This window comes from Ahaetulla prasina, chromosome 2, assembly GCF_028640845.1.
Source record: "Ahaetulla prasina isolate Xishuangbanna chromosome 2, ASM2864084v1, whole genome shotgun sequence".
NCBI classification, from domain to species: domain Eukaryota; kingdom Metazoa; phylum Chordata; class Lepidosauria; order Squamata; family Colubridae; genus Ahaetulla; species Ahaetulla prasina.
The window spans coordinates 139,869,433-139,941,521 of record NC_080540.1 but is presented as its reverse complement, the minus strand read 5'-3'; the positions used below and the strand labels follow the sequence as shown (position 1 = coordinate 139,941,521).

At 42.7% G+C, this 72,089-nt stretch overlaps 1 pseudogene; it reads left to right on the top strand.

Moving 5' to 3' along the window:
• Positions 1-32,780: 32,780 nt before the first annotated feature.
• On the top strand, positions 32,781-35,559 carry LOC131193058 (uncharacterized protein K02A2.6-like; annotated as a pseudogene).
• Positions 35,560-72,089: the final 36,530 nt, after the last annotated feature.

The following is a 72,089-nucleotide window of genomic DNA, read 5'->3' as shown; positions in this document are numbered from 1 at the left end:
TGGGCACGCTTGCCCACCCCTCACATGGAACCATCCCCTCTTTCACACACACCCCGGTGGTATGTAAAACCAGAAAGGTTGGGGAACTCTGCCCTATCAGTTTGCTCGGAAACTTACCTGCACTGATCAGATGCAAGGAAGATATTCATTTTTTTATCCTATTTGTCACAAGCTGAATTTGTTAAGATATTTCTTGCCTCACTGACATAAACGCATTATGTAATTAGGGTTAAAGTGAAAACCCAGTTCACTGACCAAACTCTTCTCAGAAACAGATACTTTCATATCCATATTACACAATTTCACCAAGCTGTCTTGGGTGATGGCCTAATAATTATGAGAGAAGGAAGGCTGTTGCCACATATATTTCTTTCAGAGATTCATGGTATTTATAGATGAACAATGCATATCTGACATAATATAACCATACACAACCTTGCCAAGCCTTCTTCAAGCTAAGGCAACAATATGTCCTACCTTGTGGACGTCAGATTTACATTGGAAGACTTCCTCCCTTTCGGTCTTCTCTATTATGGTATCTTGCAACTGTGTCAACTTTTAATTTCTAGAATCCCCAACTATATTTGGCGAGAATTCTGGGAGAATCCCAGTTGAGAAGCACAGGACAACATCAGGTGATTGCAGGCTGTTCTAGTTAAAGGACAGTTCAGTCCAGGTCCAAGTAAAAAAGGGGAAAGGAGGCTCTTTAATGCTGCCCTAAACAGAGCCAATCTGAACTATTTATTTGCTTATGCATGTTCCATCTTGGTTATTTTTATAAGTAGCTCAAGGTGACGAACACACTCAATATTTCTTCTTCCTCCTGTTTCCCCCACAGCAACCCTGTGAGGTGAATTGGGTTGAGAGAATGTGACTGTTACGAGGTCACCCAGCCGTCTTTTATGGCTAAGCCAGGGCTTGAAGTTACGGTCTCCTGTTTTTTATCCAGGTGCCTTCACCACTAGATCAAAAAGTTTATTGGTTGTTGGATCACTTTGGGGAGAGTGACCAAGATGAAGCCTTGAATCCTGAGGGCAGGAGAAGAAGTAATGGGTGGAACCTCCTTAAAGAGAGAGCCAATTAATCTGTGGAATGGCTTACCTCCAAAAGTTGTGGGTGCTCCTTTGCTGGAGGTTTTCAAGAAGAGATTGGGCAACCATTTGTTTGGAATGGTATAAGCTCTCCTGCTTTAGCATGTGGTTGCACTAGAAGACCTTCAAGGTCCTTCTGACCCAATGATTCTATGATTCTAAGCCAGGGCTATGAACAGATAGTGTCCAACAAGGAATGGAAAATATTCTCCATCTATTGTTGCTATCTTCAACCCAAAAGAAAAGATTTGATAAGGGAATAGAAAGGTTTTTCCCCCCCCTGCTTGCTGCTAACCTGAAGCAAAAGTTGGAGGATGGGCCTTTGCATATCGATTTCCCAGGCAATGTAAAACTCTCTCTTTCTCCCTCCCTCCCTTCCTCTTGCTTTTGAATAATGTCAGAATTTATCATTATTGCATCTTTTCTTTTGAAGAATAAGCAATTGAAACTCAGTATTGTGCCAATAGAAAGAACCAATGAGGAAAAGTTCCCTTTATTTTATTTTTCTTGCAGAGAAATTTCAACTCCAATATTAGTTGCAAACATCAGTGAGCAAGCAGGCCATATATCTTCTTTCCATAAATCAATGATTGCCCTGGTCTGTCAGTGCTAGGGCTTCAGGGACAGATGAGTCAGAAAGAGGTGGTAGTGGAAAAGGAGGAGGAGGAGGAGGAGGAGGAGGAATTCATGCATTTTAATAAAAAAGGAATAACAACATAAAAATTAAATATGATAAGAATGTCCTCAAAGACGCTTGCAGATTGCACAGCCCCTACAGATTGTGGTACATGTTGCTTGTCTTACCCAAAACAGCTGGGCTGGAATTAATGTATTTATTTAGCCAATGATTAATCATCACTGAGCAGAACAGAGACTATCTGTCACAATAAAGACCAATTGCTTGCAGATTAAGGTAAGTGGAAATGCTTTCTTCTGCCAGTCTTTGGCCCAACCACTGTTCATCTTAGGAGGTGCAAAAAAGGATCTGATGCTTGCTTCCTTTTCTTCCCCTACCTGCACCCCATACAGTGTACCAACACAGTCCGCAGAAAAGAATGTTTTCCTGCTGAACTGAGGATAGGTCATGTTCTTTTAGGGATAAGCCATGCCTGTACCTGTATAATGCATTCATCATTGGGATCATTTCTGAACTTAAATGGTCATTGACTGAACTATAATGTTTTCCAGCCAGGAAAAGCTTACTTATGCATATGTAGGCAATGCCCCATCCCAAGAATCTCAAACTGGAGCACTTTGGGGTTGCTTCCAAATGGTGTCTACCATCTTGAGAAACAAGCACTCAAATGAATAAATTCTTCTTCTGGTCTTCTGCAGCCTTATTTATGTCCTTTCCCTTAATCTACACCCAAGGCTTAGGGATTTCATGTAACGACTGGGCTGAGGAAGAAAAGAGTTTAGATAATACTGGATAAAATCTAAACAAGAAATCCTCTGTGCAATTTTATACGAAACCCTATGTGAGAATATATCTTGTTTAGTTCAATATGATTTGCTTTTAAATATGCAGTAATGGAATGTGTGGGTTTTTTTTTTTTTAGCTTTTTAATACATGTTCCTTCTGTAATGTTTTGGCTGCTCACCGAAAGGTTGATGGATCAAGCCCATCCATAGATGGTCCGTAGTAGTGTCCTGAGTGCTTATAACTACATATAACTCCTAGTTAGGTAGATGTGGGAAGAGCTGGCTTGCAAAATATTGTGTAGGGTAGAAATTCTAGCTTGCATAAAATAGTGTAAGCATCCTTGGAGTAAAATTGAGTTTTGATTACCAGAAATGATTGATATTGTCCTTACTGTTAGCACCAGCACCAAAAAAGGCTGGTGGCCTAGTTTATACCCCCTCTTTTGCTACAAGGTATTGGTAATGAGCTGCGGTGGCGCAGTGGTTAGAATGCGGTACTGCAGGCTACTTCTGATGATCACTAGCTGCCAGCAGTTTGGCAGATCGAATCTCACCAGGCTCAAGGTTGACTCAGCCTTCCATCCTTCCGAGGTGAGTAAAATTAGGACCCAGATTGTTGGGGCCAATAGGCTGACTCTGTAAACTGCTTAGAGAGGGCTGTAAAAGCACTGTGATGCGGTATATAAGTCTAAGTGCTATTGCTATGTGAAAGTCCCAATTGGTCATAGCCATGATGAACAGAATGATGGACCCTTCTGAGGATGACTATGGTATGCAGAAGACTGAGGCTTATAATTTAAGAAGAGTAAAAGTTAAAGAGTGTGAATTAACAAGTGAAATCAAAGGAAGAAGAAAATTTGTTATGCTAAAAGAAAGCTTAAGGTTGTAATATATTTTGCAAGGTAGCTTTGTGAAAGAGAGTTGACGAATATATGCAAAGAAGCGAAGCTATAAGTTTAATTATTAATAAAAGGGCCAAAAGAAAGTATTAATTGATACAATTCGATTGTTGTGGCTGGATATGAAAATAGTAATCCAAAGGTTGGCAATAATTGCATGTTATGGTCTAGTGAATGATAGTAATAGAAGAAGAGATGAGTTCTGGGGAAAATTGTGCAACCCTGAATGAATGTGAATCTGCTAGACAACATAAATGTGTAGGTGGGAATGAGACAAAGAATGATTGGGCCATTTGGAGATTCAGGAATGAAGAGAGAATGGTGATTTATGAATAACTATTCAAAAAAATGTCTGTTTCAAAAATGTGGTTTATGCATAAATCTCACATTTACCAAGTCAAACGAATGAAGATCAATCTAAAATCATGATGGTTTGGGTTATTTATTTGGAAAGAGAGAAAATCAGCGAAGGGTGAGAGGCGTCCAAAGTGGGGTGCAAAGTGGGGCCGGGATAGCTCAGGCAATAGAGAAGCCTGTTATTAGAACACAAAGCCTGCAATTACTGCAGGTTCGAGCCCGGCCCAAGGTTGACTCAGCCTTCCACCCTTTATAAGGTAGGTAAAATGAGGACCCAGATTGTTGCGGGGGGGGCAATAAGTTGACTTTGTAAAAAATATACAAATAGAATGAGACTATTGCCTTATACATTGTAAGCCGCCCTGAGTCTTCGGAGAAGGGCGGGGTATAAATGTAAACAAAAAAAAATAAAAATAGCAGGCACAACCATGAAAACCCATCCTTTTATACATCTCTTGACTCATGCGGGTACAAAGTGTGAGGGTCCAATTAGAAGTTGCCCCCTTTCTGCCTCCCCTCCTCTCCCCCACTGCAAATGTTCAAATCATTTTTTTTTGATTGTATCAAAGTCGATCTTGAGGGAGAAAAAGAACTGAAAAGGACAAAGTGAGAAAAGTGAAGGTAGAATGACTGCAGGAAGATAGCGTTGGAGTCTTACATGTAAATGTTTTAGAATATAGATTTATCTCCCAATATAATGAATAATAATGAAGAAAACTCCCCAATGTTCAAGCTGCTTGGAGCAGGGTGAAAAGACTGACTTTATAGAGTTCCAAGGAAGGATATAATGTTACACTAGACTTTTCTATGGGTTCTTGGGAAAGTATGAAGTGAAAGAACTTGCAGATAAGAAAACTCATATGCAAAAAAAAAAAATGAGGAGGAGAGAAAGATGTTATGTAGTCTATGTATAGGAAAAAAGCTGCAAAAAACGTAGTCAAAGTGAGCGAGGAATAACTAAGAGGTTTAAAAAAATGCAAACATGCATAGATCCTTTGATGGAAATGCAATGTTGTTTTGTAAGTTGATGAAGAGGGCTAAACAAGGGGTCACCAGAAGAGCAATTGGAATGAAGAATTAAACTGATGAAATGATTTAAGGTGAAAAAGTGAGGGAATGCTGGAATACGTTAAGAGTTTAGCAGTGAACGGATAGTGATATGTTGAAGGGTAGAATAGAAATGAACGTTATAAATGTTAGTGTCTCAGAAACAGATGGGAAAGTTTGTCATAAATTCTATAGTGTATTGAAAAATGGCAAGGTTGCAAGTGTAGGTAGTGCAAGTGGAGAAATTATTTAATTTTTATATTTTTATTTATGTATCTAATAAAACAGAACGAAGAAAAATAATGGCAAAAGAAGAAAAGAAAGAAGGGAAAACAAATATACAATGACAACACACACACACACACACACATATAATTCAAAAGGATGAAGGCTCTGCGCATGCGTGAGGTATGGAGGCTCGCGGCTGAGACGGGAGCCAGTGAGGATCGTTTTTAAAGGATGGCGGCTTCCTGATGACCCGCCACGCTGCCCATACCCCCTGACCTGGTGGATGGTCATCTCGGCAGCCACAGGAGAGGTTTTTGGACCCTCTCGGGTTAGCGGCTGCGAAGAACGGGCAGGGGAGGGCGGCGATGCGGCGAGCGGCGGCCATTTTAGCTGGCGCACGGCCTGCTGTTTTGCCGTTTGTGATCTTTGGCCCGCAGCCTTCTTTGGTGTCTGTCATCGGCGCCTTGAATATCGGACGGTCTTTCATCTTCCCGGCAGCCCAGGAGTGGATTTTGGTGGTCTTTGGGGCTGCTGAGGTATGTGTCCCCCTGCGGAGGTGGTGGAGGCGGTGGACACGAAGAACGGGCCGGACGGGAGGTTGCAAATGGCGGCCATTGTGCAGGCGATTGGGCGTTATGTGGAAGACCACGGTCCACGCCCGCATTTGTTCCATCGGCGCCTTGGTCCACTGCGTTTATATCGGCGTTCACCCTTATCATCGGCGTTGGAAGTCTGGCGAGACCGTGGCGGGACTGTGGCCGCGGGATGGTGAATTTTTGAGAACTGAGCCTCTCTACAGTCCCACTTACTATTCTCCATTGCTGTGGCATTGCCATTTGCGACGGGATTTTGGACCCCCCCTCCCTTTTGGGAGAGGAGGGGTGAGGGGTTATTCCTCCAGTTTGGAGATCTACCGGGGGACCTCTTTTCCGGGAATTGACAATGCCAGCGATGGTGGGGACGATGATGCTATTCACCTATTTTCCATATGGGATTGTTGGCCCTTTCTGATTTACCACCGGACATAGTGGCCTCCCATTGGACGGATCATCAATATCTTGCCTGCCCATTCTGAGGACATGATTTTCTCTCGCTGTCTCTGTTTTCAACATGCGATACTCCGTACATGAACTCCTCCGCCTGCGAGGTGCCCCCACCTCGCAGGAATGGCCTGCTACATTACCTATGACGGGTCTTGGGACCCACAGAGGTGGCATGCGTCAAGGAAGAGCCTTTGGGGTTTTTTAAATAGGGAATTTTTAAAGGGGGGGAGGGTAAGAACGGGTGCTGGGGGTAACCCGTCGGGGAGGGTATGTCCAGTCCCAGCGCGCGCTCACGACAGTATTTTAGTTGGTCCGAAGACAGGGGGGAGGGGATTGTGCAGAGCAGAGAATGTTTTTCCATCTGTACGGTAAGTGGGAGAGGCAGATATGGCGGAGGCAGGGGGCCGTATCGTTCTTCGAGAGCACGTGGTCGATGTTTAAAAGCGATCACGTGCTCCGGCCCCCCCAGTCCTTACTCGTTCCCCGGATGGTCAAGACACTCAGAGCTTGGGTCTTCAGCTGATGCTTTGCAATGCCCGGTCCGTGGTCAATAAGGCTCCCCTGATTTGTGATCTTATTCAGAGGGAGTCTGCGGACTTTATGGGCATTACAGAGACCTGGTTGGGCACAGAAGGGAGTGTACCCCTGGTTGAACTGTGCCCTCCAGGTTTCCGTGCATTCCATCAGCCGAGGGCCCAAGGTAGGGGTGGGGGGGTGGCTGTTGTAATTAACGAAAGTTTAGAGCCGAGGGAGTCCACTGTTCCTCAGATAGCTGGCTGTGAATCCCTCCTTGTGAAGTGGGGCCACCGGAATCAGATGGGGTTGTTGATCACGTACCTCGCTCCTTGCTGCGTGACTACAGCCCTACCTGAGCTACTAGAGGTGCTTGCTGGCGTGGCGGTTGAGATTCCCAGACTTTTGGTCTTGGGGGATTTCAACTTGCCATCGGCCGGCTTGTCATCAACGGTGGTTCAGGAGTTCCAGGCCTCCATGACGGCCTTGGACCTGATTCAAGTAACTGATGGCCCTACACACATCGGGGGAGGCGTGCTAGATCTGATTTTTATCTCTGGTCAGTGGGTTAATGATCTGGTTTTAGGAGATATAGTGAAGATACCAGTGTCATGGTCAGATCATTTTCTTCTTTGCCTGGACTTTCGGACCACTGCTTACCACCGCAGGGAGACGGAGCCAGTGAGGATCGTTTTTAAAGGATGGCGGCTTCCTGATGACCCGCCACGCTGCCCATACCCCCTGACCTGGTGGATGGTCATCTCGGCAGCCACAGGAGAGGTTTTTGGACCCTCTCGGGTTAGCGGCTGCGAAGGACGGGCAGGGGAGGGCGGCGATGCGGCGGGCGGCCATTTTAGCTGGCGCACGGCCTGCTGTTTTGCCGTTGTGATCTTTGGCCCGCAGCCTCCTTTGGTGTCTGTCATCGGCGCCTTGAATATCGGACGGTCTTTCATCTTCCCGGCAGCCCAGGAGTGGATTTTGGTGGTCTTTGGGGCTGCTGAGGTATGTGTCCCCCTGCGGAGGTGGTGGAGGCGGTGGACACGAAGAACGGGCAGACGGGAGGTTGCAAATGGCGGCCATTGTGCAGGCGATTGGGCGTTATGTGGAAGACCACGGTCCACGCCCGCATTTGTTCCATCGGCGCCTTGGTCCACTGCGTTTATATCGGCGTTCCCCCCTATCATCGGCGGTGGGAGGCTGGCGAGGCCGTGGCGGGACTGTGGCCGCGGGATGGTGAATTTTTGAGAACTGAGCCTCTCTACAGTCCCACTTACTATTCTCCATTGCTGTGGCATTGCCATTTGCGACGGGATTTTGGACCCCCCCTCCCTTTTGGGAGAGGAGGGGTGAGGGGTTATTCCTCCAGTTTGGAGATCTACCGGGGGACCTCTTTTCCGGGAATTGACAATGCCAGCGATGGTGGGGACGATGATGCTATTCACCTATTTTCCATATGGGATTGTTGGCCCTTTCTGATTTACCACCGGACATAGTGGCCTCCCATTGGACGGATCATCAATATCTTGCCTGCCCATTCTGAGGACATGATTTTCTCGCTGTCTCTGTTTTCAACATGCGATACTCCGTACATGAACTCCTCCGCCTGCGAGGTGCCCCCACCTCGCAGGAATGGCCTGCTACATTACCTATGACGGGTCTTGGGACCCACAGAGGTGGCATGCGTCAAGGAAGAGCCTTTGGGGTTTTTTAAATAGGGAATTTTTAAAGGGGGGGAGGGTAAGAACGGGTGCTGGGGGTAACCCGTCGGGGAGGGTATGTCCAGTCCCAGCGCGCGCTCACGACAGTATTTTAGTTGGTCCGAAGACAGGGGGGAGGGGATTGTGCAGAGCAGAGAATGTTTTTCCATCTGTACAGTAAGTGGGAGAGGCAGATATGGCGGAGGCAGGGGGCCGTATCGTTCTTCGGGAGCACGTGGTCGATGTTTAAAAGCGATCACGTGCTCCGGCCCCCCAGTCCTTACTCGTTCCCCAGATGGTCAAGAGCCTCAGAGCTTGGGTCTTCGGCTGATTCTTTGCAATGCCCGGTCCGTGGTCAATAAGGCTCCCCTGATTTGCGATCTTATTCAGAGGGAGTCCGCGGACTTTATGGGCATTACGGAGACCTGGCTGAGCACAGAAGGGGGTGTACCCCTGGTTGAACTGTGCCCTCCGGGTTTCCGGGCATTCCATCAGCCGAGGGCCCAAGGTAGGGGTGGGGGGGTGGCGGTTGTGATTAACGAAAGTTTAGAGCCGAGGGAGTCCACTGTTCCTCAGATAGCTGGCTGTGAATCCCTCCTTGTGAAGTGGGGCCACCGGAATCAGGTGGGGTTGTTGATCACGTACCTGGCTCCTTGCTGCGTGACTTCAGCCCTACCTGAGCTACTAGAGGTGCTTGCTGGCGTGGCGGTTGAGATTCCCAGACTTTTGGTCTTGGGGGATTTCAACTTGCCATCGGCCGGCTTGTCATCAACGGTGGTTCAGGAGTTCCAGGCCTCCATGACGGCCTTGGACCTGATTCAAGTAACTGATGGCCCTACACACATCGGGGGAGGCGTGCTAGATCTGATTTTTATCTCTGGTCAGTGGGTTAATGATCTGGTTTTAGGAGATATAGTGAAGATACCAGTGTCATGGTCAGATCATTTTCTTCTTTGCCTGGACTTTCGGACCACTGCTTACCACCGCAGGGAGACGGAGCCAATGCGTTGGTTCCGTCCCAGGCGCCTGATGGACCCGGAGAGGTTCCTGACGGAGCTTGGGCTGCTTCCTGAGGATCTTACCCACGGCACGACTGAAGAACTGGTTGCGGCCTGGGAACGGGCCGCGGCTGGGGCTTTGGACCGTGTCGCGCCTTTTCGGCCTCTGACCCGGCGTAGATCTCAATTGGCTCCCTGGTTTTCCGAGGAGCTGAGAGAGATGAAACGCCGGAGAAGACGTCTAGAGAGTATTTGGAGGTCTAGCCGTTCCGAGGTTGATCGGACACTAGTGAGGTCTTTTACTAAGACCTACCTAGTGGCAATGAGGGAGGCGAAACGTTCCTACGTTTCCACCCTCATTGCATCGGCAGATAACCGCCCGGCCACCTTGTTTCGGGTGACCCGTTCCCTCCTTCATCAAGAGGGACGGGATGACCCCTTACAGGGATGAGCTGAGGAGTTTAACGGTTATCTATACGATAAAATCGTTCAACTTCGGGATAGTTTGGACCAAGATTGAGATGATCCAACCGAGATGACAGAGATGCATCTTGTTGAGGCTATTTGGGATGAGTTTGATTCTGTGGCTCTCGAGGACGTGGACAGGTTGCTGGGGAGGTTACATGCAACTACATGTTTACTGGACCTGTGTCCTTCCTGGTTAGTGCTGGCTGCTCAGGAAGTGACACGAGGCTGGCTCCAGGGGATTATAAATGCTTCTTTGGTGGAAGGGGTTTTTCCCCGCCGCCTTGAAAGAGGCGGTGTTGAGACCTCTCCTCAAGAAGCCTTACCTGGACCCAGCTATTTTGGGAAATTACCGTCCAGTCTCCAACCTTCGCTTTGTGGCGAAGGTTGTAGAGAGTGTGGTTGCATGGCAGCTCCCCCGGCACCTGGAGGAAGCAGTCTATCTAGACCCGTTCCAGTCCGGCTTCCGACCCGGTTATAGCACGGAGACGGCTTTGGTCGCGTTGGTGGATGACCTTTGGAGGGACAGGGACAGGGGTTGCTCCTCTGCCTTGGTCCTATTAGATCTCTCAGCGGCTTTTGATATCATCGATCATGGTATCCTGCTGCGCCGGTTGGAGGGATTAGGAGTGGGGGGCACCGTTTATCGGTGGTTCTCCTCCTACCTCTCTGACCGGTCGCAGACGGTGTTGACAGGGGGGGCAGAGGCCGTCCTCGAGGCGCCTCACTTGTGGAGTACCTCAGGGGTCGATTCTCTCGCCTACCTTGTTCAACATCTATATGAAGCCGCTGGGTGAGGTCATCAGTGGTTTTGGGGTGAGTTATCATCTGTACGCTGATGATACTCAGCTGTACTTTTCCACCCCGGACCACCCCAACGAAGCGGTCGAAGTGCTGTCCCGGTGTTTGGAAGCTGTACGGGTCTGGATGGGGAGAAACAGACTCAAACTCAATCCCTCCAAGATGGAGTGGCTGTGGATGCCGGCACCCCGGTAGAGTCAGCTGCATCCGCAGCTGACTGTTGGGGGCCAGTTAGTGGCCCCAAAGGAGGTGGTTCGCAACTTGGGTGTCCTCCTGGATGGACGGCTGTCTTTTGATGAATATCTGGCGGCCATCTCCAGGAGGGCCTTTTACCAAGTTCGCTTGGTCCGCCAGTTGCGTCCCTTCCTTGACCGGGATGCCTTATGCACGGTCACTCACGCTCTGGTTACGTCTAGGTTGGATTACTGCAATGCTCTCTACATGGGGCTGCCCTTGAGGTGCACCCGGAGACTACAGTTAGTCCAGAATGAGGCTGCGCGAGTGGTAACGGGAGCCGTTCGTGGCTCCCATGTAACACCACTGCTCCGTAGTCTACACTGGCTTCCTGTGGTCTTTCGGGTGCGCTTCAAGATTTTGGTTACCACCTTTAAAGCGCTCCATGGCTTAGGACCCGGGTACTTACGAGACCGCCTGCTGTTACCCGTTGCCTCCCACTGACCCGTACGCTCTCACAGAGAGGGTCTCATCAGGGTGCCGTCCGCCAAACAGTGTCGGCTGGCGGCCCCCAGGAGTAGGGTCTTCTCTGTGGGGGCAGCGACGCTCTGGAATGAACTTCCCCCTGGCCTACGACAAGTGCCTGATCTTCGGACCTTCCGTCGTGAGCTTAAAACACATTTATTCCTTCAAGCGGGACTGGCATAATAGTGTGGAATTTTAATTTCGGGGTTTTGTTAATATTTTAAAATTTAAAAATTTAATTTTAATTATCAGCCTTTATAATTCTGCTATGTTTTAACTGTGGTTTTAATTGTATATATTTTATGTTTTTACTTCTGGCTGTACACCGCCCTGAGTCCTTCGGGAGAAGGGCGGTATAAAATTTTAATAAATAAATAAAATAAATAAATAAATATAAAAGGCTTCTCTTCCTCACCCTCTCATGCTGCCCATTCCCATAGACTATAGGCAGTGGTGGGATTCAGCCAGTTCGCACCACTTCGGGAGAACCGGTTGTTAACTTTCTGAGCAGTTTGATGAACTGGTTGTTGAAAGAAATCATTAGGACAGAGAATCGGTTGTTAAATTATTTGAATCCCACCACTGACTATAGGCATAACAATATGCCAAAATATCTCATATACCAGGGGTTCCCAACCAGGGGTACTCACGCCCCTTGGGGGTGCAAGATGATATTACAGAGGGTGCAAAAACTTGGGTTTAGAACAGTGGTTCCCAACGTGGGGCCCATGCCCCACAGGGGGGCAATTTGATTTTTAATTGGGGCAATTTGAACCTTGTTTAAACCAGGTTAATGGCCTTTTAGGCTTCCTCCACATGAGTAGAGTTCACTTTTTGAGTAAAGTAAGAATTATATGCCACGGGGTAGGTGGGGGTGGATGGGGGTGGGCAACAGGATTTTAGAGATTCTTAGGTGGGGCATGGCCAAAAAAAGGTTGGGACCCACTGGTTTAGAAGTTTCAAAATTATGGTGTACATGCATAATTATATGCATACAATTATTTACTTTTGTAAAGGTTGTGAAAATATATCAGAAGTGTTCTAGGGGTGCAGGATATAGAAAAGATTGGGAACTCCTGTCATATACCAAAAAGCATAAATATAAAAATCTCAAAAATAAAGACTTACTAATAAAAATATTTACTTTCCTGGTCAAGAAGCCGCACCCCCCCTTTTCTGCAAGATGGAGCTAGTAGAACTTCAAACTTTTCCTAAAGAAGGATTGATCCTAAGTAGGTACCTGTTCCTTAAGCAGGAACTAAGAGTCAAGGAGAAATCCCAACTTGCAGATACCTCTCAGTAGGGCAATATAACTCTGCTCAAAGTCTAAAATTAATTTCCCTAGAATCATTTGAGTCACAAACCCAAAGCCATTCTATTTCGAAGAGATTATTGGAAGGCTGTTCTTCCCCACAGAATCTCCAGACACTGTGTTAACACTCCAACTGTATTACATATTCAATCGAAGGATGTCAGGTATGAGTGAGTATCATGAGCATATTGATACTGAACCCCATGTCAACAGATGACTTGTCTCAGCAGCTCTGTATATATGTTAAAAAGAAGTTGAGAGAGGGGTGTGTATTTTGGGCATCAATGCTGCAAAAATCTTTCAAAGTTGAAATGAGTTTTTTGGGGTTTTTTTTGTTTACATTTATACCCCGCCCTTCTCCGAAGACTCAGGGCGGCTTACAATGTATAAGGCAATAGTCTCATTCTATTTGTATATTTTTTACAAAGTCAACTTATTGCCCCCCCAACAATCTGGGTCCTCATTTTACCTACCTTATAAAGGGTGGAAGGCTGAGTCAACCTTGGGCCGGGCTCGAACCTGCAGTAATTGCAGGCTTTGTGTTCTAATAACAGGCTTCTCTATTGCCTGAGCTATCCCGGCCCCTTGCCTTAAAAACATCCCGGCCCCTTGCCTTAAAATCCCGGCCCCTTGCCTTAAAAACAACTGTATTCGGTAGATACAACAAAGGTAGCAATACATTTAATTTAGCCACTGTGTAGGTTGGACCTTGAACATGTACCAGTGTCCAATCAGACTCAAGAGGAGTCTTCCTCCAACAATGGTTACTCATGTCCACGAGTAACTCAGTAAACTAAAGAGCTTTAGTTGATCTCCAAGCAAGGAGAGGCAACGGTTTAGATGGACCACAATGAAATATGTTCACCCTTTATTGAAGCACAACAATTTCAATAAGGATTACCATATTTCATAGCAATCTTCCATGTAAAATCTACATCTGCAAGCTGCTTGTTCATAAATCACAGATAACATCAAGTTTTCAATCCACTGAGTAATTGAGGCCATAACTTTATCTTTCAAGTGTTGAAGAACTGGGTCTTTTAGCAATAAGAAAGCAGGAGAGAATCCATTTCTATTGTCCAGTTTTCAATTTCCATATAATAAGTATGAAGTTGAACAGAATGTAGACATCCAAAAATATTAATCTTTGCTTCAAAGTCAAATTAATATGCTAATGTAAAAATAAGGGTGTGGTGTGTTTATGTGGTTGCTGTGTGATTTGTGTCCCTATTCAAAGGCAAGAAGAAATGCAAAAATTACAGAAGGATGACTTTGATAAGTATGCCTGGGAAGAAATTTGGCAGAATTCTGTTTGAAATTGTACAGGAGGTGAAAATGAGCGACATTGCCAAGCTACAATCAGGTTTTATGCCAGGCAGAAATATGCAGACTGGAATAATTTTGCTCTTCAGCAGATTACTGAGAAGTGTATGTGAGAAAGAAAATTTATCTTTGTTGATTTACCAAAAGTGTATGATAAAGCAAAAAGGCTTGAATTATGAATGTTTTGTGTAAATATACCACTGAAACTGCCTCAGTGAACGTACTGAGTGGTATATGATGGTAGTAAAGCATGTGCACGACTAAAGGAATGTTTAGAGAATGGTTTAACAGTTTGCACTGAGTAAAATATGGATGTCTGATGTGTTCGTGGTTGCTTCTTATATTTATGGATAAACATATGTTGTTGGCTGAGAATCTGAGTGATTTGCAGCGAAGTTAAACTGTATGACACATCGGGAAGCATGGATCAGAAAATTAATGGCTCAAAGAACGCTGTTATTTCACAAGGAAAATGAGTGAACGATATCAACTTAGACAAGTAGAGGAATTTGTCTAAAGAATGTTTATTAAAGATGTGAAAAAAGATGAAAAAGGATAATTTTTAAGACACGCAAACTTCAGTATAAGGATGGTTGCTAATATGGGACAAGAAATGAATGTTTGTTAAAGAAACATTGTTCTGAGGAAGGAATTTATCTACATACTCTCCATATGGAGATAGCTATATCAAGAAAAACATAAATGGAAGTTGGAAATTTGATATGCAGAGTAAAAAAAAAAGAGAGAAGATAAGATTGAGAATGAATGGATGCTGAATGAACATTGGTTGAATAGAAAACTGAGGGACCGGTATGTAGGAAATACACTGAGTTTTCGGGTGATACAGAGAGAATGAATGAACAGCAAATTGCAAAATAGCTATATGGAGGAAGAAGAGCAAATAGGACAAGAGGAAGGGTAAGACTGAGAAAGTGTAGTTGTATGGAGCTGATGAGAGCCTCCTAAACAGTAGATTGGACTTTTTGAGGAAAAAGGCAATTATGAAATAATATATGGAAGCAAAGCAGGGGTAAAATGCTCCTGGTTCGGACCGGATCATGCGATCCGGTAGCGATGGGGGCGGGTAGTTTGGAGAACCGGTAGCAAAAATCCCTGCCCCCACCACCGCCCATGCCTCGGTGTTCCTCTTCTCTGTCCCTGAAACTCTCAGTGGTGATGTAGCTGCAAACGGCCTTAAATGACTGCCGCGGTGCTTCAAAGGGCTGCACTACAGTTGATCAGCGCTGTAGGCAGCTACTAGACCAGTGCCTCTATTTTTAAAGAAGGTAGACCGGTGCGCTCCCAAGTTTTGTATACTTTATTATTTTCATTATTTATTATTATTGGCCATGCCCATTCAGCCACCTGACCACTAAGCCACGCCCACCAATTAAGCCACGCCCACAGAACCAGTAGGGGAAATTTTTAGATTTCACCCCTGAAGCAAAGTATACGAAGCCTTCCAGTATGCCTGAAGAGAAAAGTTTTCAATCAATGTGTGCTACCTGCTCTAACATATGCCAGTGAAAAATGGACACTAACTTCACAACTGATACAAAAGCTAAAAGAGCCAAGGAAAGATATATGCTCTGCATTACAAGTCAAGACAGAAAGACCCGCACATGGATTAGAGAACAAGAAAAAGTATGCTATATAATCAAGAGAGTAAAAGAATTGAAATGGAAATGGGCTGGTCACATAGCAAGAAGAGCTGGTGGCAGGTGGACCAAGGAAGTCATAGAATGGATCCCACTTGATAAAAAGCATCCAGGAAAGAGACCTAAAACAAGATGGATCGGTGACATCAGCAAATATTGTGGGCCCAATTGGCAAAAGAAAGTTTAGGACCATTAGTTAGTTGGAAACATGCGGAAGAGGCCTGCATCCTGTGGTGGATAGACAATGGCTAAGATGATGATGATGATGATGATGATATGGAAGCAAATATAGTTTTCAAGGACAGAGAGGTATGAAAATCTATAATGAATGTGTTGGTATGAATTAGCTTTTCCTATGTTTCTTTTCCTTTTTTATATTTCAGGTCTTTAACTTTTTTTTTTTTTTTTTGCTCTGGATAAAGTTTCATAAGGATGTATGTACAAAATAAGGTATCAGTTGTGTTGTACCACATAAGTAAAATCTGTGATTCTTCAGATAATGTTGAACACCAATTCTCATTAATCTAGCCAGTGACCAGTGATAAAGGAGTAGGGATTATTGGTCAGGGATTATACAGCTAAGAGATAAACATAGTTTTTATCCCTCTTATCCATGACTACTAACAGAAAAAAAAAATGTCATCGGAGATTTTGTTGGGAATATATTCCAGCAGTCTGCTTCTGCTGAGCGCAGCATGGTTTCAAATAAAACTCTGTCTGAATTCATGTTTTCCCAAACAAAGACACAGATAATAAATAAAGAACCAAACCCCAACCCAACCCCAAAAACATCTGAAAAGAATATACACTAGTGCAAAATTATGTAAAGAAGAGCTTACATCCAGGAATTTGAGAGTCAAGAGGTTGCATAGGAGGAATGTACATGTCAAAGACTGAAAGTAAGATCATTTGCATGTAAAATAAAAGGTTCTCAGGCAATTCATATTAATACTTATGTAAATTAGGAGAAGAATGCAACAAAATCTGTTTGCTAGAAATGCTGAAAACACAAACGATTATGATTCCCCCCCCACATCAGAGATTAAAATAAAATTAATCTACTCAATAGTCTACCAGACTAGAATGCTGCTTTACTGATATGAAAAGCATAATGGAACCAATTCTTTTTTCGCCCCCCCACTCTTCCTTTTATGCCTACTCAGGACTGATGCTTGCTTTTAGAGGGCAAATATTAAAATTAGTTTATTGTCTTTATCAGTGGACTTATGTGATGAAATTAGCACACGGAAGTTATTCACGTAGATCAAACTGTTGTTAGTTTGACAATGGCTGCCTGCAAAAATCAATAATCTCTTATTTTGTGGCAGATTATAATCCAGACATGCCAGACTTGGTTCAATAGAGCGGGAGACCTTCCCACCATACAGAGAAGACATTGCCCTTCAAATCCCTTTGCATTATAATGATTCTTTGCCTATTTTTTTTTTGAAAACCAATATAGCCTGCTGTCAATTTAGTAGAGAGATGAGATAGATTGCTTTTTGAGATGCCTCCTGTTCCTGCGATTCTCTGATTAGAAATGTCTCCCTCATGCACTTGATCTCTTCTTGCTCCAGCTGCAGGTAAGGAAAATGAACCGTTTCCCTTGCCCTTACCTTTGGCAAAGTCCAGAGAATGAAAAGACGTTTTAAAATGCTGTCATGTTAACTCGCTGTTGTACAAGAAGCACAGAGCTTGCCAAGCCGAGAAGCAAAGGCTTGATAAAGCGGGAGATAATAGTAGTCTTGTTTCTAAGGGCATCGCTAGCAGCAGCACTGGGGCAAAACAAGGAGATTAGACTTAGCTGAGAAAGTGTATATGTGGTGGGTGTGTGTGTAACGTTTAGGGTAAAGAGTAGAGGAGAGACCTTAAAAAACTCCCTCCTTGGCTCTGACCTTGGGCTCACACAAAGTCTTTAAACCAAAATCTTTCTCAGAAAGATGACACACTCTCTCTCTCTCTCCTCTCTCTCTCTCTCTCTCTCTCTCTCTCCAAGCAGCAAGATGTGCTGAATGGCGGGGAGAGAAAAACCCAGCTCTGGATAAACAATTACCATCTATTTACCTCTGACCATATGGCGCCTGGGAAACAGGTGTGCAGGTAATGAAGAACCCAGCACCAATTAAAGTGGATGGGAGAGCAGCTTTCTCTCTTTGTCTTGGGTTGCTGCCGGTTTCCAAATGAGAACTAAATAAGATTGAAGCGCAGCGGAGGTAAAGAAGCTGCGACGGAGAGGTCATGGTGTGTGTGCACGTGTGTGTGTGTGTGTGTGTGTGTGTGTGTGTGCTCTCCCTCTTTACTCAGAGCTGCGAGGGAGTCCCACTTGCTTCAGGGACTCTGAAGGGTAGGATGTAACAATCAATCTTAAAGGCTGCCTATCACCAGAGTGGGGAGCATTAACTGTACTATTTTATGCAGCTGTCAAATTTAAAATTGGGTTGGGCCTGCTGCCGGATCTGGGGCTAAAACCCAGCACTCTTGTCAGTAGCATTTTAGGAGTCTGCTAAATTAGTATTAAACATTACCCAAATCTGTCACAGTCTGCAACTTTTTCGATGGTATCCCACCATTAGCTCGAGATCTGTATAGAAGTGATGACCCCGAATACAAGGCAGAGCATAACATAGCAAATGAGGCACAGCTGATAATGGACTCCGTAGTTTTTAATATCTTGCAAAATGTGTATGCTTTGGGATTTAGTCTTTAATGGAGCAGGGGGAAGAGCAGGGGGCGGGGGAAATTGCCGGGCAGTTCTATAGTGTAAAGCTGATATGTTAAATATACATAGATGTAATACATATTATGTAATATTATTATATTTATTAAATATAATACACTTATCAGTTGTAGCTTATGGCCGCCTCCATGAGGAATCATGATGAATTTCCTCCAATCATAACATGATCCATTTATTTATATGTCCTTCCTCTAGGTATACATGGCTTGACAGGTTTGTTTATTTTCTTTCAGTATTCTGGGATCCTAAACTGAGACTAGGGTATAAAGTCTGCTATCAACCTGTCTCTTGTTTTTGTATGACCTGGACAGCAGTTCTGCCTTCACCATCCTTAGCTCTTCTCTGTCATTCTTGCTTTCCTTTTCATTATTTCTCTACCTTCTAAATTCCCAGGCTAAAATTTTCTATGAGAAGTTTTTGTGAGAAGGGCCAAGTGCACATAAACAGAGACCTTTTGTTTTGACAAGACAAACACTGAACGAAATACCCTTGTCCCTGTGTACTTGCTCCTGCTTAGCCTGCCAAAAGTGTTGAGAACCATATTATTTGTATTTTACTTCCCCAACCATGAGGAGAACTGAAGTGATTATACTCGCTTTCTTCAACCTGCCGCTGTCCAAGCATCTCAAGATCAAAGCTCCTTGAATTCTTCTCATCATGAGAATACTGGGTATTGCAGAGGTGGGATTCACTTTCCTTCCCTACAGGTTCACAAATGTGAGTGCACGCACACATGCGCAGTTGCTTGTGCATTACATCTGGGTGCGTGGGCAGAGCCTCCCGCAGTCACCACTACCGGTTTTCCCGAACCGGACAGAACCAGCTGAATCCAACCGTATTGTAGTCCTGCACATTTGGGAAACATCTAGTTGAAGATGATTGGAATCGATTCATGGTGGATCATGTCCAATGCTTATTGGGGTCACCACCACTGATCTTTGAATGTTGTTTTCTTTTCTTGATTTTGTAAAGAAGAACCAATCCACCTCTACACAGGAACTCTAAGGAGCATTGTCTAACTCTCATGGAATAGATGGATTTCCTTCCTCTCATAATTTGTTACGTCATGGTACCTTATATGTTGGGATTAGAAGAGGAAAATAATTTCTCTAAAGGTCAGCTCTGAAGGGAGGGTACCCTGCGGTTCGCAAAGACCTATAATCACACTGAAAAAGTGCAAACAAAGGATAAACAATAATTGAAACGTGAAATGGGCCCTTAGGATGCTGATCCATGAGTTAACTCTACTTCTTTGATGTTGCCCTAATGACGGAGAGGAGTCAAAGGATTTTTTTTTGTAGCATTGGTTCTAGATATCTTGCCTCTAGAAAAAAGGATGTAGCTCATGCTTTGCAAGGGCATGCTATATCTACGGACTTTATATCTTACAATTCCATCTTACAGTAAGCAGAAGAAGTTTAAAAGAATGAGTAGGGTATGCTGAGATAAGAAGCTCATGTAAGGACACCCCAGACTGATTGCAAATCTTTTTATTTCCTGCTTATTTTGGCAAAAGGTATTCACCTTTGTACTGCTTTTACGTTCTTTTATCTTTCTCATAAATGGTGATTTAATACTAAATTCTTCCCTGTCCTGGACACTTTTTTTTTGCCTTTAGTGTCTTTTTTGCTGTCTCTTCAAAAGTTCTGAAGGGTTATAAAGTTAATTCCCTCTCTAAGAGGTAAATGTATCATGTAGCAATATGAGCCATTCTACATCTCTGGAAGATGGAGAGATGATCCCTGGTGACCCCATAACATAAATGGATATTTTTAACCTTAGAGACAGGGGCCTCAAATCAGAGGTGATGGTGGGACTTCTCATAACAGTAATTTAAAACTATCACCTAAATTGATTCTCTCTCTCTTACCTCGGTCTGCTAAATCAATCTAGCAAAGATAAATCTACCAATATCCTGCATCTGTTCTACTATCTTCAGTGGACTGGTGGTATTGTTGCAACACAAGACATGTTTTATGTTTAAGGATGCAAAAATAGGTATCAGTTTTTCATATTTGCCAGTTGCCTTAAATCTAAGAAAATAAGCATCTAATTTTTTTAAACATTGAAAAAAATAAATACTGTTCTGGTGTAATCTCTTTGACAACAATGGGATAAACTTACTTTTCACTATAGAAGACCAGGCACACTTGTTATCCTTGCTATTTATTTACAGTCTAAAAACTCTTCCTTGGGTTCAATTAGTGCTGCACAAAGAGCAAGCATTGCCAAGACTTATCACTATTGCATCCCAGGGGCCTACTCAAGTAATTCATGAGACTAATTGTTGATCCTCTTTGTAAGTTGAATTTCACTTGCAGCCTCCAAAGTCTACTTGAAGAGGACATATTTTGTCTGATTCAGTTTCCATTTAACTTGTCTACTGAGAAATAAACCATCTGAATTGTGCCTGCACAAAAGTTATATTTTGCCCAGGAGGAAATTCTACTTGATCAAAAGTGTGACTGACTAGGAACAAATCTAGCTGGGCTTGAGCTTCACTGAGAAACCAACTGCAATATATCATACTGAGGAATAGTGGTTATTCAGCCCTTACTTTATCTGGGAAGTGTAAGGAGTCATTTCCAGAAAATAGTTTAGCAGAAAACAGAATATTTTGAGATCTTGTGGCCATGCTAGGAGGATCCAGAAGCTAGGTTTGATTTTTGACAAAAAAGAATCGTTGTTAAATTGGTCAGTATCATTCTAATACTGTAATAGGAAATGTAGGAGTTTCCTTGGAGAGGCAGGACATGTATCACAAAATCTTGCATTTTTTCCCCAGAGGCACTTTATTTGAAACAACTGAAAAAATTAAGTTATACAGTAGTTTATTCCCACTGTTACAAAGTGTTATATTAAATCTAATCAGCATTCCCTAAGAACCTTGAGCTGGCATCATGGACACCCACAATTCCCAGAAATGCCTGGCACATGAAGGGACGAATAATTCCAGTCTCATATTAGCATACTAGAAAGATTAGAGTAACAGAATTGGAAGGGACCTTGTAGGTCATCTATTCCAACCCCCCGCCCAAGCAGCACACCCTACACCATTTCTGACAAATGGCAGTCCAGTCTCCTCTTGAAAGCCTCCAGTGATGAAGTTTCCACAACTTCCGAAGGCAAGCTATTCCATTGGTTGATTGTTCTCACTGTCAGAAAATGTCTCCTTATTTCCAGGTTGAATTTCTCCTTGATCTATTATTCCATGTCTGGAAAATCTAGTAAGTGTGAGAATGTTGCCATTCATCATCTGGATTTAGCCTGGCTTTTAAAGATCAGTACCATCAAAGTCTCCTCAAACTGTTTGCACAGTAATTCCCTTCCCCTTCCCCTTCCCCTTCCCCTTCCTTCCTTCCTTCCTTCCTTCCTTCCTTCCTTCCTTCCTTCCTTCCTTCCTTCCCAGCTTATCAAGGTCAAATCATTAAAAATATATAAAGTGAAATGAAAGGATAGTGCATTATGTACCCTCCTTTTTTTCTTTTTTTTCTTTTTTGCTAAAGAAGAATACATTTATTTTTAAGATATGCTCCAGTGGCCTTATGAAACATCAGCATGTTGTATTCTTGAGGAATTGTTAGGGTCCCATATTCTGGTAGGGCCATGAATGAAACCTATCCTCTTTCATTTTTTTTTTCAGCTATGGTGCAATGGGACATATTTGCCCTTTGAATTTCTTATTCCCCCAAGATATTATAAATACATTATAAAATGTGAATAATACATCATAGAGTACAAATGATAGCTGAGTGCAGTGGTATTTATACAGTAGAAACTAAAAATTGTTAATGGTATGATGATTTAAATAAATTAAACCTTTAAAGATGAGAGGGGAAAACTTTATATCAATGTTAAATATAATTTCTAAATGTTAATGAACATAAGATTACTTAGATTGTACAATTAACACTAAGTATAATCGTGATAAACAATTGCAAAATGCACTGAATTATTTTATAATACAAAAGGGCTTTGATCTTTGATCTTAATACTTATTAGTTAATACTAAGATCTTCACTGTATTGCTACTTATAAATGCTGAAAAAGAGAAAAAGAAAAATGGAGTGGCTCGGGAAAAAAAACAGGCATTTAATTTCTAATTTCTCCCTTCTTTATATCACAGCTGATATACAATTTGTAAACATTCAGAGGCCATTGAAAACCAGACTCTAGGCATTTGTAGTTATATTTTTACTAAAATATATAATACATTTAGAGGACAGACTAATAGTGAAGTTGTTGGCGTTATTATTTTCCCTATTGAATTCTATGCTTTTATGAAATTTTGTCTGAAAATATGTCCTAAACCAAGAATGATATGTTGTGATTCTTCTAAGCTGAGTTTATTGTTTCACACCTATAGACAAAATCTTGCCAGATTATCTGCATCTATGTACTCTGTGAAGTATTAGGGAGGGGCTGTCTTCAGCCTCTTTCTCTCACACATAACATCAGGGCTATGTTGCCTAGTCTTACTCCTCTACCCCACCCCCCCAGAATCCACCTCTTCATTCATCTGTCTTTACACAAAAGGAAAAAACAATCCAACCTATCAAAAACAGCACCACAAAAAAAAGATTAGAAACACAAGTTAAAATAGGGAAGAAAATGGTAAGTGAACACCTGTCTACCCTAGATGAGTTCAAATCACCAGGACCGGATGGATTACACCCCAAGGTTCTGAAGGAACTGGCAGACATGATCTCAGAACCACTGAACTATATCTTTCAAAGATCCTGGAGCACAGTGGAGCTGCCAGAGGACTGGAAAAGAGCTGATGTAGTTCCCATCTTCAAAAAAGAAAAAAAAAACAGATCCAGGAAACTACAGACCTATCAGCCTGACCTCAATACCGGGGAAGATTCTGGAAAAGATAATCAAGCAACGAATCACTGAACACCTAGAAGCAAGCAAAGTAATAACCAAAAGCCAACATGGGTTTGTCAAAAACAGATCATGCCAGACTAATCTTATTACATTCTTTGACAAAGTGACAAAATTAGTAGACCAGAGGAATGCTGTCGATATAATTTACTTGGACTTCAGTAAAGCATTTGATAAAGTAGACCATAACATACTACTAGATAAAGTAGAAAAATGTGGGTTAGACAGCACCACCACCAGATGGATTCGTAACTGGCTGACCAAGCACACTCAACATGTAGTCCTCAACGGAACTACATCCACATGGAGGGAAGTATGCAGTGGAATACCCCAGGGCTCTGTTTTAGGCCCAGTACTCTTCAACATCTTCATCAATGACTTGGACGAGGGGATAGATGGGAAACTCATCAAATTTGCAGATGACACCAAGCTGACAGGAATAGCCAACACTCCTGAAGATAGGCTCAAGTTACAGAAGGATCTTGACAGACTTGAACATTGGGCGCTATCTGACAAAATGAAATTCAACAGTGAAAAAAGTAAGGTTTTACATTTAGGCCAAAAAAATAAAATACAAGGTACCACAGGTATATGTGGTACCTTGCTCAATAGTAGTACCTGTGAGAGGGATCTTGGAGTCCTAGTGGACAACCATTTAGATATGAGCCAGCAGTGTGCAGCAGCTGCTAAAAAAGCCAACACAATTCTGGGCTGCATAAACAGAGGGATAGAATCAAGATCATGTGAAGTGTTAGTGCCACTTTATAATGCCTTGGTAAGGCCACACTTGGAATGCTGCATTCAGTTTTGGCCGCCGCGATGTAAAAAAGATGCTGAGACTCTAGAAAGAGTGCAGAGAAGAGCAACGAAGATGATTAGGGGACTGGAGGCTAAAACATATGAAGAACGGTTGCAGGAACTGGGTATGTCTAGTTTAATAAAAAGAAGGACTAGGGGAGACATGATAGCAGTGTTCCAATATCTCAGGGGCTGCCACAAAGAAGAGGGAGTCGGGCTGTTCTCCAAAGCACCGGAGGGTAGAACAAGAAGCAATGGGTGGAAACTGATCAAAGAAAGAAGCAACTTAGAACTAAGGAGAAATTTCCTGACAGTTAGAACAATTAATAAGTGGAACGACTTGCCTCCAGAAGTTGTGAATGCTCCAACACTGGAAATTTTTAAGAAAATGTTGGATAACCGTCTGTCTGAGATGGTGTAGGGTTTTCCTGCCTGGGCAGGGGGTTGGACTAGAAGGCCTCCAAGGTCCCTTCCAACTCTGTTGTTGTTGTTGTTGTTGTTGTTGTTATTGTTGTTGTTGTTGTTATTATTATTATTATTATTATTACATTCCATCACATTTACATTTTTTGTCCTTTTTTGAATCTCTGTATGATAAATATTTATGGAAGCCATTGGCTAGACCAACTCCTTCCCATATTGATGTTCTGCTGTTTGAGAATTTTGTTTACTCTGCTAACTGTGGCAGACATCTTGCTTTATGATACAATGTGAAATTTGGAAGAGCAAGATCACCACTGCCTTTTGAATCTTGTTGAATTTTTAATTTAATTCTAAGTCTTTTCCCAGTCCATCTAAATTTACTGACAACTTCTTCTCATTTCTGTGAGGTTTTCTCTGAGACTAAAATTGGGGGCATCTGAAACAGGTAATTTATCTTGGGTAATACATTCATTTTGATAATTGCAGTTGATCCTAACCAAGAGGGCTTTACGTTTCTCTTCTTTTGAGATTGCTTTTTATTTCTTGCCATAATTTAGCATAGGGTTTTTGATATATTTCTTGATTATTACCTGTCAAATGCAGACTTAGGTATTCCACTAAGTGGGTTATATGACAGCCAGATACTTTCCTCAAGAGATTAACTTCTCCTTGCATTAAGTACTTGGTAATTATTTTTGGGTTTTGGACACTGATGTTATATTTAGAGAATTCTCTAAAGCTATGAATTGTTTTCATCAATTGTCTTATTGCCCTTTGTATTCTGTGATGGTTAATACCATACCATCTTCATAATATTTAAACTTATATTACTCTCCACAGATTTTAAGACCTGGTATTTCTTCATAATCTCAAACCATTTCTGCTGGTGTTTCTAAAGCAGTGATGAATAATAAGAGAGAGAATGGAAATCCTCGTCTTGTGCCTTTACTTATTTGAAGCTTTGTAAAGTATTTGTCCATAAACTCTAAAGATCTCTCTAAAATGTTTTATTGACCTTTTCATTTCTCGAACTGTTATGGGTATACTTAATATTTGCCTTCTCTGGTGACCATTTTTTTTTGATATATTATTTATAGCAGTTTCATCAATATTAGTTTAGAATATAATTAGTTTAGGAAACCTGCCAATTCTTCTGTTATTTCCAATCTTGAATGTAACAGTTTGGTCGCTTTCTTTATTGCTGGTATTGTCTGTGTTTCTTTTTTTCTAAATTGATAAGCTAAGCATGTTCTCGGTTTATTTGCATGTTCAACATTCTTTTGTTTAACACATTTTATTTTCTTGCACAATTCTTCTGTTTCTCATACATTTCATTGCTATGTAGTTTCCTGCAATTCCTTAATCAGTTGCCCGTTTAGATTAGTTTTATCCTTTTGTTCCAATTCTCTTATTTTAGCAATTGATTGTTCTTTCCATTCATTATGGTTTCTTTTCTTTTTTTTTTTTTGCTGCTAATTTAATATTTGTTTCCCTAATAGTAGTATGGCAACCCTCAAGTGGTATCATCAGTCTGAGACCTGATGGATACATGAACAGTGAGTGCCACATAAAATTGCTCAGAACTCAGCCTGGGCCTCTCATAGTAGATAAATAAATTTGTTTGGTGACAAGTAAGGGAGCTTATCAAATACTTTGCCTAAACAACCCCAAATCTGAACCAGCCTGATTTGAGAGGCGTGAGTGGTCAATCCATGGATTAAGTAGAAAAGGAGATCTCTCTCTCCCTCCCTCCCTCCATCTCATATCTATCTATCTAAGCATCCATCCATCCATCCATCCATCCATCCATCCATCCATCCATCCATCCATCCATCCATCCATCTATCTATCTATCTATCTATCTATCTATCTATCTATCTATCTATCTATCTATCTATCTATCTGTCTGTCTGTCTGTCTGTCTCTGTCTTTCTCTCATCTGTCTATCTATCATCTGTAATTGTCTGTCTCTTTGTCTGTCTGTCTGTCTGTCTGTCTGTCTCTTTGTCTATCTATATCTGCTTCTTTTGTCCCTTTGGAAAAGGACTACTTGACCTTCAGTGACTGATCTGCAATTGACTTTTCATTCTAGAAAACACTAATACTGCTGTTGTGATCTAATTCTATGGGACCTCTAAAGACCAGAACAGATAGAAGTGTTAACCATTGACTGAGTGTCCTTTTCTTCATGTGAGTCTTATCACAATGAAAAAAGTGAACTTTGACATTCTACTTGCTCATTCCCCCTGACTTGACAAACAAACCTTTAAAAAAAAATATTTATTTATTTATTTATTTATTTATTTATTTATTTATTTATTTATTTATTTATTTATTTATTTATTTATTTATTTATTCAATTTATATACCTCCCTTCTCCCGAAGGACTCAGAGCGGTTTACAGCCAAATAAAAACAGAGTTACAAAAATTAAAAAACATTTTAAAATCTAAATTCAATTAGGCCAAACCGAATAAAACAGTGATAAAACCATAATAAAACCCACATTTAAAATACGTTAGGCCAGCCCTGCACAATAAAACAAGAAGGTCTTTAACTCACGTCGGAAGGTCCGGAGGTCGGGGAGTTGGCGTATCCCCGGAGGCAGCTCGTTCCAGAGGGCAGGAGCCCCCACAGAGAAGGCCCTCCCCCTGGGCGTTGCCAGTCAACATTGTTTGGCTGACGGTACCCTGAGGAGGCCCTCCCTATGGGAGCGCACAGGTCGCTGGGAGGCTGTTGGTAGCAGCAAGCAGTCCCGTAATTAACCCGGTCCTATGCCATGGAGCACTTTAAAGATGGTAACCAACACCTTGAATTGCACCCGGAAGACCACCGGAAGCCAGTGCAGCTTGCCCAGGAGAGGTGTTACATGGGAGCTTCGAGTCACTCCCTCTATTACCCGTGCAGCCGCATTCTGGACCAGTTGGAGCCTCCGGGTGCTCTTCAAGGGGAGCCCCATATAGAGAGCATTACAGTAATCCAGGCGGGAAGTGACGAGGGTGTGAATGATCATGCATAGGGAATCCCGGTCTAGGAAGGGACGCAACTGGCGTATCAGGCGAACCTGATAAAAAGCTCCCCTGGTGACGGCCGTTATATGATTTTCTAAAGACAGCCGTACATCCAGGAGGACACCTAAGTTGCGAACCCTCTCCATAGGGGCCAACGACTTGCCCCCAACAGTCAGCGATGGTATCAGCTGGCCGTATCGGGATGCCGGCATCCACAGCCACTCAGTCTTGGAGGGGTTGAGTCAAAGCCTGTTCTTCCCCATCCAGACCCGCACGGCCTCCAGACACCGGGACATCACTTCAATGGCATCGTTGGGGTGGGTCGGGGTGGAAATGTACAGCTGAGTATCATCAGCGTACAGATGACATTGCACCCCGAAACCACGGATGATCTCACCTAGCGGCTTCATGTAGATGTTGAACAGAAGTGGCGAGAGAACCGACCCTTGTGGTACCCTGCACATGAGGTGCCTCACGGCCGATCTCTGCCCTCCTGCCAACACTGTCTGTGACCGGTCAGAGAGATAGGAGGAGAACCACCGATAAACGGTGCACCCCACTCCTAAACCCTCCAGCCGTTGCAGCAAGATACCATGGTCGATGGTCTCAAAAGCCACTGAGAGATCTAATAGGACCAGGGCAGAGGAATAACCCCTGTCCCGAGCCCTCCAGAGATCATCTACCAACGCGACCAATGCCTTCTCTGTGCTGTACCCAGGCCGGAAACCGGACTGGGACAGGTCAAGATAGACAGTTTCATTCATGGGGGAGCTGATGTGCCACCACACTCTCAACAACCATCACCACAAAACGAAGGTTGGAGACAGGACGATAGTTCACTAAAACAGCTGGATCCAGGGAGGGCTTCTTGAGGAGGGGCCTCACCACCACCTTTTTCAAGGCGGTAGGGAAGGCACCCTCCATCAGAGAAGCGCTGACAATTTCCTGAAGCCAGCCTCGTGTAACCTCCTGTGTGGCCAGTACCAACCAGGAGGGACACGGGTCCAATAAACATGTGGTCGCATTCAGCCTCCTCAGTATTCTGTCCATGTCCTCGGGAGCCACAGTATCGAACTCTTCCCAGATGACATCCTCAAGATCTACCTCTGTCATCCCACCCGAATCTACCCAATCTGAGTCCAGCCCATCCCGGATCTGAGTGACTTTATCATGCAGATATTGTCCGAAATCCTCAGCACGCCCTTGCAATTTCAAAATTATCATTCCTTATAAAACCTGAATCTTCATTATGCAGCCTGAGTCACGTAAGAAACAGGCGGCCTCCACGAACCATGAATTTTCTTGCTTCAGGAGCTCACTTTGGAGTTCATGAATGGTTGCAACCAAAGCGTAGTGATTGGGAAAGTGGGCATAGGAGAAAACAGCCCACTTCTACTTTTCGATTACCACTTTTTGAATTTCAGGTAGAAAGGAATAGGTGAATAAAACTAAGAAATCAGCAGGCAGAACGAAAAAAAAAATGACAAAGCATACTCAGAATGGGATGTGATGGTTCAGTGGCTAAGACACTGAGCTTGTTGATCGAAAGGCCAGCAGTTCAGCAGTTTGAATCCCTAGTGATGCGTAACGGGGTGAGCTCCAGTTACTTGTCCCAGCTTCTACCAACCTAGAAGTTTGAAAGCAATTAAAAAATGCAAGTAGAAAAATAGGCACCACCTTTGGTGGGAAGGTAACAGCATTCAGTGAGCATTTGGCATTTAGTCATGCCAGCCACATGACCACGGAGACGTCTTTGGACAGCGCTGGCTCTTCAGCTTTGAAATGGAGATGAGCACTGCCCCCCTAGAGTCAGGAACGACTATCACATATGTGTGAGGGGAACCTTTACCTTTACCTTTAGCTATACTCAGAAACTGAGGGCTTCTTTTTTTTTTAACAAAATCAATCAACAATCTTGTGATTTCTTTAAAATAATAGTGAAATAATATTGTCAAGGCTTCAGTTGCATGCAGCTTTATCTTGGAGTGTATTCTACAGATACCAAGGGAACGTCTGGAAAAGGGAATTGTTACAGTTGCTCCCTCACCTAGAGAAATTTTCCCTTAAAGAAATTCCCCTTCTAAATAATGTCCATCAAAACTTCATTCTGATGCTTTGCCTCCCATGCTGAATTGAGAGAATTTCAGGCAAAGGAGAAAATAGTTTTGAAACAAATGTTGCTGAATTCTTTTTCTTCTGGCCATGAACACTCTCTACAGACCAATAAATCATGCAATAAAAAGCATATCCTAGTAGCCAGGGCTTAATTTATTATAATCTTGTGCAATTTATAAATACTAGTATATTGAACAGTGTTATTATACCTTATAGTATAATATATCATCTCTCCTGATTCATTTTTTTAAAATTCCAGGACAAGCAATGACAAGCCATAACTGATTATTGGCTATATGATCAAATGGGAAAATAGCTTTCATCTCTGATTTTTTTTTTTTTAACAGGGAAAAAAATGGAAAAGCATTTCAGGGGAGAAAAAAAAATGATTTCTTGCATTTTTAATTTTTCTCCTCTTTCTTTCTCTGTCTTTGCATCTTCAAAGGTAAAGACTCCCTCAGTTTGGACTCATTCTGGAAATTACAGGGACATATTCAGATTCTTTTTTTTTTTTTTTGTTCCTGGGAAAAAGTATTAAAGTAGTTTGCTATTACTTCTGAGATATCTTTTTCAACTTTTTTTTTTTGAGTTATGATGGCCATATAGTGGTATTATCAGAAGAGGTCAGGGCTGAACATTTCCCAATTTGTTGTACTTTACTTTTTAGAAACAAAGGGTAATGGCAACCCACAATTGGAGAATCCCCTTATTAAAGAGCTTAGTTCTAAGCTGGGTATGGAATTGAACAAATTAATTATTGCTATGAATCAAGCAAAATAGGAATGTGGGCAGAGATATTGTCCCTAGTTTGGGAAGAGGGAGGAGAAACCAGCAGATTCTGAAGCAGCTTTGGCTTTGTTGGAAGAAAACGTCCATCTGGGTTCAGTTCCAAGTGGGAAAAAAGACACTGGAAACATGGAGACTGCTTGGAAAGATAGTTTACTGGAGGACAGGTTCACATGGTTTGAGTTCCTGAACAGAAAAGGGGCAAGATACTAAGCGTGCCTTGGTTTTATACTTTCTCTGAGCTTTGAACTTCCTGGGGTATAGGAAGAGTATCCTGATCGGTTGTCAGACCCCCAGGGGGTGGGGGTCTTAGCTAGCCTTGCTGGATGATGTAATCTTCCCAAGTGCCATGTGGTGAGTTTTTGTTGCTAGATGGGTCCTATTGTGTTGCAGATGATGGTCCCATTGACAAAGGTGGGGAGAATGAGTTTCTTTCTCTGATCCATTGACAAAGGTGGGGAGAATGAGTTTCTGCCCATTGACAAAGGTGGGGGGAGGCAGGAAGCTGCAGGGAGCTGCTTTGTCCTTAAAACATGTTTCTCCATTTTTCTCATCCAGGGAAATATAATATTCCGCCCTTTTTAATATTTCCTAAAATATTTCATTCTTCTAGGAGAGGGGTGGGTGCTAACTTCCTACAGCTTCTGAAGGGACAAGTAAACATAAAATTCTTAAACCAGAAAAATCTTTTGCGAGGGCCACTGGAAACAGTTGGAGCTCTGATTCTAAGCCTAAAAATGCGAGAAGTTAAGCTAAAATGGTTTTGGTTGAAAAGGCTGGTCTTCTGGGCTTTTCAGTAGGACAAGAAGTTTAGAAGGTGTTCCAAGATGACAGGATCTCTTTAGAATAGAATAGAATAGAATAGAATAGAATAGAATAGAATAGAATAGAATAGAATAGAATAGAATAGAATAGAATAGAATTTTTTATTGGCCAAGTTTGATTGGACATACAAGGAATTTGTCTTGGTGCATATGCTTTCAGTGTACATAAAAGAAAAGATACCTTCATCAAGGTACAACACTTACAACACTTAATGATAATCATAGGGTACAAATTTAACACTTAATGATACAACACTTAATGATAGTCATAAGGTACAAATAAGCAATCAGGAAACTATCAATATCAATATAAATCATAAGGATACCAGCAACAAAGTTACAGTCATACAGTCATAAATGGAAGGAGATGGGTGATGGGAACGATGAGAAGATTAAGAGTGCAGATTTAGTAAATAGTTTGTGTAATGTATCTTTAAGAGTTTGGAGGGAAAACTGAGCGGGAAAAGCACGTTGCTGATTGGACGAAGCCTCTGGCTAAACTGTATATAAAGAGAGGGTTTTCCCAGCCCGGTTTGCTGGGTTCACCATATAGTAAAGAGCTGTTGTCACTATCCTGGTCTCCTGCCTCGTTATTGCCCGAATCTAACACTGGCGACGAAGGTGGGATCTCGAGGCTAAGAGCGCCAGGAAAAAGCTGAAGTCACCAGGAAGACGCGAACCCAGCAAACAAGGGGCGGAAAGCAGCGATGTCCAGCTACACACCGCCAGCGCCATTCGACCCAGCTAAGGAAAAATGGGGGTCATACATGGCTCGTTTCGAGTGCTTCCTCGAGGCGAACGAACTTCAAGGAGTCTCAGACAACAGGAAGCGAGCGTATTTCCTGAGCCACTGTGGTCCAGAGGTTTTCGATACCGCAGAATCGTTGGCGGAGCCAACGCCGGTACAATCGGTGCCGTGGCAGACTCTACAGACCGTATTGAAAGCCCATTATGCACCAACGCCGTCCAAGTATGTGCGACGGTACGAATTCAGGGAGCGTAGGCAACAAGAGGGCGAGTCCATCAGCGTATACATGGCAGCCCTGAGGAAAGCCACGAACCATTGCGAGTTCCGAGACTTGGAAGAGGCATTGCTGGAGCAACTCATTCGTGGGGTCAGGGACATCCGTTTGCGACGGCGGCTGCTGTCCAAAAGCAACTTGACGCTGGCAAACGCCTTGGACGAAGCCAGGGCTAATGAGATGTCTACCCAAGCGGCGGAAACCCTACAAAAGCAGGTCGCACCAACGGCTGGTGCGAAATCAACCCCGGTCCACAATGAAGAGGTCCAGGCCGAGTCGGACGGTGAGGAGGAGGAAGGAGTCTTCCACACCGGGAGGCCGGAGAAAGAAGACCGGGGTGACTGCGCGAGTTGTGGAGGGCAACACCAACGACAACAATGCAAATTTAAAGATGCGACTTGTCGGCGGTGCGAAAGGAAGGGGCACATAGCACAGGCCTGTCGAGCACCCCAACCTTCCCGCCAAAAATTCAAACTGACCAACCAGAGCGGGAACGCGGCGGCCCGTGATTGGTCAATTCAAAAAAGGCGCGAAGTTGAATCAGACTGTCGTGAGAGTGGGTCACGCAGCAACACGCCTAGAAAAAAAAATCTTTACGAAGCCAAAGATTGAGGGGGTGCCGTGCCGATTGGAGGTGGACACAGGTTCTGCGATCACGATCATGTCCTGGGACACTCTCGTGAAAGCCTTACCCGCCATCGCAAAGCGCAAGCTGAAAACACAGAAATTAAAGGTACAAGACTACCAAGGGAATCGCATCCCTGTTCGAGGGGTAACGTCCGTCCACGTCGAGTATGGACAATACAAGAAAACTCTGCCCATCACCATAGTCGATGGGAACCTGCCAAGCTTGTTGGGACTGGACTGGTTCCGAGCATTGGGCATGGGAGTGACGGGAATCTTCAGAAACGAAGTCAACCTCAAAGACGCACTCATGAAGGAATTTGAGGACGTTTTCAGAGACTGCCTGGGCAAGTACACGGGGACCCCTATTTCGTTTAACTTAGACCCACAAGTTGCCCCTATTCGTCTAAAGGCTAGGAGGGTCCCGTTCGCCCTAAAGCCCAGGATTGACCGGGAACTGGACAAGCTAGTAAACCAGGGAATTCTAGTGCCAGTTGACCATGCTAAGTGGGAGACCCCTATAGTCACCCCAGTCAAACCGGACGGGTCGGTCCGGATTTGCGCTGACTATAAGGCAACGCTTAACAAAGCGTTGCAAAAGAGTGCTTACCCCGTCCCGGTGGTACAGCACTTACTGCACTCAATGGGGCAAGGGCAGGTTTTTGCCAAGCTAGACTTGACCCAAGCCTATCAACAGCTGCCTGTAGATAACAGCACAGCCGAAGCGCAGACAATTGTGACTCACAGAGGGGCTTTTAAGTGTACCCGGTTACAGTTTGGGGTTAGTGTGGCTCCAGGGTTATTTCAGAACCTAATGGAGCGGCTATTGCAGGGACTACCAGGGGTGGTACCATACTTTGACGATGTACTGGTATCCGCTGAGAATCTAGAGGAATTAGGAGTAAGGCTGCGAAAAGTTTTGGGCATTTTCCGGTCTGCCGGTCTCAAAGTTAAACTGAACAAATGCCAGATCGGGGTTGAATCTGTGGAATTCCTGGGCTACCGGATAGACAGGGAAGGGATTCACCCCACTGAAAGCAAGGTACGGGCCATCAGGAAGGCCCCGGTTCCAAAGAACAAAACGGAGTTACAGGCATTCTTAGGTCTGGTCAACTTCTACGCGGTATTCTTAAGAAATAAGGCAACAGTAGCCGAGCCGCTGCATAAATTACTAGCAAAGACGGCTGCATGGTCTTGGGGAAAGGCGGAAGCTAGGGCATTCAAGGGTAAAGAATCTCCTATCGAGTGATAGCCTCCTTATCCAATACAATGGCACGCTGCCATTAGTGTTAAGCTGCGATGCATCTCCCTATGGGGTGGGGGCTGTGCTCAGCCACAGGTTGCCAAATGGCACAGAAGCCCCTATTGCATATTACTCCCGAACCATGTCATCAACTGAAAGGAATTATAGCCAGCTTGATAAGGAAGCCTTGGCTATAGTCTCCGGAGTAAAGAAATTCCATGAATATGTATTTGGTCGTGATTTCGAAATCATCACGGACCATAGACCTTTGCTAGGCCTGTTGGCAGGCGACCGCCCAACGCCTGTGGCACTTTCGCCCAGACTGACCCGATGGACTATCTTCCTGGCAGCATATTCTTACAAACTACTACACCGGCCAGGGAAGGAATTAGGGCATGCAGACGCCCTGAGCAGATGCCCGTTACCAGAGACTATCGAAGACCCCACTCCGGGGACACCAGTTCTACTAATTGACTCTTTGGACTCTGGCCCAGTCACATCCAAAGAGGTGGCTCGGGCTTCAGATAAGGACATTACAATAAGGACTGTAATTGGTTGGGTACAAAGAGGTTGGCCCGCTGCGCCGGGCGAGCGTTTTAAAGAGTTTGTAAAAAAACGTGGGGAACTCTCAGCTCAAGGGGGGTGCCTGCTATGGGGGGATCGAGTGGTGATCCCGGAGAAATTGAGGGAAAAGGTATTGGGGCTCCTTCACGAAGGCCACCCAGGGATCGTGAGAATGAAGGGTCTAGCGAGAAGCTATGTGTGGTGGCCCTTAATGGACACGGAAATTGCTGAAAGGGTAGGGAAATGCCAGGCCTGCCAGGAGTCCAGACCGCTACCCCCAATGGCCCCGATTCGGGAATGGGAGAGACCCCAGGGCCCTTGGTCTAGGATCCATATCGATTTTGCCGGCCCCTTCCACGGCCAAACCTTTCTGGTAGTAGTCGATGCCTACTCCAAATGGCTGGAAATCATTCTCATGAGATCCATGACAGCCGATGCCGTGATTTCAGTCCTACGGCACCTATTTGTAACCCACGGGTTGCCCGACACTTTAGTCTCCGATAACGGCCCGCAATTCACGGCAACCCAGTTTGAGGGGTACTTGGCAGAGGAGGGCATCCGACATGTCCTCTCGGTGCCTTTCCACCCTGCGACGAACGGCCTTGCAGAACGTTTCGTTCGGAGCGCAAAGGAAGCATTGTCCAGAATCAGGCCAGGCGATTGGCAAACAAAAATCGATACATTTCTAGCAGTCCAACACAGAACCCCCTGTGTCACAACTGGCCGCAGCCCGGCCGAGCTATTAATGGGTCGGAAGCTTAGGTGCCCACTAGACCGTTTAAACCCAAACTACACACCAGACGGTTACAAAGGGGCACACGGTAAAACAAGAGGGATGGCAGTAGGCGACTTAGTGTGGGCACACAACTACAGCGAGGGCCCGACCTGGTTAGCAGGAAAAATCCTAGAGATAACAGGACCAAAATCATATCTAGTAGAGATAGAGGATGGCCGGGTATGGAAGCGCCACATAGACCAAATAAGGAAATGCATAACCGGTAAATCAGAATCAGACGAAACAGGCCCTGACTATTCAATGTTTGAATCCACAGCTGACTCAAAACCGGGGCAAACGCGGGACTTATCTGAGTTCCAGGAGGTCCAGCGACGCCAACCGGTTCCTCCTGAAAACAGCAGGGACGACTCTGCCAATAATCCAGGGCCGGATGGCCTAGAGGAGGAGCTGAGAGGAACAAACAGTCCCTCCGGTCAGCTCGACTCACTCCCAGAAAATGAATTGCGCAGGTCCGAAAGAGTCAGGAGACGCCCAGTCTACTTGCGTGATTACGTAGAAAAATAAGATGTTAATTATATGTAAATGTTGGTAAAGTGTTCTCTGGGAGGGAAGGAGTGTAATGTATCTTTAAGAGTTTGGAGGGAAAACTGAGCGGGAAAAGCACGTTGCTGATTGGACGAAGCCTCTGGCTAAACTGTATATAAAGAGAGGGTTTTCCCAGCCCGGTTTGCTGGGTTCACCATATAGTAAAGAGCTGTTGTCACTATCCTGGTCTCCTGCCTCGTTATTGCCCGAATCTAACAGTTTGACAGTGTTGAGGGAATTAACATTCGGGAAAAAACTATTCTTGTGTCTAGTTGTTCTGGTGTGCAGTGCTCTATAGTGTCATTTTGAGGGTAGGAGTTGAAACAATTTATGTCCAGGATGTGAAGGATCTGTAAATATTTTCACGGCCGTCTTCTTGATTTGTGCAGTATACAGGTCCTCAATGGAAGGCAGGTTGGTAGCAATTGTTTTTTCTGCAGTTCTAATTATTCTCTAAAGTCTGTGCCTGTCTTGTTGGGTTGCAGAACCAAAACCAGACAGTTATAGAGGTGCAAATGACAGACTCAATAATTCCTCTGTAGAACTGGATCAGCAGCTTCTTGGGCAGTTTGAGCTTTCTGAGTTGGTGCAGAAAGAACATACTTTGTTGTCCTTTTTTGATGATGTTTTTGATGTTAGTTGTCCATTTAAGATCTTGCAATATGGTAGAACCTAGAAATTTGAAGGTTTCTACCGTTGATACCGTATTTATCTGCCAATTCTGGTGTTACGTCTCCAGATAGTCTTTGTTATTTCCGCCAAGATGTCCAGGTATACCTTAGAATACATCAAAATACAGAGAGCTGCTTTTCAGTGCGCTTGTAGCAGAGAGTAGCCAGGATCAGAGGAAACATCATGGCTTCTTGGCTAAGCAGGAATCATTTGCTTGCTGTCATTCATCCTGCTTCTGGGAAACAATTGGACATGAGAGTGATGGGAATTTTTTTTGCCTTAATGCTTTCAGTTCACTGAACATGCTTATTAAGGTGACATAACTGTATCTCTCCTAAAGGCTGCAAGTTAAAGGCCAGTCTGTAGCTGTTCGATCAAATCAGGGCAGAATACTTTGCCCCCCGTGATCCAAATTGTGCGGCAGGAAAGTATTTATAAGTCAGGCAAAGTCAGTCAATCTGCCATTATAATGTACTTTAGATCACCTATCATTTCAATCTTGTTAACCATGGAAATGGGAAGAGTGAGATGTAGGAATCTGGCCCTTCCTTTAATTACTGGAAATCTCATTCAGATACATTTCTGGTTCCAGCAGAGATTGCTTATACATTTAGTTCTGTGCAGGGTTTTTTTTTTTTATCCCAACTGGGGTAGGTGCTTGCTTCATAAATTAAAATAAGAGTTTCTTAGAATCTGATTTCTACTTTCAGTAGACCATTTCAGGGCCTTCTGAGGGAGTTTCTCAATTATTGCAGTGGAGGGCAGTGTATGAAGCCAGAAAAAAAAGACACAGCAGCTTTGAGGAATTGTTAACAGCTGCTACATTTGCACCCTTGTGAACTCCAAACCATCTTTTTGAAATTGAATCTGAAGTGCTGCACAGCCTGAATATTTATTTTTATTGACATATGAAATGTTTATCTCACATTTGTATTGCTTGTTAACAATCCTGGAAATTGGGATTTTGTTATGGGGATCGAGGATTGCATGCAGAGGTCTTTTACATGCATCCACAACTGGTCATAGTCCAGGCTTGGCAAATGCCGTGCGTTGATCTGACCAATTTAAGTTATTGCTCTCATGCTGCTCCTTTTGGTCCAGTTGTTGCAATCCTGCCTTTGGGCCAGAGATTACTGTCAGGATCGCAGTAAGCGGGCATTTACCCACTTGCATCTAACCACGTCCTCACAACATTCCTGTCATCTTCCCTTGAAGTTGCTTTCATCTTAGTCCCAACCCATGAATGAGATAAGCTCAAGTGCTCCATCACTGGAGGCTTTTAAGAAGAGACTGGACAGCCACCTGTCTGAAATGGTATAGGGCAGGGGTGTCAAACTCAAGGCCCGAGGGTGCTTAGATCTGGCCCATGGGGCCACTCTGGAAATAGTGAAGGACTGGTCTACAGTGCCTCTGCCAGTGGAAAACAGAGCTCAGGAGGATCGCGGGCGGCCCTCGCAAGCTCTGTTTCCGCTGACAGAGGGTTGCAGGAGGCCATCGCAGCTGAAACCGGAGCTTTGGAGCCCGTTTTCGCTGGCAGAGCAGTCGGACCACCATAGGTGCTCCCAACACGAAGGACATCGAGCTGACCATTCGCACCCTGGATGTGCCCATCACGCCCCCCCCCAAAGTCAAACACAACCTTGCGGCCGTCAATGAAATCATTGATGCGCTCCTCAATGAAATCGAGTTTGACACCCCTGGTATAGGGTCTTTTGCTTGAGCAGTCGGTTGGACTAGAAGACCTCCAAGGTCCCTTCCAGCTCTGTTTTGACTGTGATTGATTACAACTTTACTGTTGTTAAAGTAGTATCCCTACCACCCCTTGCAATGGCTCTTTCAAGAATTATAAAATACGATAGGCTTTGTTTTTCTTTCTGTTTGCAGCACAGACAAGTGGCCCCTGATGGAGAGGATCTTCTTGTTACTTACTATCCACTTGAGACTGAGGCAATCACACTATCTCCCCTTTGTCCCCAAGCAGCTCTTTTATCACCATTCTGTTCCCATCCCCAAGAGCTGAGTACAGCTAGCAGCATCCACAGCTTCCCGCCACTTTCCTCAAAATGGCCAAAAGTAGCATTGTGGGGTCATGGTGCAAACTCTCTCACTTTCTGATGTAGAAAAAGGGCGAGTCATGAATTGTAACTATTGGAATGTTCCCTTCCATCATCCAAATCGCTTTACGGGTTAACATTACCTGATAATGACTTTAGAGTTTAACCAATTTAGAGTCACCTTATAGGGGAGATAGGCGGCCTAACAAATTAAACAAATAAACAAATAAATAACACTAATCATAAATAATAATCCAATTTGTTTGATTTTAAAAGAGATGATTATAGAGCTTTGCTTTCTGAATTGCTGGGGAAATCTGTTTGGGGGACACTGCAGTCAAAAGTGAAAGTTTGTTCTTTTGTCCCTGTGTAAATGAAGTTCTCCTGTAAGATTCTGAAGAAGAAATGTCTTCACGTGCCATCTGAAAATGTTGCTGCTAGCAGGCTGATCATACTCTGAACTACTTAGCTTAGTGGGGGGTTTTTTTCCTTCTTCCTAGCATTTTCCCACAAGTGAAAAGTCCGCTTTTTAGGTGGGAGTGGAAATTTTTAAAAGGGCATTGAAACTTTTGACAAGGCCATTTGCACCTTGCGTGCAAAGCAGCTTCCCTGATGCCAGGCTAGCAAAGGTGTAAATGAATTTCTTTTGGACTGTTCATCACATTGAGACCATCTGATATATAACTTCATAACAGATGGGAAGGAGCTGTTTGCTGCTTTGCCAGCCAGTAAAAGCTTTTGAGCATTTTTCCAAAAACTCAGAATAGATTAATGTATATTGGATCTCACATATAGAAAAACAAGAAGGGAGGGGAGGGGAGAGGAGAGGAGAGGAGGGGAGGGGAGGGAAGGGAAGGGAAGGGAAGGGAAGGGAAGGGAAGAGTGCTGAGTTGGCCATGGTAAGTTGGATGTGGTGAGTTGGCTGTGCCGAGTTGTCCAAGATCCAAGACTGTGTGCTTCATCCCAGGAGAACATCATTCTTAGCTATAGGGGGAAATTAATTGTTTCACAGTTACTTAGGACCAGAAGGGGGCTTCCCCCCCCCAACCACATCCAGTAGAAGTCTTTCTGATTATATTCACAGTAGCTGAAGCATGACTAGAACAAGAAAAAAAAAAGCTTTCCCCCCCCCAATAGCTAGAATAAACTTGCTGTCTTGGAAGTTGCATTTAGGAAGTTCCATTTATTAGTTTTTTTATAATTATTTGTATTTTGATATAAACCTTGTTTGGCTTTGAATCCCATAATTGTTATGAATGTGTGCGTGTGTGTGTGTGTATACATTTATAAATGACCTTTTATTATAACTAATGCAGCAGTGCATTGTAACATTTATACATTTTACTGTGTCAGCTGATCTTAATGTGTGAATCCAGTTTGAAAAATATGTCTTCCTATGAAGTCTTTTTACTAAAATCATGTATTAAAATTATTTGAGACATGCATCTGATTTTTAACTTTTTGTTGCAAGCACCAGTCTTGACTCTTTCTCTGTTATTAACCACCATGTGTCAGGCCTAAGCCAAACATGACACAGTGAGATTCAGTCAAATCCACTCCTTTATTGCTTACACCTAATAGACAGAATCTTGACAGACTAAAGATATAAACTTCTAATAGATATACCCTGGGAGATTACAGGATGTGGGCTACCTGAACCATTTCCACTCTCCCCGATTCAGTTTAGGACTGTGCAGTTTTTTGTGTCGAGCCCATCTCGTGAATCTGCTGTCTTTTCCCTGGAAAGCCATGATGCTCTTCCCAAAATTCCCCCTCCTTTTCCAAGTGCACATTCCATCACATCGTGAAAATACAGTTTTCCATACTAATATCAATTAAAAGTCTATGACAGTTAAACATGAATGGAAGGCATAGTCTTTGGGATCACCATCTAGTTTTATTGATTCTGTTGCAAATTGTGCATTTATTCCCCCCCTTTTTTTGAATGTAATATCATTGGAAGATTTCTGCCCAACCATGGGATGGTAATTGTTTCTACACTAGCTAATTTATATATAAAGAGATTTGAGTATTCTTATGTACTACACAAAGAAAATCTCTTTTGAATACCATGGAATACAAAAGATATCTAGATGCTACGTTTATAGAGTAGTAGAATTCAGAAAGGCTACTTTTGTAGAATAGTAGAATTCAGGAAAGCTCTTGAGTACTCTGAACTTCAAACAATTCAATTCTGCCTTTATATACCATGATAAAATACTACATTATTTAGTTGCTGAAGCTTCTGCAGCGAACAACCAACTGAGCATGGAAGTGTGCAGAAAAAAGGCAGCTGTTAATTCTTTAATAGAATAGCTGTCATCCATACTACTTAGGAAAAAAAATCCATTCTCTCAAATGAATACTTTTTGGAGGAATTACAGCATTTTAAAATGCAATTACTAAACAAGCTGATATTTTTGAAGACCCATTGCCACTATAGTGGTTAACTAGATAACCCATGACCCATTAGGTCACCTGTTCAGATATATTCGTTTACTAAATAGAGAAATAGAAAGGACAGAAAAAGCAATGAGAGCAGAAGTTATTTCTAATTACCTGTTGGATTCTCCACTAGTGTTGCTTGAGGAAAGCTCACAGGATACACCAGAAATCTCAGCTCCTTGGCTGATCCCTGGAACTACCTGCTACTTTGTGAGGGAAGTGGGGAAAGGCAGTTGTGGGCTGTAAGGAAAACTGCATCTGTCCTGGATTGTCCCCAAGGATTGGATTGTCTCCAGAGAGCAAGAGGGCTCACCTGCTAACTGCCGACTCCCCCTAGTCAACCTTAACTCAGCACCAGGCGTCCAAGTCACTCTTTTATCTTTTCCTTGCTGCCAACCACTGTTTGGTTGTTCCAAATGGGCAACCAATATCTGTTTTGTTTTGCTGCCAGCTGATTGGATGCCACAGTGGGAGCAGGAATGACTTCTGACCTGCTGGCTTCCCCACTGACTTTGCTTGTGGGAAGCTGGCAAAGAGCTTCAGAAATCACTGAACCGCTGAGGGGAGGGTGAACAAAGAAAACCATGGATTGTGAGGAAAATTGCATCCCAACCTGTCATGTCCACAAGGGTCCTCTCCCTCCAGGAAAGAAGAGAGCTCATCCACCAACTGTCACTTTGCTGGGGAAAGATCCTCCCCATTGACTTTTGGGAAGCTGGCAGGGTGTAGCATAAATCGCTCTTCTTTTTCCTCCTTGGCTGACCCATGGAATTGGCTGCCATTTTCTTGAAGGAAGGGGAACAAAGGGAGCAGTAGATCATGAGGAAAACTATATCCCTGCTCCCCCCATCCTGGCGTGTCCCCAAGGCTCCCCTTCCTGCAGAAGGGGAGTATCTATTATATGAAGTATATATTATCTCCTCTATGTTTTGCACTGTCCTTTGTTTTTTCCGCTTTGGAGTGTCTTACTTCCCCTTTTTATGGTACTGCCTCTTTGACAGGCGTCACTTTTGCCAATAGACAACTTTTAGTCCCTTCCCCAGCAAGTCTTGTTACGCTGCTTCATTGTGGGGAGAGGAGGTTCTTCCTGGGAAAAATCAGCAAAGGACACCAGAACTGTAAAACGAGAGTATCTACTTCTAGCAGGGTTATCAGTAAATTGAAATAGACTGGATTTGGCACTTTCAATCAGAAGATCATATTGTTTACTACTGAGAACATGAAACGCAAACAAGAAACAATGTTGCTTTCATAGTCAGGAAGGATATCGTAATGACAGCACTTGAGTACAATGCAGTAAATGACAGAATAACATCAATCAGACTTTGTGGACAACTCTTTTCTATTACGGTTATCCAAGTTTATGCTCCAATCACCGATGCAAAGGAAGAGGAATTTTATGGTTAAATTCAATCTGAAATTGACAGACCATACAATCAAGATGGGTTGCTTATGGCTGGAGGCTGGAATGCCAAAGCTGGAAAAACTAAGGAGGAAAATATAGTTGGCTGTACAGACTTGAAAACAGAATTGAAGCATAATATTACTTTCATCCAAACCAGTGATTCCTTCAATGCTAACACAGTCTTCAAACAACCAAAATTATGCCTGTGTACATAGACGTCACCAGATGGTGCACATAAAAGTCAAATTAACATATTTTTGGTACAAGAAATTCAAAGAACTCACTTATGCCAGCAAAGACACGGCCAGGAGCCCACTGTGAAATAGATAACAAAGTGTCATGGGCACATTCCAACTTAAGCTAAAACAGAAGAACAAATACAACCAGGTTTCTACAATAGAATCTTGAATATATACCCACCATTTTCAAAAGAGCATCAGGAATCTCTTTGATATTCTGAATTTCATTGATAGGGACTGAGAAGAAATGTGGACTGAAAACAGAGTTGTTGTAAAGGATGAATTTGAAAAGAGACTGCCAAAGACCCAGAAACAGAAGAAGCCAAAAGAGATGCCTACTGTACATTAGACAGTGAAATTTGCCAAAAAGGACAAAGATTCAGGAAGAAAGAACTTCAGAGAGTCGTTAGAAGAGTCAAGAAACAGTATTACAATGACATCTGTAAAGACATCAAGTGGAAACAGTGACAGAAATATATGAAGTTTTCCCAATAATCTCTGAACTCAGAAGGAGGTTCATATTGATATGTGAAAGGATGCCAATGGACAGACTGCAACTCATTCCAAGATTTTTAAAAAATGGAATATACTAAAATTCTACACAGTAGGGATGTCAGTATCCAATACCTTAAATATATTCACTATTTGCAAGAATATTTAGTAGTGGAAGATGAAGTTGAATCAGCACTGCAATCACTATCAAGTTGGAAAGCTATAGAAATTGATGTAACACCTAGAAATAGGAAAAGCAACAGAAGAATAAGAATAAGAGTTCTAACCAAACTATCCCGATGAAAACTAGCCAACGGAGTGGAAGAGGCCAATCTACATGCAAATACCAAGTATATGCAAACTATCATAAAAAAACTTTAATTCCACATGCTAGAAAAATAACCAAGCAATGCAGATTAAAGCCCTATATGAAAAGGGAAACACCAGATATTGAAGTTACTTTTACAAGGAACAAGAGATATTATTGCTGAAGCAGGCTGGATAATTGAGAAAGCCAAAAAAAAAAAATACTAAAAAAAGTCAGTATGTGCATTATGGATTATAGAAAGGCCTTTGATCATGTCAACTATGTCATGTTGTAGAATCTCTTTAGGAAAATGGGAATTCCAGAATATCTCATCCTCATGTGAAATTTAAATACAAGTTACGAAGCCACACTTTGGGATGGAAAAAGGAGAAACGACCAGTCCATGGTCAGAAACAATAAGAGAAGCCAGAAGCCTGTATAGCATTGGTGAAATGCAGCTGGTTCTATCCAGCTCGGGCGAACTGGTAACGCCGGTGGCAGGAAGCTCCGCCCACCCGCCTGGATGTCATCACATCCGTTTTTGACCCTGCACATGTGTGGAGGAGGCGTGCACGAGTGTAGTGAGCACGCGTGCATGCTCATATTTGCGAACCGGTAGCGAAGGTAAGTGGATTTCACCCCTGTACTCCCCCTATTTATTCAACCTGCATGCTGAATATATATTGAGAGAAACTGGATTGGAAGATGAGCATGGTTTGAAAATTGGAAGAAGGCACATCAATAACATGCTCTATGTACTGAAGATGACACTAATCTGATTGGTGAAAATGCAAATGATCTGCAATCTCTAGTAATGAAAGTCAAGGAGCCAGTGGGGGGAAAATGGCACTAAGATTGAATATAAATATAAAGGAGGCCATACTAATAACAACAGATTCAGCAATCAGCCTCAGAACTGACAGTAAAGATACTAAAGTGGTGGATAGCTTCTGCCTTTTAGGGTCAATTATCAACAATAAAGGAATCAGCAGTCAAGAAATACACCAGAGACTAGCACTTCTTAGAACAGTAGTGAAAGCTTTGGAAAAGATATTCAGATATTGTTACTGTGTCTGTCTATACTGCAGAGACTAGAATTGTTCAAGCAATGATTTTCCCTGTAAGACTCTGTAGAAGGAAAACCTGGAGTTCAAAGAAGCAGAATAGAAATAGTAGTGATACTCTCAAACTCCGGTGCTGTGAGATTACCGTGGATAAGCCAAGAAAACAAACAAATGTATCATGCATCAATCAATTCAGCCTTCTCACTTGAAGCACAAATGACCAGGCCCAAATTATCATATTTTGGATACATTAAGCAAATGTCCGCCACCCCTGATGTCCACCCATTCCCCCGTGATGCTGGGAAAGCTGGAAGTAAAATAAATAAATAAAGGAAAGATCAATAGCAAGGTGAATGGATATGATTGCAGTGTCAAAGGGTATACCTGAAGAATCAGACTGGGGATAGATCATCCCGCAGAAGTCTAATTATGTGGAACACTAAAAATTAACACTGACCTGATGGTATATAATCTTCCATTTGGCAAGTGATCATAGGATTAGGGAGGCAGTTCCTAGTAGTACAGTAGTACCCTTTTGAATTTTTACTATTTCTGCATAAATATGACCTTAAAACATGATATCTTCTCCACACAAGTCCTAAAACGGGACAAAGAGAACCAAATTAAACAAATGAATAAAAACATTATATTCCATTTATTTATTGAGGAATATTATCTATAGGTAAAATACATGTGTATATTGTTGTAAATTGTCACATTTTCTGAGCCCTTAGAACTAACACCAACCCGAGATTATAATTTCTTTATTTGTAGGTTGTTTATGCAACGGAATAAATCAATGTCCTAGCAAACTGATGTATCAATATTATTTCAGTCTGATTGATGAACAGACCTTTTGACACTACATGGGAAAAAATACTAGGCCAATTAGAACATGTATTAACAAATGCAAAAACTGAACCAGAAGACAGAATACAAGGTCCTAGGTGGTTAAATGTTTTCAAAAATATGAGCCCCATAAAAATCCAATGTTCTTCTGGTTTACTGAAATACAAAATTCTGTTGGATTACAAATTGTAAATAATAACCCTCTGGACTTATATTAGAATATTGATTAGACTACAACCACTTAAGATGCTTTCAGATTCAAGTTCGGGCCGTGGTGGCTCAAGGCTATAAGAAGCCTGTTATTAAAACCAGCTGCCTGCAATTACTGCAGGTTCAAGCCCCACCAGGTCCAAGGTTGACTCAGCCTTCCATCCTTTATAAGGTAGGTAAAATGAGGACCCAGATTGTTGGGGGGGCAATAAGTTGACTTTGTAAATATACAAATAGAATGAGACTATTGCCTTACACACTGTAAGCCGCCCTGAGTCTTCGGAGAAGGGCGGGATATAAATGTAAACAAAACAAAAAAAAAGTTCATTCTTGATTTTTGTTTTTAATACTTGAGGGTGCTCTTTGACAGTTGATCAGTGATATGCATTTTCCATTTTGGCAGAGACATATTTTAGGTTTTGGCTTTGCAATTTCTAGAAGAGACATTTTCTCCTGATACCCTTTTTCTAGCTGCCCAGAGGATGAAAGGACATCTTGAGCAAGGGCTTTCAAAATATGTCTTTGCTGTTATCTTGACTTGGACTAAGAGTGGACATGTGTCATGATATTACAAGACAGTGTTCTGTTTCAATGTCTTCACTGTTTTAATAGCTGTTCAATATAAGCCTGTTTCTAAAGAAAGAAGAAAAAAAGAAGAAGAAAACAGGTCATTCAGTTGTTGCATCAGTAGTTTACATCACAATAGGAGCCTGAGTAGGCCTACAGTTCATCTTGTCTCTATCTTCCTTACTGACTCCCATTTTGGTAATTTACTTATTTATTTAAATCTGACTCCAGAACAACTCTGAGTGGTTTACATCTCTTTCCCCCACCTCTCCCTCCCTGCCTCCCTTTCTCTCTGTCACACACACACACACACATACATCATATTTATCATCTATCTATCTACCTATACTATAGGTCTATACTATACTATAGGTCTATACTATAGGCCACCCAACCAAACAGAGGAAGTAGATGAACTTTTTGCTAGTCAGCTAACTAAGGTATGTAGGAAGCACATCACAGTAGTAATGGGGGATTTTAACTACCCTGACATCAGCTGGGAAACAAACTCTGCACCAAGTGGAAGATCCAACAGGTTCCTAACAAACCTAGCAGACAACTTTGTTTCCCAAAAAATAGAGAAGGCGACAAGGGGATCAGCCATATTGGACTTAATTCTCACTAACAGAGATGAAATGATAGAAGGTGTTGAAGCTACAGGAACCTTGGGGGCAAGTGACCACGCAATATTGGAATTCAACATTAAGCAAATACAAGTAGTAGAACAAAGTCAAACTAGAGTCTTGGACTTTAAGAGAGCTAATTTCAATAAACTTAGAGAGATCTTGAGAAGGATTCAATGGATGAGAATCCTCAGGGGAAAACAACTCAAGAAGCTTGGGAAATTTTGAAAAGTGAGATTATAAAAGCACAGTCTAACACAATACCAATGAAGAAGAAAATAGTAGATCACAAAAGAAACCAGCATGGATGCATAAAGAACTATCTGACAAATTGAAAGACAAAAGGACAAATATAAAAAGTGGAAAGAGGGGCAAATAACTAAGGCAGAATATCAGCAACAGCCCGAGCCTGTAAAGATGAAGTGAGGAAAGCTAAGGCTCACAATGAACAAAGGCTAGCGACAAAAGTAAAAATAATAAAAAGCTTCTTCCAACATGTTAAAAACAAGAAAAAGTCAAGGAAACAATTGGCCCATTGCTGGGAGAAAGTGGCAAGAAGATGACAAGCAACAGGGAGAAAGCAGATCTACTTAACTCATATTTTGCATCTGTCTTTACACAAAAGGAAAAACAATCCAACCTATCAAAACAGCACTACAAAAACAGATTAGAAACACAAGTTAAAATAGGGAAGAAAATGGTAAGTGAACACCTGTCTACCCTAGACGAGTTCAAATCACCAGGACCGGATGGATTACACCCCAAGGTTCTGAAGGAACTGGCAGACGTGATCTCAGAACCACTGAACTATATCTTTCAAAGATCCTGGAGCACAGGGAGCTGCCAGAGGACTGGAAAAGAGCTGATGTAGTTCCCATCTTCAAAAAGGAAAAACAGATCCAGGAAACTACAGACCTATCAGTCTGACCTCAATACCGGGAAGATTCTGGAAAAGATAATCAAGCAACGAATCACCGAACACCTAGAAGCAAACAAAGTAATAACCAAAAGCCAACATGGGTTTGTCAAAACAGATCATGCCAGACTAATCTTATCGCATTCTTTGACAAAATGACAAAATTAGTAGACCAGAGGAATGCTGTTGATATAATTTACTTGGACTTCAGTAAAGCATTTGATAAAGTAGACCATAACCTACTACTAGATAAAGTAGAAAATGTGGGTTAGACAGCACCACCACCAGATGGATTCGTAACTGGCTGACCAACCGCACTCAACGTGTAGTCCTCAACGGAACTACATCCACATGGAGGGAAGTATGCAGTGGAGTACCCCAAGGCTCTGTTTTAGGCCCAGTACTCTTCAACATCTTCATCAATGACTTGGACGAGGGGATAGGTGGGGAACTCATCAAATTTGCAGATGACACCAAGCTGGCAGGAATAGCCAACACTCCAGAAGATAGGCTCAAGTTACAGAAAGATCTTGTCAGACTTGAACATTGGGCGCTATCTAACAAAATGAAATTCAACAGTGTAAAAAGTAAGGTTCTACATTTAGGCCAAAAACAAAATGCACCAGTACCGTATATGTGGTACCTTGCTCAATAGTAGTACCTGTGAGAGGGATCTTGGAGTCCTAGTGGATAACCATCTAGATATGAGCCAGCAGTGTGCAGCAGCTGTTAAAAAAGCCAACACAGTTCTGGGCTGCATAAACAGAGGGATAGAATCAAGATCACGTGAAGTGCTAGTACCACTTTATAATGCCTTGGTAAGGCCACACTTGGAATATTGCATCCAGTTTTGGTCGCCACGATGTAAAAAAGATGTTGAGACTCTAGAAAGAGTGCAGAGAAGAGCAACAAAGATGATTAGGGACTGGAGGATAAAACATATGAAGAACGGTTGCAGGAACTGGGTATGTCTAGTTTAACAAAAAGAAGGACTAGGGGAGACATGATAGCAGTGTTCCAATATCTCAGGGGCTGCCACAGAGAAGTGGGAGTTGGGCTGTTCTCCAGAGCACCTGAGGGTAGAACAAGAAGCAATGGGTGGAAACTGATCAAGGAAAGAAGCAACTTAGAACTAAGGAGAAATTTCCTGACAGTTAGAACAATTAATAAGTGGAACGACTTGCCTTCAGAAGTTGTGAATGCTCCAACACTGGAAATTTTTAAGAAAATGTTGGATAACCATCTGACTGAGATGGTGTAGGGTTTCCTGCCTGGGCAGGGGGTTGGACTAGAAGGCCTCCAAGGTCCCTTCCAACTCTGATGTTATGTTATGTTACCTACCTATCTATCTATCTATCTATCTATCTATCTATCTATCTATCTATCTATCTATCTATCTATCTATCATTGAGTGGGTTGCTCCTGGTTCGCTCCAGTTCTGGAGAGCCGGTAGTAAAAATCTGCTGGCGTTCGGAGAACCGGTAGTAATGGCTGGCTGGCCACGCCCTCAAACCAGTTCCCTGATAATCAGAGGTTTTTTGTTTTTTTTTTTACTTTTAAAAGAATCTTTTCTTCAGCCAAAAAAAGGCTTTTAAAAGTAAAAAAAAAACCCTCTGATGATCGCGCGGCTGAGCAGGGATCATCAGAACCCTTTAAAAGTTTTTCTTTAACAACCTCTTCGGCCGAAGAAGTTGTTAAAACAAAAGGTTTTAAAAGGCTCCTCTGGCGATCCCAGCTGAGTTCCTCATCACCAGACCCTTAAAAAACATGTTTTCTACAAGCTGAAGAGGTTTTAAGAGGTTCTGGGCTGCGATGAAGCACTTACCTTATTACTGCTCCTTTCCGGCTGGTAAAGCCATGCTTTACATCATTTGCATCAGCTAGCAACTTAATCTGCCTGCCTGAAATCCATCTCCTCAGTCAGCAACTTAATCTGCCTGATTTGCTGGCTGAGGAATTCTGGGAATTGAAGTCCACAAACCTTAAAGTTACTAAGGTTGGAGACCCCTGATCTAAAAAGTATAAATAAAATAAAATAATAAAATAAAATATTTGTGCAGCTTTCTGAGATTTGGTGTGTTTCTGTAGTGTTTCACTCTAACTACACAAATACACAAAATTTCACAAAGCTGTATGTGGTATTTTGTGTGTGTGTGTGTGTGTGAGAGAGAGAGAGAGAGAGAGTCAGTTGTGTTGTGTTGTGTGTGTGTAAAGTGTGAAAGTTGGTTTTTGAGCTTTTTGTAGCTGTGTGAGGTTCCTGCTGTTTCAGGGGCCATTTTGGGTGAAGTGCAGCTGCTTTTACATTGTGTGTGAGTCAGTTGTGTTGTGTTGTGTGTGTGTGTCCCTTCACAAGGACTTGGAGGCAGCTCCTCTGAGGAAAAGAGGAGGCGGCAAAGCTCTGGCTGTCCCCCAGGAGAAATCACCCTGTCTCTGCAGAATTGGTCATGTGGCTGAGTGGGCGTGGCCAACTTGATGTCACTGATAGCAAGGTGCAGCCCCACCTTGCCCTGAGTGACTTCAAGTTGGCCACACCCACTCAGTCACGTGACCACCAAGCCACACCCACCAAATAAGCCACACTGACAGAACTGGTAGTAAAAATTTTTGGAACCCACCCTTCTATCTATCTATCTATCTATCTATCTATCTATCTATCTATCTATCCGTCTATCATCTATCTATCTATCTATCTATCTATCTATCTATCTATCTATCTATCTATCTATCATCTATCTAAAAAATATACAACCAACCAGAATCACAACAGGAGGAGCACCATAATCACTCTAACCCCCAAGGTCTAGGAAAGGCAACCAGTTCTTCAATGTTTGCAGAACAACATGAATGGCTGCTTTACTAACAGCAGCAGATGATAGTGCTTTCCTAAACAGAGAGGCTTAAAGGCCTAAGAATATCTACAGTAGTTTATTATAATTCCCCTTCTGACCCTTATATTTGTATGCTGCTACTATCATATGAGAATACAGTCTTCAACCTGTGTGGTGTGTTCCCTCCCTCCCACTTTTCCCCCACCAAGAAAAAAGGCCTCAGTGGGATATTTTCCTGTAGACAGACAAACAAACAAATAAGCAAGCAAGCAAGCAGTCCCTATTTGGGTATCAACTGTCCTTAATGTTTTTTTTTTACTGGGTTCTTTTTGATATAGCCAAGGGACAATAGTGGAAATGCCAAAGGAGGAAAGAATGGATCCCAGCAATCCTAAAGTCATGAGCATGCATTATATTCAGCCAGTGTAAGTAAACACCATGTTATTTTTTAAAAACTATCTTTTTTGTCTCCCTCATACCCCGTAGATTAAGAAATATATCATGCAAATTTATGTTAGGTAGTCTGTTAAGATTTTCAATATGTTAACTGTGCATGACCATTGTGATGAATGAACTATGTATTGGCATATTAATGTACATGAGACCTACTCAAAACAAGCCTGGAAGACATTTGCTCAAAAAAAGAATGATAGATAAATACTAGCTAGCTAGACAACTAAAGGCAGATTCCATACAACAGGTAAAAAAATGCCAGAATGAAGAGTTTGCAGACACACAAATTATAGTCCCCAGAACAACAGAAAATCCCTGTGTGAAGTGAATGAGACAATAGGACTTGCTGAAAAAGTATCAACAGATATACTAAAACTGTCAGTCGGACAGTTTAATACCTTTAATACCTTGGGGGAAGATATTAAAAAGCATGGAAATTATAGACCTTTGGATCTATCAAATAGAAGGCGGTACCAGGTATGGTGGACATCCTGCCCTGATACTTTCTAACTCAGATTTCTTACTCAGATCTAGCCTGGTCAATCCAGTTTTGAGTTTGTGATGGTATGAATCAGTGGAGGTTTCAATTCAGAAAGGAAACAAGTTATGGCCTAAACCTCAACAGTTTCTTTGTTGGGGTCTCTGGAAAAAAGGTTACATAATTATGGAGATGCTTTCTGGCCCTCAGAGTGACAGAAACGGTATTTGGAGGGGGAAGTAGCTTCTCGAATGGACAAAAAAATCTTGCACCTTTTTTCTCCTCTGTAAAGGATAAAGAATAGAATAGAATAGAATAGAATTTTTATTGGCCAAGTTTGATTGGACACACAAGGAATTTGTCTTGGTGCATATGCTCTCAGTGTACATAAAAGAAAAGATACGTTCATCAAGGTACAACATTTACAACACAATTGATGGTCAATATATCAATATAAATCATAAGGATTGCCAGCAACAAGTTATAGTCATACAGTCATAAATGGAAAGAGATTGGTGATGGGAACTATGAGAAGATTAATAGTAGTGCAGATTCAGTAAATAGTTTGACAGTGTTGATGGAATTATTTGTTTAGCAGAGTGATGGCCTTCGGGAAAAAACTGTTCTTGTGTCTAGTTGTTCTGGTGTGCAGTGCTCTATAGCGTCGTTTTGAGGGTAGTAGTTGAAACAGTTTATGTCCAGGATGCGAGGGGTCTGTAAATATTTTCATGGCCCTCTTCTTGATTCGTGCAGTATACAGGTCCTCAATGGAAGGCACGTTGGTAGCAATTATTTTTTCTGCAGTTCTAATTATCCTCTGAAGTTTGTGTTTTTCTTGTTGGGTTGCAGAACCGAACCAGACAGTTATAGAGGTGCAAATGACAGACTCAATAATTCCTCTATAGAACTAAATCAGTAGGCACAAGTAGCAGGTTAAGATTTCATTGGTGTAGTTACTTCCTTTATGTCTCAACTTAAAGAAATGGGGTGCATCCAAAACCAGTGAATAATGGGATAGCATGCAGATATAATACAATATATCTTACAATACTAGACAACACAGTATCAACAGTAGAGACCTTCAAATTCTAGGTTCTATCATATCTCAAGACCTAAAATGGACACCTAACATCAAAAACATCATCAGAAAAGTAAACAAAGAATGTTCTTTCTGCACCAGCTCAAGAAGCTCAAACTGCCCAAGCAGCTGCTGATTCAGTTCTACAGAGGAATTATTGAGTCTGTCATCTGCACCTTTATAACTGTCTGGTTTAGTTCTGCAACCCAACAAGATAGACACAGACTTCAGAGGATAATTAGAACTGCAGAAACTGCAGAAACTACTACCAACCTGCACGAGTCAAAAAGAGGGCTGTGAAAATATTTTTTCAACTCCTACCCTCAAAATGACACTATAGAGCACTGCACACCAAGACAACTAGATACAAGAACAGTTTTTTCCCGAACGCCATCACTCTACCAAACAAACAATTCCCTCAACACTGTCAAACTATTCACATTAAGCTGCATTACTCTTGCTATTGGTCTTCTCATTGTTTCTGTCGCCCATCTTCTCCCACTTGTGACTGTATGACTGTAACTTTGTTGCTTGTATCCTTGCAATTTATATTGATATTGATTGTTTCCTAATATTATTTGATATCTTATTGTAGCATATGACTGTCACTGGGTGTTGTGCCTTGTGATTCTTGACCAGTGTATCTTGTCTTTTTATATACACTGAGAGCATATGCACCAAAGACAAATTCCTTGTGTGTCCAATCACACTTGGCCAATAAAGAATTCTATTCTATTCTGTTTTGTTCTGCTCGGCTCTGCTCTGCTCTGCTCTGCTCTGCTCTGCTCTATTCTATTCTATTCTATTCTATTCTATTCTATTCTATTCTATTCTATTCTAGTCTATTCTATTCAATTCAATTCAATTCAATTCAATTCAATTCTATATAGATTGGCTGCAATATATATATGAGATATCCTATAAACAGTCACAGATCATGAGTGGCAAAGTTAGTTGCAATACAAATAGGATATATCCCGATGCATGAACAATTGTAGACTCTGAGTCAGCAGGATATGGAGAACTGTGGAGAACACAGTTCTACAAAATGCCATAGAAATCTAAAGACAGTATGGAAGTCCTTGACTTACAACCATTCATTCAACGACCAATCAAAATTACAATGAAGCTGAAAAAAATGGAATTTGGTGCTTGATTTGCAGGATGTCCATTTACTTTCACAATTATTCAAATATCATCTATACCAATGCCAGATGCTGAAGGATTGTTTGATGAACTCTATGGAAAATACAACAGATCAAACATCAAAGAAGGATGTTCTAATAATTTCTGACAATTTTCATGTAAAAGTTGAAGAGGAAGTTGCATTGGAAATGGTTTGAAAGTTTGTAATAACAATGTACAGTACAATAGGACAATGACTAATAGACTTAGATACAGAAAATGGGGTTATGTGTCACTAGCCTATTATTTGAACAGCACAAAAGATGGTTCTACATTTGGATATCTTCAGATGAATCACACTAAAATCAAATAGATTACATCTTGTGTAGCAAACAAATGGAAAATCTCTATGGTGAATTGCAAAAGACTGCTGGGTGCTGACTAGGGATCATCAACTACCAATCATAGAAATACATATCAGTTTAAAAAAGACCAGAAAAGATCAAATTCCAATTAGACATAATTAGAACCCATTTCAGAAGACTTGAGATTAGAAATAGATTCAGAGACCTGAACCTGCAGATCAAAGACCTGAGGAATTGTTGGAAGAAGTTACAACAAAGTTAGAGTGAAGAAGAGGAAGAAGCTGGAAAGCACATAACAAGAGCCAGAAGGAAATGAAGACCACACTGGCTATTAAATAAACTGACTGACTGACTGACTGACTGACTGACTGACTGATTGATTATGTGCCATCCAATCAGTTTCACCTCTGTATCAATCACATAGTTTTTCTCCATGATAATCTATCTCTAAGATCTTTCAGGTTTTCCAATGGAGCACCTATTACCAAAAACAAGGCCATAGAAATATTTATATAAAGATGACTGGCAAAAGCTGGAGGAAACCTTGGAAAAACTCGAGAACTTAGTGCAAACTTCCAACAAAGGCAAGAAAAGCTGAGATATATCTGAATCCAGAGTGCAGACAAACGGAGAAAAATAACAGAATGGGAAGAATTAGGGATCTAATTTAAGAAAATAAAAGCAATCACAGGAATATTCCAATCATGTGTCAGTGTCATAAGGAAAAAACACGGGGGGGAAAGTCAATGTGAGAAAAGAAAAAGATAAAGAATACCAGAAAACCTGTATAAGAAGATCTGTTCAGATGACATTGTATTCAAGAAGGAAAAAAATGGGAAGAAGAACCAATGATGTTTGAGAAGGACATTAGAGAGCTATAAAACAACTGGCAAATCAGAAAGCCCTGGGAGTGAATAAATTCCTGCCAGTACTATTAAAGGAGGATGGCAGGGAAATAGTAAAGGTTATGATGGGCCTCTGACAACAAATACAGGAAAAAGCAGCATAGTCTAAAGATAGGTCAAGATTTATATCTCAGTGTTTAAAAAGAGAAATTTAAATGAATGTTCTATTTATAGGACACTAGCCTTAATACCATATGCAGGCAAAATATGGTTGTGTTGTGTCTCATCCGATCTCACCACAGCCGGGGCCTTCTTATCTACTTCCGAACACGGAGGAATGTCCTAATATGCCTCCTGGCCCCAGCCCTGGCTCCATGCCCAGACAGGCTGAAGAGGAGGAAGTATCTCCAGCCCCCAGCTCTGGCTCCATGCCCAGGCAAACGGAGCAACTAGACTCCTCCCCCTCCTCCACAGCATGTGAGCCTGAGGGAGGTCAATTGCCAACAGCTGCAGACTGGAGTGACCCTCGTGTCAGAAGACTTGATAGACGGAGGCAACAGAAGGAAGGGAGGGGCAGGCCTGGATAAGTGCTGAGTCATGGAGCCACACCCCATGGCCTATATAAAGGACCTGCTTTCTGGCATTCTCTGAGTCAGGCAAATTCTAAACATATCTTGCTGAAGTCACTTTCTGGTCTCCTGCCTGCCCTGAGGACTTTGCTAGGACTTTGGCAGAGCTGCAGAGGCATGCCTGATTCGGATTTCCCTGACCAGGCCGTCAGCAGAGGAGTGGGACACGACAGGTTGATAAGGCTACAGATGTTCTATATGAGTTCTATATGAAGTAACGATTGAAAAAAGCAAGATTCAGAAAAAACAGGGGAAGACAGGTAGTCCTCGACTTACAACAGTTCATTTAGTGACCATTCAATGTTACAAGGGCACTGAAAAATGTGACTCATGGCCATTTTACACAGTTACAACCTTTGCAGCATCCCCACGACCATGTGATCAAAATCCAGACGTTTGGCAACTGGTTCATATTTATGACCGTTGCTGTGTCCCAGGGTCGTGTGATCACTTTTTGCAACCTTCTTACAAGCAAAGTCAATCGGGAAGCCAGATTCACTTAACAACGGTGTTACTAACTTATCGACTACAATGATTCACTTAACAACTGTGGCAAGAAAGCTCGTAAAATGGGGCAAAACTCGCTTTAACAAATTCTCACTTAACAGCAGAAATTTTGGGCTCAATTGCGGTCATAAGTCGAGGACTACCTGTATGAGACCATATGACTAATATTAGGTTGATGTTGGAAGGAACTCTACTTTCTTTGTAGACAACCCCAACACTTTAACAGAGTTGATCATTTAAGAATTTGGAAGTCTCTTAAAGCAATGGATATATCCTGGTATCTAATACTTCTCTTTAAAAGTCTCTACAATAACCAGGAAGAAAGTGTGAGAACGGAATTTAGTAACAGTGAAATTGGTTTACCATCAAAAAAATCAGTGCTACACTTTATTACCATGCCTGTTCAGTGAATATGCAGAAAACAACATCACATGGGTCACAGGCCTAAAACAGCTATAGGTTGGAGTCAAAATCGCTGAAAGGAATGTCAATAATCCGAGCTACGCAGTCTTGGTTACAGAAACTGTAGAAGATTTAAAAACAATCATCTTGAAAGTAAAATGGGAGAGCCAAAAGGTAGGATTTTCTTAAATCTCAAAAGATGAAGATTATGCCAACTGGAAAACTAAATGAATGTTAAGTTAAGCAATGCGAGAAGTAGTTGATGATTACAGTTTTCTAGGCTCCAGAATTCATAGAGATGGTGATTATGCAAAAGGAATTTGGAGGAGAACGGAAATGCGCCCCCCCCCGCAAAAAAAATCATTAGGAAACTCACAAAAGGCTGAGACATTTCCGTCAAGGCACCAGTTAGAATGGTCAGCTCCATGATACCGTCTGTTATGGAGTACAGATGTGAGGAAAGGTCACTGTATAAGAGCAAGAAGATGATTGACTCCTTTGAGCTACAATGCTGGAGAAAGTTTATTTATTTATTTATTTACATTTATATCCCGCCCTTCTCCGAAGACTCAGGGCAGTTTACACTATGTTAGCAATAGTCTTCATCCTATTTGTATATTTATATACAAATTCAACTTTTATTGCCCCCAACAATCTGGGTCCTCATTTTACCTACCTTATAAAGGATGGAAGGCTGAGTCAACCTTGGGCCTGGTGGGACTAGAACCTGCAGTAATTGCAGGCTGCTGCTGTTAATAACAGACTGCATTAGCAGCCTGAGCCACAGAGGCCCTTTTTTTCCACGTTTCAGTGAGAACCTCCCATTCAACACTAGAGGAAATCAAGCCAGAACACTCACTTGGCGCCAAGGATCATGGAAGAGAAACTATTATACTTTGGAGGCATCATGAGGGATGATGCATCATCATCATCATCATCATCATCATCATTATCATCATCATCATCATTATTATTATTATTATTATTATTATTATTAATTTATTTATTTATTATTTATTAGATTTCTAGACCGCCCTTCTCCCGAAGGACTCAGGGCGGTGTACAGCCAAAATAAAACATAAACCATATACAATTAAAAATGAATTAAAAAAATTTATTATGCAGATGGCCGAGAAATTAAAATATTTAAAAAATCTAAAAACCCCAATTTAAAACATAAATAGAATTTAAAATTTAAATCTAGGCAATTTAAAAAGAAAAGCCTTAAGTCAGCCCCGCGCGAATGAACAGATGTGTTTTCAATTCGCGGCGAAAGGTCCGAAGGTCAGGTATTTGGCGTAAACCAGGGGGAAGCTCCTTCCAGAGAGTAGGAGCCCCCACAGAGAAGGATCTTCCCCTGGGGGCTGCCAGCCGACATTGTTTGGCGGACGGCACCCTGAGAAGTCACCCTCTCTGTGTGAGCGTACGGGTCGGTGGGAGGCATGGGGAACAGCAGGCGGTCCTGTAAGTACCCAGGCCCCAAGCCATGGAGCGCTTTGAAGGTGGTAACCAAAACCTTGAAATGCACCCGAAAGGCAACAGGTAGCCAGTGCAGTCTGCACAGGAGAGGTGTTACATGGGAGCTACGTGGAACTCCCTCTATCACCCGCGCAGCTGCGTTCTGGACCAACTGAAGCCTCCGAGTGCATCTCAAGGGGAGCCCCATGAAGAGAGCATTGCAATAATCCAGGCGAGAGGTGACGAGAGCATGAGTGACTGTGCATAAGGCATCCCGAAGGAAGGGGCGCAACTGGCGAACTAGGCGAACCTGGTGAAAGGCTCTCCTGGAGACGGCCGTCAAATGATCTTCAAACGACAGCCGTGCATCCAGGAGAACACCCAAGTTACGCACCCTTTCCCTTGGGGCCAATAACTCGCCCCCAACAGTCAGCTGTGGCTGCAGCTGACTGTATCGGGGTACCGGCATCCACAGCCACTCCGTCTTGGAGGGATTGAGCTTGAGCCTGTTCCTCCCCATCCAGACCCGTACGGCTTCCAAACACCGGAACAGCACTTCGACAGCTTCGTTGGGGTGGCCCGGGGTGGAAAAGTACAGCTGAGTGTCATCAGCGTACAGCTGGTATCTCACCCTGAAGTCACTGATGATCTCACCCAACGGCTTCATATAGATGTTGAACAGGAGGGGCGAAAGAATCGACCCCTGAGGCACCCCACAAGTAAGGTGCCTCGCGGTCGACCTCTGCCCCCCTGTCAACACCGTCTGCGACCGGTCAGAGAGATAGGAGGAGAACCACTGATAAACGGTGCCTCCCACTCCCAACCCCCCCAACCGGCGCAGCAGGATACCATGGTCGATGGTATCAAAAGCCGCTGAGAGATCTAATAGGACCAGGGCAGAGGAATAACCCCTGTCCCGAGCCCTCCAGAGATCATCCACTAACACGACCAAAGCTGTCTCCGTGCTATATCCGGGTCGGAAGCCGGACTGGACTGGATCTAGATAGACAGCTTCATCCAAGTATTGGGGTAGCTGCCGCGCCACAGCACTCTCTACAACCTTCGCAATAAAGCGAAGGTTGGAGACCGGACGGTAATTACCTAAAATAGCTGGGTCCAGGGAAGGCTTCTTGAGGAGGGGTCTCACCACCGCCTCCTTCAAGGCGGTAGGGAAAACCCCCTCCAACAGAGAAGCATTGATAACCCCTGGAGCCAGCCTCGTGTCACTTCCTGTGAGGCCAGCACCAACCAGGAAGGGCACGGGTCCAGTAAACATGGAGTGGCGTGCAGCCTCCCCAACAACCTGTCCATGTCCTCGGGGGCCACAGGGTCAAACTCATCCCAAACAATCTCCACAAGACGCGACTCCGCCCTCTCATCCGGATCATCCCAATTTCAGTCCAAGCCATCCCGGAGCTGAACGATTTTGTCGTATAGATAACCACTAAACTCCTCGGCACGTCCCTGCAACGGGTCATCCCGCCCCTCCTGATGAAGGAGAGAGCGGGTCACCCGAAACAGGGCGGCTGGGCGATTATCTGCTGACGCAATGAGGGTGGAAGCATAGGAACGCTTCGCCTCCCTCATTCCCACTAGGTAGGTCTTAGAATAAGACCTAACCAGTGTTCGGTCAGCTTCGGAACGGCTGGACCTCCAAACACTCTCTAGGCGTCTTCTCCGGCGTTTCATCTCCCTCAGCCCCTCTGAAAACCAGGGGGCTGGCCGAGATCTGCGCCGGGTCAGAGGCCGCAAGGGCACGACACGGTCCAAAGCTCCAGCCGCGGCCCGTTACCAGACCACAACTAGTTCTTCAGCCGTACCGTGGGCCAGGTCCTCAGGGAACGGCCCAAGCTCCATCAGGAACCTCTCCGAGTCCATCAGGCGCCTGGGACGGAAACAACGCATTGGTTCCGTCTCCCTGCGGTGGTGGGTAGCGGTCCGAAAGTCCAGGCGAAGGAGAAAATGATCTGACCATGACACCGGTTTTGTTTCTAACACATCTAATTCCAGATCATTTAGCCACTGTCCAGAGATATAAATTAGATCCAGTGTGCCTCCCCCAGTGTGCGTAGGGCCATCAATTACTTGAATCAGGTCCAAGGCCGTCATGGAAGCCTGGAACTCCCGAGCCGTCGTCGATGACAAGCCGGTCGATGGCAGGTTAAAGTCCCCCATGACTATAAGTCTGGGGGTCTCAACCGCCACCCCGGCGAGCACCTCCAGCAATTCGGGCAGGGCTGTAGTCACGCAGCAAGGAGCCAGGTACGCGATCAACAAACCCAACTGGTTCCTATGGCCCCACTTCACAAAGAGGGATTCACAGCCGGCAATCTGAGGTACAGTGGCCTCCCTCGGCTCTAGACTTTCCCTAATAACAACCGCTACCCCCCACCCCTACCTTGGGCTCTCGGTTGATGAAATGCTCGGAAACCCGGAGGGCACAACTCCACAAGGGGCACCCCCCCTCTGGACCCAACCAGGTCTCCGTAATGCCCATGAGGTCCGCGGCTTCCCCCTGAATAAGATCGCAAATCAGGGGGGCCTTATTTACCACGGACTGAGCATTACATAACATCAACCGGTGACCCAAGCTCTGAGGACCATGACCACCCGGGGAACGGGTGAAGACTGAGGGGCCGGAGCATGGGATCGCTTTGAGACAGCGAGCCCGTGCTCCCAACACTCGATACGGCCCCCCGTTTCCGCCATATCTGCCTCCCCCACTTACCGTACAGATTGAACAACTCTCTACTCCTGTAACGAACCCCTCCCCCTCTGCCTTTGGACCAGATGGTGTAGTGCCGCGAACAAGCACGGGGGCTGAACCCCTCCCCGACGGGTTATTCCCCCCACCATTCATGTCCCTCCCCGCCTTAAAAAACCCCTCTTTAAAAACCTATTTAAAAACCCCAAAAAATTCTTCTTGGCCGCATGCCACCTCTCTGGGTCCCAAGACCCTTCGTTAAAGTAGGCTCTCGATAACCTGGAGGGCCATTCCTGCGAGGTGGGGGAACCTCGCAGTCGTAATAAATATCTATGGAAAAGATGATGAACCAGGGGTGAAATCCAAAATTTTTCCCTACCGGTTCTGTGGGCATGGCTTGGTGGGTGTGGCAGGGGAATGATATTGCAAAATCTCCATTCCCACCCCACTCTGGGGCCAGCCAGAGATGGTATTTGCCAGTTCTCCAAACTACTCAAAATTTCCGCTACCGGTTCTCCAGAACCTGTTAGAACCTGCTGGATTTCACCCCTGTGATGAACGTGTGCAAGGGGGAAAGAAGTAGAAAAGGCCAAAAGTGCATGAGGCAGGTAAACAGAGCACAGGAAGCCACAGAAATGGACCTGCAGGAATTGTCTCGAGTAGTGAGAGATAGGATAGCATGACAAATTTTGTCAAGGGAACCAATAGGAATTTGCTTTAGCTCAACAGAGCATAACAACAATTCTGCTTCCCTTGTGTTTTTTGGGGATCGAAAAAATACATGCCAATTGATTGATGAGCTTTCTTAACTTAGCCTATTTTTCCCTTCAAAATCCTCTCTTGTATCTTACCTGGAGCAGGTTTCAAAGCTCCACCGGCCTCTGGGAGAAATCCAGCATTCTCCAGAGACAGGCCCTGTAATCCTGAGGGACTCCATTCACCCATCCTTTTTACATGTAGAAACACAAGTCCAGCCTTTCCTGCTACATAATTAATGTTCATAAATTGCTCACATTTTCCCTTTGGTTTCTCTCCACATTTGTCATTATTCCATTAGCTACCGCTTTGCTTCTCCTTTATTTATTTATAGGCCCAACTGTTGCTTTGCAGTGCTGAGGACTGGAATAGGCCTTTAGTACAATCTAGGGGGGCAGCCTCTTCCCACGTCAGGAACTAGAAAGCAGCATATGAAAAGAAGGACTAGGGGAGACAGGATAGTAGTGTTCCATACCTGAGGGGCTGCCACAAAGAAGAAGGAGTCAAGCTGTTCTCCAAAGCACCTGAGGGAAGGACAAGAAGCAACGGGTGGAAACTAATCAAGAAGAGAAGCAACCTAGAACTAAGGAGAAATTTCCTGCCAGTTAGAACAATTAATCAGTGGAACAACTTGCCTGCAGAAGTTGTGATTGCTCCAACACTGAAAATTTTAAAGAAGAGATTACATAACCATTTGTCTGAAGTGGTATAGGGTTTCCTGCCTAAGCAGGGGGTTGGACTAGAAGACCTCCAAGGTCCCTTCCAACTCTGTTGTTCTATTCTATTCTATTCTATTCTATTCTATTCTATTCTATTCTATTCTATTCTATTCTATTCTATTCTTTTTTTTATTATTTTGTTACAACAGTATACGTAAACATCAACATAAAACAACAACACATCATAAAAGAAAAGAACATATATATGAGCAAAAGTATGCATCAACTATATTAATTTGATATAATGAAAGGGAACAATAGGACAGGAACGGTAGGCACTTTTGTGCTGTTATGCACGCCCCTTATAGTCCTCTTATAGTCCTCTTCTGTTCTGTTCTGTTCTATTCTCAGGAAGGTTTGCAGTGGGGCAGTGATGTGAGCCAAACGTTAAAGGTGATATTTCATTTATCAGTGGTACAGTCAGGAGCTGACCCTACTTGGAAAATGAGTGCTGTATGGAGGGAGAAATCAGGCAAACATAGTAAAGCTGGCAAATTAAGATGTTTCAATAAGTGAAATGATAGACAAAAAAACTCACCCTCTCTGTAAAACTGGTAAGATCAGAAACTAAAATGTCTAGGACATTTGTTATGGGAAATTGTTATGAACCACAGTGTGAACAATAAATTGGATAATGGTGATGATGAGGATGATAATGGTGATTTAGTCATCAGTCTCTCGCAACTCCATCATCCTCTTGATAACTGCTACATTGTTAATTAATGTTCAACTTTTTGTCAATCTTGGCACAATCAAACTTTAACTTGAGCATGTCAAGCAAAGCTCACCCAACTTCAGTGCTTGAAAGAAAAAAAATACTTCTTTATTTTTACAAAAATCATGACTATATTCAAAAACTATGTGGCACCTTCACCTCCTTTTGCATTTTATTTATTTATTTATTTATTTATTTATTTATTTATTTATTTATTTATTTATTTATTTATTTATTTATTTATTTTATCACACAGTATATATAAGCATAAGCATGAAATAACTATACAATATATAAGCATATATATGAGTACGAGTATGTAATAACTATATTAATTGGATATAACGAAAGGAAACAATAGGACAGGAACGGTAGGCATGTTTGTGCTCTTATGCACGCACCTTACAAACCTCTTAGGAATGGGGTGAGGTCAATAGTAGACAGATTCAGAATAGTAAATTCTGAGCATTTCCATCTCTTAAGTTGCAGTTTCAGTTTAAGTTTAAGTTGCATTCATGTTCAAATACGTTCACCAATATCCTTCTTCCATTTCCCTCAATTTTGGTCGTTTCTATGCTTCCTTCTTTCTGAGTTCCTCAAATGGTAGAGTCTTGAACTCAGGGTTTTCTAATAAAGCAGACTTCTGCAATTTAAAATAGCTAGCTAAATTCCAGTCTAAGTCTAGCATCCCAATCTAGCATTACTGGTAATTCTGGAAGTTGTAATCACAACACAGCTGGAAAGCATTTGGTTGGCAAAGACTGCTCTAAAGAGCAGTTCAAGGTATCTTTGAAAATATGAAGATAGCCCTCCTGAATCAAAGTCAGGCACACTTTGATCCAGCAGTTTGTAATCTGCATTTCATGGATCAACCAGATGCCTCTGAAGTGCTCACAGGCAAGTCATGAAAACATATATGTCGTCCCTGACATAGGAGTAAAATGAATTTTCAAGATTCATAAGGTAAATGTTAAGGTTTCCTTCACACATATATGCTAGTCATTCCCAACTCTAGGGGTGATGCTCATCTCCATTTTAAAGCCGAAGAGCCAGCGCTGTCCAAAGATGTCTCCATGGTCATGTGGCCAACATGACTAAATGCCAAAGGCGCATGGTACGCTGTTACCTTCCCACCAAAGGTGGTCCCTATTTTTCTACTTCAATTTTTTACATGCTTTCGAACTGCAATGTTGGCAGAAGCTGGGACAAGTAACAGGAGCTCACCCCATTACACGTCACTAGGGATTCGAACCACTGAACTGCTGACCTTTCGCTCGACAAGCTCAGCGTCTTAGCCACTGAGCCACTGCGTCAGATTCATAGTCCTTAGATATTTTTTCATTAATTTATCTTTTAAAAGCCATAAAAGAAACATCTAATAATCATGTCTAGTAATAAGAAATTTCACAAATTAATTATGTACTGTGTGAATACATTCTTTTTTTTATTTGTCTAAGTATCTTCAACTCAGCCATCTTGGTTTTAAAGAGCTATTGCTATTCCTTTCAAGTATGGATTTACTTACTTACTTATTTATTTACTTACTTACCGTATTTCCCATCTTTATTATTCTTACAAAAAATTCAAGGCAACAAACCTATTCAATACACCTTTCTCCTCCTATTTCCCCCACAACAATTTCCTTGTGAGGTGAGTTGAGCTGAGAGAGAGTGACTGGCCCAAAGTCACCCAGCTGGCTTTCATGACTAAGGCGGTTCTTGAACTCATGATGTCTTGCATTGTAGCCTCTAAAAGCCTCTTAGTTTACATGGTAGTCCTTTGTAGATTTTTAAATTCTGTGCTATAAATATAATCCTTTGTCCCTCTATTGTTCCTTCTTTATATACATAGATTGCTATGTTTTTCATGATTTCATAATTTCAATTGTCCTTATGGTCTGTTAAGTCCGAAATAAAATAACATAGAGTTGATTGGTCCCCCTGCATGTTTTGAAGACAATGGCACTTCTCTAACTTGTCTTTGAAATATGGATATACAGAATTCCTTGTACAAATTCCAGGCATTACAGTTTTGCTTTGTGAATGCATTTGCACATTCCATTCAGTGTATGGATGGATATGTGTAAGTGCAAAATGGGCGAAGTCATTTTGGTCCTTCAGATAGGATTCTTGCATTTTCATTCTCCTTTTCAAAATAGATCAAGAATCTGCAGACAAATTTTGGCTGTAGGCCTCTCAGAATGAGATGTCTCAAGGTGAGAAGAACCAACATGTTTCTATCCCCCACACCTGAGTAAGCCAGAATGTGTGTGGAATACAGGATACTGGCCAGTGCAAATGAAGGAAACCTTCCCTTGTCTCACCTGCCTATTCAACAAATCTTGAAATGCTGGCCCACTGCAATGATGCTTGATTCCTACAGTCAGGCCAATTGCCAACAGTGCCAATATATTGTATGCCATGGCTGTTGTCAAGTGAACCTTGTTCTGACAAGAGACAGAAAAAGGAAAGCAAATAAGCCAATTACAGAGAGACATCAAATGAGCCCAGCCCAGCATTGCTCCAAGATGCGACCAACAGAGAGCCTTGGAAATTAAAGGAGCGGTGGGTAGGAAGAGGACCAGGCAGCCTCGGAAAGTACCACGCATAACAATTACATGTTCTTTTATGACAGCCATTGTCAAAAGATTAAAGAACTCAAATGAAGTTACTCCATGCCACCGCCTCCCATGGCACAGAGGCATAAAGCTGAACAAAAGCAATTAACGCACCCAGGAAATTAGAACTGCAACCCCTTCCTCAGCTTTGTGGAGGGGTTGCCAGCTCTCCCGGTGTTTCCTGTGTTGTGGCTGCTTCATTTCCCCCTCACTGCATTTGCTGCTTTGATTGAAATGGAAGAGGAACAAAGAGAAATAACAAAGGGAAGGTGGCAGTAATCATCCGATGTTACCATCTCTGTCTTGGAGTTACTGTGTCACTCAGGCCATTCTGCCTCTGGCTGTCTTAATTCAGAATATGAGAATGAGAGGGGATTTGGGGAGTTTTAAATGCATTTCGGATGGCTGGTCTGTTTGCGCACTGAAGAAGCTTGTCTACCAATTTTTAAGGAATTAAATTTGGCCTATGTGCTTAAGAAAAATAATAATAATAATAATAATAATAATAATAATAATAATAATAATAATAATAATAATAATAATAATAATAATAATAATAATAATAATTTAATTTTTATACACCTTATAAGTACACCTTAATCAGGCTGACTTACTCTTGTATGCAAGCATATCCTTCTGCATATGCATATGCTTCAACTCCAACTTTGGTTTGGCTGGGGGCCTGAATTACAGATAGTCCTCAACCTAGGACCACAATTGGGACAAGAATTCTTGTTGCTAAGCAAGGTGGCTGTTAAGTGAGTCACACTCGATTTTATTAACCCTTTTTTTTTGGCCATGGTTGGTAAGTGATCAGTTGTTATGTGATTCATGCAGCTGTTAAGTGAATCCAGTTCTCTCCCCCCCCCCCATTGTCTTTGCTTGTCAGAAGCCTGCTGGAAGGTTGCAAATGAGGGTGAGGATTCGTTCTCCGAGCTTGTGGGCTGGTTTCCAAACGTTTCGTTACCAGGCTAGGTAACATCTTCAGCAGTATTTAGGGGCAAGTCCATCTCAGTGTTCTTTTGTTTATAAGGGCTTCAGGTATGGGTGTGTCAAGCAAGGATCCTGTGATGGGTCAGCTGTGAGTCATCAGTGAGTCTTGTGATGGGTCTCATGATGAGTCTAGTGATGGGGAGGTTACATAGAGTCAGGGCCACTGGGAGGTGAACTACTGGTGGGGGGGAGTTTGTTGGTTGGTTGAGGATCAATGCTGTCTATGGCTGGCTTTGCAGTTGATTTGGATTCTGAGGGGTTCGTAGGCTGGTTGTAGGTCAATGTGTCTGTGGATGGAATCGCTTGTGGAGTGTCGACCCTTGACGAACTGACGAGCGTGGCTGGTGGTAGCGTGTCCGATGATCTTTGTGTTGCTCCAATTGAACTGGTGCCGTTTGGTGTCGGTGTGGGTAGAGATTAAGGATTTGGGATCGTGGAGTTTGACTGCCGGATGGTGTTTGTGGATTCTGGAGTTTAATTGACGTGATGATTGTCCCATGTAGAATTGGTTACAATGGCTACAGTTGATTTTGGAGATTATTTTGTTTCTTTCATCCATTCTTTCAAAGTTGCAAATGGGATCACGTGACCCTGGGATGGTGCAACTGTCATAAATGAATGCTGCGATATTTGTAAGTGTGACAAACGGTTGTAAGTCATGTTTTTAGTGCTGTCGTAACTTCAAACGGTCAGTAAGTTGCGGATTCCCTGTATCCCATTTAATTTACGTGCACCTAGAAATATATAAAGCTGGGTAACAGCCAAGGCAAATCACAACACGGAATGACACTTCTGCTGCTTCCTTTGCTGTTAATCCCTCCACTGTCCACAATAGTCTATTGCTTTAGCACATGGAGTTTCAATATGCATTTCTTTTAATATATGTCTTTTTGGTATGACCTGTGCTTTCTCTATGCACTTTTTCAAGTACATCTCCTATAACAAATCACATTTCATGTATATTTGCCTCTAATATATATATATATTGAGAGTTTTATTTTATTTACATATTTATTTATCAAACTTCTGTACCTCCCAATCATGCTTGCATGTCTCAGGGCAGTTGCAACTTGAAGATTTGCAAACTGAAATCTCTCATTTTGGAAAAAAAAATAAGGATTGCCTTGTATAAATATGCTGTATTGCATGTACAGATTTGGGTGGGGTTGGGGGGTGGGAGAAAACTGGGCAAGTTTGTACAAAAATAGAAACCGAATTAATTTCGCCATCCCTTCTCAAGAAAGACACAGGAACTAGCACAACTATCCTTCCCATGATTTAGCAGAGGGGGGTTTGTAGTAGCAAAGCCGTTAAAAGCAAAATTGTACTGTTTCTAAGGCAGGACTTGCTTGTAGCATCAAAATGGCTGCTCTGATGCGCAAGGCCTGAAGTCAGCCCAGCCAGCTGTTAAAAGCCAAACTTTCCAAGAGAGAGACACAGAGAAGACTCCATTACTGCTGCTGCTGGTGGTGTATCTTCCCACTGGCTCAGCCCTCAGATGTTTTTATCTTTCCTGCCACTCACAGAACAATCCACAAGGGAGGAATTAAGAGTAAAATATGGGGCATTAGCTGACGTCCTCCCAGTTAATGTGGCGCATATCCATTACCATAATAACTAGCTGCTTAATAACTGGCTTCCTGGCTAATGCTAATTGCAATACATAATGATATTTCTGAGCTGGAGGTGGCCTCCCTTCAAAAGCAGCATCTCCCTGGGCCCTGTTTGTGTTGTGAAAGCCAAGGGTCTCTTTGAGAATTCAGGGCAGAAGACACCGAGCCAAACTGACAGCCATTCTTGCATGCCTGCCAGAAACCACAGCTGATGATAAAAGCCATTAAAGGTCACCAGGGAATAGAAAACTATTTATGTTAAATGTCACAGATTACGGCCTGGGGAATCAGAAATCACACTTTAAGTGGCTTCAGTGGCACACGTCAACTTTAAACAACAATCTCAACTCAACCTCTTTGGCAAATACATGGGGACGCTTTGCAGGCGGAGCAGTTTAAGTTGCTCCAGAAAGCATCCGATGAGCATTGCTCCCCAGGAGAAAAGCAACAGAGGAGACTTTCTTTTGTCTGCTATCTAGAAGTGGGCTCCAGCAATCACACAGATTCAGGGTAATAGGTGGGTGTGGAAGCTCCCACTCTCTTAACCAAGACTGTCAAGATCTGGCTCTGCCAAATGGCATGGGCAGTCTAAAAGTGCAATGCAGCCCTGGGAGTGGCTGATGGGTTGAAGGCAACTACCTTTTCATTTTTCAGTCATTGTATTCAGCTCCGAATTAATTCTCTTTTCAACTATGGGTTTTATACGATTCTATCATTTTATTTGTAAACTGATGTGGTCCGCCAGCAGCCTGGGGAGCTGGCAGCAGAGTCGGACAGTGAGGAGGCTGGGAAGGAACATGGGCCAGTCCTGAAGTCTGGGGAAGACTCGGACGAGGAGACTGCATTGGAGGCAGAGAAAGGGCCATCTGGGAGCTACGTGCTGCCTCTGGAACCTCCAGAGTCAGACCTCAGTGAGGCAGAGGAACAGGGGGAGCCTGTTCCCAGTGTGTGCATGTGCAGAGCTGCCAAAAGGCAAGAACAGTTAAAACAAAAGGGACGACTCAGGAGTAGGGCTTGGAGATGATTGGCCCCTCCCATAAGACTTAAAAGAAGAGCAAAGGCACATGGGCCTTTGCAGGAAGCAAAGTTGCAGTTTAAAGTCTGAAGCTCTGTTTGATTCTGTATTCCATGTGGCTTTGCCAATTAGGTCTTTGGCAGCGTGTCAAGGGAGATAAAGGTGGGTGATTATCAGCCTTATCCCGAAGGACTCTTTACAACTATTTGGGACTTCATCTGTGAATGAACAGAATTCACAGCTGTTAAAATAAAACAGGTTTTTGGGACTACTTGTGTGTTTTACTGACTCAGGAGCCCTAGGTCCAAACAGTAAACCACCCAAAGTTACATAAGTGTGATGGGCAGCACTGAAATTTAATAACTAAATAAGAGGATGGAAACACTCAGTATTTAGTTAAGGGAACTTAATATACTCTGTTGGTGGAGAAGGGATATTCTATTGGAATAATATTTGTAATCCATAACATATATTTTAGTCTAGTCATATATTTAATCTACTACATCATTTTTATTTATTTATTTCTTTTTGTCACAACAGTATACATAAACAATTGTCATAAATAAAACAACATATCTTGAAGAATATATATATATATGTAAAAAAATATGCATCAACTATATTAATTTGATATAATGAATAGAACAATAGGACAGGAACGGTAGGCACTTTTGTGCTCTTATGCACGCCCCTTATAGTCCTTTTAGGAATGGGGTGAGGTCAATAGTAGACAGTTTTTGGTTGAAGATTTTGGGATTTTGAGTAGAGACTATGGAGTCAGGTAATGAGTTCCAAGCTTTAACAACTCTGTTACAGAAGTCATATTTTCTGCAATCAAGTTTGAAGCGGTTGACATTTAGCTTGAATCTATTTTTTGCTCTTGTAATATTGCGATTGAAGCTGAAGTAGTCTTTCACAGGAAGGACATTGCAATAGATGATTTTGTGTGTTAAACACAGGTCATGTCGAAGTCGATGGAGTTGTAAGTTTTCTAATCCCAGGATTTCAAGTCTGTTGGTATAAGGTATTTTGTTGTTTTCGGAGGAGTGAAGAACTCTTCTAGTAAAATATTTCTGGACGCGTTCTATTGTATTTATGTCAGAGATGTGGTAGGGGTTCCAGACGGATGAGCTGTATTCAAGAATAGGTCTGGTAAATGTTTTGTATGCTCTAGTTAGTAGTGTAGAGTTTTTAGAAAAGAAGCTGCGTAAAATTAGGTTTACAACTCTTAGGGCCTTTTTTGCTATGTAGTTGCAGTGAGCTTTGGCACTAAGGTCATTAGATATGAGAACTCCAAGATCTTTGACAGGGTGGGGGTCGTCAGTAAGGTAATGACCATCAAATCATTTCCTCCTGAGAGAGGACTACAAGTGGTCCTTGACTTGCAACCATTCATTTCGTGACCGTTTGAAGTTATAACAGCACTGAAAAAAATGACTTACGAGAAATTTTCACACTTACTACCATATGCAGCATCCCTTATGGTTCATGTGATCAAAATGCAGACGCTTGGCAACTGGCATGTATTTATGACGGGTTGCAGTTTCCCAGGGTTATTTTGTGACCCTTTGACAAGCAAAGTCAATGGGGATGCCCGATTCACTTAACAACTATTACCAACTTAACAACTGCAGTGATTCACTTAGCAACTGTAACAGGAAGGATCACAAAAAGGGGCAAAGCTCGCTTAACAATTGTCTTGCTTAACAATAGAAACTTTGGACACAATTGTGGCCGTAAATTGAGGACTACCTGTAGAGAGCAAGATAATCCTCAGGCATATGGAAGTTCAAACCATGGTGATTATGATCAACATGCGACCTCCAAGTGTCTGGGACGTGGCCCCGTGGCCATTTCTTTTATTCCCTCAAGTAAAAAACCAGGCAGCTTCCTGGGATACTGAAAGAACAGCAACTTAAAAACGGGTGCATGTTTTTCATGCAGAATGTAATTAGCCTGTGTAATACACTACAATGCGATATGTTTGAGGGCAACCATTATAATGAGATTTAGATGAAAGATCTCACAGCATCTTTTTAGCTGTGACAAGAAGATTTTGGGCTGAATAAATTAATATTGTAAACTTGCAAAGAAGGTATGTACAAGCTCCTGCTTGTACATAATTGGACTAGTAGTTATTAGATCACCTTCTGGGAGGATCGTGTCTGACACCATTTTTATTATTATTAATTGCATTTGTTTGTCATTCCCTTTGCTCCAAGGAGTTCAGAGAACTCTGAATGAGGTTTCCCAACTTTCACAAAGTTGAAGTAACCGAATTGGCAGGGGGATTGGAGACTGTCTGGACCAGCTTCTTGCTTAGTTCAGACTCTGAAATACAGCATGTTGTCCATCTCTTAATAAACACCTCTAACAAAGAAGAACATTTTTCCACTGAATCTCTTCAAGGCAGTCTGTTCCACTGTTGTACATCAGTCATGGTTAGGCGATTTCTTCCAAGATTTGGATTAAAACTGCTTCCTGCAGTTCCTACTCATTGAGTCTATCTTTTGTTCTTTCAAATATCTGAAAACTGCAACCATGTCTCTCTCTAAACTTCTCCAGACCAAACATATCTGGTTCTAATTGGTCCTCAATCTCTTCCTCCTCCCCTCCACTTGAGTTTTTCCCACTAAATATGATCTGATTTCTCAATGCCTTTCTTAAACTTTGGTACAGAATAAGGGTGTTCTTAAATCTGGGCATTAGGCTTCCATTAATGGTTCCTAAAATTCAGTGGTGGGTTTCAGTTTTTCTTTACTACCGGTTCTGTGGGTGTGGCTTGGTGGGCGTGACAGGAGAAGGATACTGTAAAATCTCCATTCCCACCCCACTCCGGGGGAAGGATACTGCAAAATCCCCATTTCCTCCTGATCAGCTAGGACTCGGGAGGCAGAGAATAGATGGGGGCAGGGCCAGTCAGAATTTTTTCTCTGAACTACTCAAAATTTTCACTACTGGTTCTTCAGAACTGGTCAGAACCTGCTGAAACCCACCTCTGCTAAAAAAATGTGGATTTCTTTTATTGGATTCTTCACA